Here is a 69,136-nt window from a genome sequence, read left to right as displayed (position 1 = left end):
AGAGGGCGAAAGGAGACGAAGGAGGGTGAAACAGGGCGAAGCGAGACGAAGGAGAATGAAAGAGAGCGAAACGAGATGAAGGAGGGTAAAAGAGAGCGAAACGAGACGAAAGAGGGTAAAAGAGAGTGGAACGAGACGATGGAGGGTGAAAGAGAGCGAAAAGAGAGGAAGGAAGGTGAAAGAGAGCGAAACGAGATGAAGGAGGGTGGAAGAGAGCGAAACGAGACGAAGGAGGGTGAAAGAGAGCGAAACGAGACGAATGAGGGTCATAGAGATCGAAACGAGATGAAGGAGGGTGAAAGAGAGCGAAACGAGATGAAGGAGGGTGAAAGAGAGCGAAACGAGGCGAAGGAGGGTGTAAGAGAGCTACCCGAGACGAAGGAGGGTGAAAGAGAGTGAAACGAGATGAAGGTGGGTGAAAGTGAGCGAAACGAGAGGAAGAAAGGTGAAAGAGAGCGAAACGAGACGAAGGAGAGTGAAAGAGAGCAAAACGAGAAGAAGGAGGGTGAAAGAGAGTGAAACGAGTCGAAGGAGGGTGAAAGAGAGTGGAACGAGACGAAGGAGAGTGAAAGAGACCGAAACGAGACGAAGGAGGGTGAAAGAGAGCGAACCGAGACGAAGCAGGGTGAAAGAGAGCGAAAGGAGACGAAGGAGGGTGAAAGAGAGCGAAACGAGATGAAGGTGGGTGAAAGAGATCGAAACAAGACAAAGGAGGGTGAAAGAGACCGAAACGAGACGAAGGAGGGTGAAAGAGAGTGAAACGAGACGAAGGAGGGTGAAAGAGAGCGAAACGAGAAGAATGAGGGTGAAAGAGAGCGAAACGAGACGAAGGAGGGTGAAAGAGAGCAAAACGAAATGAAGGAGGGTGGAAGAGAGCGAAACGAGACGAAGGAAGGTGAAAGAGAGTGAAACAAGACGAAGGAAGGTGAAAGAGAGCGAAACGAGACCAAAGAGGGTGAAAGAGAGAGAAACGAGACGAAGGAAGGTGAAAGAGAGTGAAACGAGACAAAGGAGGGTGAAAGGGAGCAAAACGAGAATAAGGAGGGTGAAAGAGAGCGAAACGAGATGAAGGAGGGTGAAAGAGAGCGAAACGAGACGAAGGAGGGTGAAAGACGGCGAAACGAGACGAAGGCGGGTGGAACAGAGCGAAACAAGACGAAGGAGGATGAAAGAGAGCGAAACGAGACCAAAGAGGGTGAAAGAGAGCGAAACGAGACGAAGGAGAGTGAACAAGAGCGAAATGAGACGAAGGAGGGTAAAAGAGACCGAAACGGGACGAAAGAGGGTAAAAGAGAGCGAAACGAGACGATGGAGGGTGAAAGAGAGCGAAACGAGAGAAAGGAGGGTGAAAGAGAGCGAAACGAGATGATGGAGGGAGAATGAGAGCGAAACGAGAGGAAGGAGGGTGAAGGAGAGCGGAACGAGACGAAGAAGGGTCAAAGAGGGTGAAACGAGACGAAGGAGGGTGAAACAGGGCGAAGCGAGACGAAGGAGCATGAAAGAGAGCAAAACGAGATGAAGGAGGGTAAAAGAGAGCGAAACGAGGCGAAGGAGGGTCACAGAGAGCGAAACGAGATGAAGGATGGTCAAAGAGGGCGAAAGGAGATGAAGGAGGGTGAAACAGGGCGAAGCGAGACGAAGGAGCATGAAAGAGAGCGAAACGAGATGAAGGAGGGTAAAAGAGAGCGAAACGAGACGAAAGAGGGTAAAAGAGAGTGAAACGAGACGATGGAGGGTGAAAGAGAGCGAAACGAGACGAAGCAGGGTGAAAGAAAGCGAAACGAGACGAAGGAAGGTGAAAGAGAGCGAAAGGAGTCGAAGGAGGGTGAAAGAGAGCGGAATGAGACGAAGGAGGGTGAAAGAGAACGAAACGAGAAGAAGGAGTGTGAAAGAGAGCGAAACGAGATGAAGGAGGGTGAAAGAGAGCGTAACAAGATGAAGGAGGGTGGAAGAGAGCGAAACGAGACGAAGGAGGGTGAAAGAGAGCGAAACGAGACGAAGGAGGGTGAAAGAGAGCGTAACAAGATGAAGGAGGGTGGAAGAGAGCGAAACGAGACGAAAGAGGGTGAAAGAGAGCGAAACGAGACGAAGGAGGGTCAAAGAGATCGAAACGAGACGAAGGAGGGTGAAAGAGAGCGAAACGAGATGAAGGAGGGTGAAAGAGAGCGAAACGAGGCGAAGGAGGATTAAAGAGAGCTACCCGAGACGAAGGAGGGTGAAAGAGAGTGAAACGAGATGAAGGTGGGTGAAAGAGTGCGAAACGAGAGGAAGAAAGGTGAAAGAGAGCGAAACGAGACGAAGGAGAGTGAAAGAGAGCGAAACGAGAAGAAGGATGGTGAAAGAGAGCGAAACGAGACGAAGGAGGGTGAAAGAGAGTGGAACGAGACGAAGGAGTGTGAAAGAGACCGAAACGAGACGAAGGAGGGTGAAAGAGAGCGAAACGAGACGAAGCAGGGTGAAAGAGAGCGAAAGGAGACGAAGGAGGGTGAAAGAGAGCGAAACGAGACAAAGGTGGGTGAAAGAGACCGAAACGAGTCGAAGGAGGGTGAAAGAGAGTGAAACGAGACGAAGGAGGATGAAAGAGAGCGAAACGAGAAGAATGAGGGTGAAAGAGAGCGAAACGAGACGAAGGAGGGTGAAAGAGAGCAAAACGAAATGAAGGAGGGTGGAAGAGAGCGAAACGAGACGAAGGAAGGTGAAAGAGAGTGAAACAAGACGAAGGAAGGTGAAAGAGAGCGAAACGAGACCAAAGAGGGTGAAAGAGAGAGAAACGAGACGAAGGAAGGTGAAAGAGAGTGAAACGAGACAAAGGAGGGTGAAAGAGAGCGAAACGAGAGGAAGGAGGGTGAAGGAGAGCGGAACGAGACGAAGAAGGGTGAAAGAGAGCGAAACGAGAGGAAGGAGGGTGAAAGAGAGCGAAACGAGACGAAGGAGGGAGAAAGGGAGCAAATCGAGATGAAGGAGGGTGAAAGCGAGAGAAACGAGATGAAGGAGGGTGAAAGAGAGCGAAAAGAGACAAAGGAGGGTGAAAGAGGGGTAAACGAGACAAAGGAGGGTGAAAGAGAGCAAAACGAGATGAAGGAGGGTGAAAGTGAGCGAAAGGAGACAAAGGTGGGTGAAAGAGAGCGGAACGAGACGAAGGAGGGTGAAAGGAGATGAAGGAGGGTGAAAGAGAGCGAAACGAGAGGAAGGAGGGTGAAAGAGAGCGAAACGAGACGAAGTAGGGTGAAAGAAAGCGAAATGAGACGAAGGAGGGTGAAAGAGAGCGAAAGGAGTCGAAGGAGGGTGAAAGAGAGCGGAACGAGATGAAGGAGGGTGAAAGAGAACGAAACAAGAAGAAGGAGGGTGAAAGAGAGCGAAACGAGAGGAAGGAGGGTGAAAGAGTGCGAAACGAGACGAAGGAGCGTGAAAGAGAGCGAAACGAGCCAAAGAAGGGTGAAAAAGAGCGAAACGAGACGAAGGAGGGTGAAAGAGAGCGAAAGGAGACGAAGGAAGGTGAAAGAGAGCGAAACGAGAGGAAGGAGGGTGAAGGAGAGCGGAACGAGACGAAGAAGGGTGAAAGAGAGCGAAACGAGAGGAAGGAGGGTGAAAGAGAGCGAATCGAGACGAAGGAGGGAGAAAGGGAGCAAATCGAGATGAAGGAGGGTGAAAGCGAGAGAAACGAGATGAAGGAGGGTGAAAGAGAGCGAAAAGAGACAAAGGAGGGTGAAAGAGGGGTAAACGAGACAAAGGAGGGTGAAAGAGAGCAAAACGAGATGAAGGAGGGTGAAAGTGAGCGAAAGGAGACAAAGGTGGGTGAAAGAGAGCGGAACGAGACGAAGGAGGGTGAAAGGAGATGAAGGAGGGTGAAAGAGAGCGAAACGAGAGGAAGGAGGGTGAAAGAGAGCGAAACGAGACGAAGTAGGGTGAAAGAAAGCGAAATGAGACGAAGGAGGGTGAAAGAGAGCGAAAGGAGTCGAAGGAGGGTGAAAGAGAGCGGAACGAGATGAAGGAGGGTGAAAGAGAACGAAACAAGAAGAAGGAGGGTGAAAGAGAGCGAAACGAGAGGAAGGAGGGTGAAAGAGTGCGAAACGAGACGAAGGAGCGTGAAAGTGAGCGAAACGAGCCAAAGAAGGGTGAAAAAGAGCGAAACGAGACGAAGGAGGGTGAAAGAGAGCGAAAGGAGACAAAGGTGGGTGAAAGAGAGCGGAACGAGATGAAGGAGGGTGAAAGAGAGCGAAAGGAGATGAAGGAGGGTGAAAGAGAGCGAAACGAGAGGAAGGAGGGTGAAAGAGAGCGAAAAGAGACGAAGTAGGGTGAAAGAAAGCGAAACGAGACGAAGGAGGGTGAAAGAGAGCGAAAGGAGTCGAAGGAGGGTGAAAGAGAGCGGAACGAGACGAAAGAGGGTGAAAGAGAACGAAACGAGAAGAAGGAGGGTGAAAGAGAGCGAAACGAGACGAAGGAGGGTCAAAGAGGGTGAAACGAGATGAAGGAGGGTGAAACAGGGCGAAGCGAGACGAAGGAGCATGAAAGAGAGCAAAACGAGATGAAGGAGGGTAAAAGAGAGCGAAACGAGACGAAGGAGGGTCACAGAGAGAGAAACGAGATGAAGGATGGTCAAAGAGGGCGAAAGGAGACGAAGGAGGGTGAAACAGGGCGAAGCGAGACGAAGGAGCATGAAAGAGAGCGAAACGAGATGAAGGAGGGTAAAAGAGAGTGAAACGAGACGATGGAGGGTGAAAGAGAGCGAAAAGAGAGGAAGGAAGGTGAAAGAGAGCGAAACGAGATGAAGGAGGGTGAAAGAGAGCGAAACGAGGCGAAGGAGGGTGTAAGAGAGCTACCCGAGATGAAGGAGGGTGAAAGAGAGCGAAACGAGACGAAGGAGGGTCAAAGAGATCGAAACGAGATGAAGGAGGGTGAAAGAGAGCGAAACGAGATGAAGGAGGGTGAAAGAGAGCGAAACGAGGCGAAGGAGGGTGTAAGAGAGCTACCCGAGATGAAGGAGGGTGAAAGAGAGTGAAACGAGATGAAGGTGGGTGAAAGAGAGCGAAACGAGAGGAAGAAAGGTGAAAGAGAGCGAAACGAGACGAAGGAGAGTGAAAGAGAGCGAAACGAGAAGAAGGAGGGTGAAAGAGAGCGAAACGAGACGAAGGAGGGTGAAAGAGAGTGGAACGAGACGAAGGAGAGTGAAAGAGACCGAAACGAGACGAAGGAGGGTGAAAGAGAGCGAACCGAGACGAAGCAGGGTGAAAGAGAGCGAAAGGAGACGAAGGAGGGTGAAAGAGAGCGAAACGAGATGAAGGTGGGTGAAAGAGATCGAAACAAGACAAAGGAGGGTGAAAGAGACCGAAACGAGACGAAGGAGGGTGAAAGAGAGTGAAACGAGACGAAGGAGGGTGAAAGAGAGCGAAATGAGAAGAATGAGGGTGAAAGAGAGCGAAACGAGACGAAGGAGGGTGAAAGAGAGCAAAACGAAATGAAGGAGGGTGGAAGAGAGCGAAACGAGACGAAGGAAGGTGAAAGAGAGTGAAACAAGACGAAGGAAGGTGAAAGAGAGCGAAACGAGACGAAGGCGGGTGGAACAGAGCGAAACAAGACGAAGGAGGATGAAAGAGAGCGAAACGAGACCAAAGAGGGTGAAAGAGAGCGAAACGAGACGAAGGAGAGTGAACGAGTGCGAAATGAGACGAAGGAGGGTAAAAGAGACCGAAACGGGACGAAAGAGGGTAAAAGAGAGCGAAACGAGACGATGGAGGGTGAAAGAGAGCGAAACGAGAGAAAGGAGGGTGAAAGAGAGCGAAACGAGATGATGGAGGGAGAATGAGAGCGAAACGAGAGGAAGGAGGGTGAAGGAGAGCGGAACGAGACGAAGAAGGGTGAAAGAAAGCGAAACGAGAGGAAGGAGGGTGAAAGAGAGCGAAACGAGACGAACGATGGTGAAAGGGAGCAAATCGAGATGAAGGAGGGTGAAAGCAAAAGAAACGAGATGAAGGAGGGTGAAAGAGAGCGAAAAGAGACAAAGGAGGGTGAAAGAGGGCGAAACGAGACGAAGCCGGGTGAAAGAGAGCGAAACGAGACGAAGGAGGGTGAAAGAGAGCAAAACGAGACTAAGGAGGGTGAAAGAGAGCGAAACGAGTTGAAGGAGGGTGAAAGAGAGCCAATCGAGACGAAGGAGGGTGAAAGAGGGCGAAACGAGACGAAGGAGGGTGAAAGACGGCGAAACGAGACGAAGGCGGGTGGAACAGAGCGAAACAAGACGAAGGAGGATGAAAGAGAGCGAAACGAGACCAAAGAGGGTGAAAGAGAGCGAAACGAGACGAAGGAGAGTGAACGAGAGCGAAATGAGACGAAGGAGGGTAAAAGAGACCGAAACGGGACGAAAGAGGGTAAAAGAGAGCGAAACGAGACGATGGAGGGTGAAAGAGAGCGAAACGAGAGAAAGGAGGGTGAAAGAGAGCAAAACGAGACTAAGGAGGGTGAAAGAGAGCGAAACGAGATGAAGGAGGGTGAAAGAGAGCCAAACGAGACGAAGGAGGGTGAAAGAGGGCGAAACGAGACGAAGGCGGGTGGAACAGAGCGAAACAAGACGAAGGAGGATGAAAGAGAGCAAAACGAGACGAAGGAGGGTGAAAGAGAGCGAAACGAGACAAAGGAGGGTGAACGAGAGCGAAATGAGACGAAGGAGGGTGAAAGAGAGCGAAACAAGTTGAAGGAGGGTGTAAGAGAGCGAAACGAGACGCAGGAGTGTGAAAGAGAGCGAAACGAGATGAAGGAGGGTAAAAGATAGCGAAACGAGAGGGAGGAGAGTGAAAGAGAGCGAAACGAGATGATGGAGAGTGAAAGAGAGCGAAACGAGAGGAAGGAGGGTGAAATAGAGCAAAACGAGACGAAGGAGGGTGAAAGAGAGCGAAACGAGAAGAAGGAGCGTGAAAGAGAGCGAAACAAGACGAAGGAGGGTGAAAGGGAGCAAAACAAGATGAAGGAGGGTGAAAGAGAGCGAAACGAGATGAAGGAGGGTGAAAGAGAGCGAAAAGAGACAAAGGAGGGTGAAAGAGGTCGAAACGAGACGAAGGCGGGTGGAACAGAGCGAAACAAGACGAAGGAGGGTGAAAGAGAGCGAAACAAGACGTAGGAGGGTGAAAGAGAGCAAAACGAGACGAAGGAGGGTGAAACAGAGCGAAACGAGACGAAGGAGGATGAAAGAGAGCAAAACGAAATGAAGGAGGGTGGAAGAGAGCGAAACGAGACGAAGGAGGGTGAAAGAGAGTGAAACGAGATGAAGGAGGATGAAAGAGAGCAAAACGAAATGAAGGAGGGTGGAAGAGAGCGAAAAGAGACGAAGGAGGGTGAAAGAGAGTGAAACGAGATGAAGGAAGGTGACAGAGAGCGAAACGAGGCGAAGGAAGGTGAAAGAGAGCTACCCGAGACGAAGGAGGGTGAAAGAGAGTGAAACCAGATGAAGGTGGGTGAAAGAGAGCGAAACGAGAGGAAGAAAGGTGAAAGAGAGCGAAACGAGACGAAGGAGAGTGAAAGAGAGCGAAACGAGAAGAAGGAGGGCGAAAGAGAGCGAAACGAGACGAAGGAGGGTGAAAGAGAGTGGAACAAGACGAAGGAGGGTGAAAGAGACCGAAACGAGACGAAGGAGGGTGAAAGAGAGCGAAAGGAGACGAAGGAGGGTGAAAGAGAGCGAAAGGAGACGAAGGAGGGTGAAAGAGAGTGAAACGAGACAAAGGATGGTGAAAGGGAGCAAAACGAGAATAAGGAGGGTGAAAGAGAGCGAAACGAGATGAAGGAGGGTGAAAGAGAGCGAAACGAGACAAAGGAGGGTGAAAGACGGCGAAACGAGACGAAGGCGGGTGGAACAGAGCGAACCAAGACGAAGGAGGATGAAAGAGAGCGAAACGAGATGAAGGAGGGTGAAAGAGAGCGAAACGAGACGAAGGAGAGTGAACGAGAGCGAAATGAGACGAAGGAGGGTGAAAGAGAGCGAAACAAGTCGAAGGAGGGTGAAAGAGAGCGAAACGAGACGAAGGAGTGTGAAAGAGAGCGAAACGAGATGAAGGAGGGTAAAAGAGACCGAAACGGGACGAAAGAGGGTAAAAGAGAGCGAAACGAGACGATGGAGGGTGAAAGAGAGCGAAACGAGAGAAAAGAGGGTGAAAGAGAGCGAAACGAGATGATGGAGGGTGAAAGAGAGCGAAACGAGAGCAAGGAGGGTGAAGGAGAGCGGAACGAGACGAAGAAGGGTGAAAGAGAGCGAAACGAGAGGAAGGAGGGTGAAAGAGAGCGAAACGAGACGAAGGAGGGTGAAAGGGAGCAAATCGAGATGAAGGAGGGTGAAAGCGAGAGAAACTAGATGAAGGAGGGTGAAAGAGAGCGAAAAGAGACAAAGGAGGGTGAAAGAGGGCGAAACGAGACGAAGGCGGGTGGAACAGAGCGAAACAAGACGAAGGAGGGTGAAAGAGAGCGAAACAAGACGTAGGAGGGTGAAAGAGAGCAAAACGAGATGAAGGAGGGTGAAACAGAGCGAAACGAGACGAAGGAGGATGAAAGAGAGCAAAACGAAATGAAGGAGGGTGGAAGAGAGCGAAACGAGACGAAGGAGGGTGAAAGAGAGTGAAACGAGATGAAGGAGGATGAAAGAGAGCAAAACGAAATGAAGGAGGGTGGAAGAGAGCGAAACGAGACGAAGGAGGGTGAAAGAGAGTGAAACGAGATGAAGGAAGGTGACAGAGAGCGAAACGAGGTGAAGGAAGGTGAAAGAGAGCTACCCGAGACGAAGGAGGGTGAAAGAGAGTGAAACCAGATGAAGGTGGGTGAAAGAGAGCGAAACGAGAGGAAGAAAGGTGAAAGAGAGCGAAACGAGACGAAGGAGAGTGAAAGAGAGCGAAACGAGAAGAAGGAGGGCGAAAGAGAGCGAAACGAGACGAAGGAGGGTGAAAGAGAGTGGAACAAGACGAAGGAGGGTGAAAGAGACCGAAACGAGACGAAGGAGGGTGAAAGAGAGCGAAAGGAGACGAAGGAGGGTGAAAGAGAGCGAAAGGAGACGAAGGAGGGTGAAAGAGAGTGAAACGAGACAAAGGATGGTGAAAGGGAGCAAAACGAGAATAAGGAGGGTGAAAGAGAGCGAAACGAGATGAAGGAGGGTGAAAGAGAGCGAAACGGGACAAAGGAGTGTGAAAGACGGCGAAACGAGACGAAGGCGGGTGGAACAGAGCGAACCAAGACGAAGGAGGATGAAAGAGAGCGAAACGAGATGAAGGAGGGTGAAAGAGAGCGAAACGAGACGAAGGAGAGTGAACGAGAGCGAAATGAGACGAAAGAGGGTGAAAGAGAGCGAAACAAGTCGAAGGAGGGTGAAAGAGAGCGAAACGAGACGAAGGAGTGTGAAAGAGAGCGAAACGAGATGAAGGAGGGTAAAAGAGACCGAAACGGGACGAAAGAGGGTAAAAGAGAACGAAACGAGACGATGGAGGGTGAAAGAGAGCGAAACGAGAGAAAAGAGGGTGAAAGAGAGCGAAACGAGATGATGGAGGGTGAAAGAGAGCGAAACGAGAGCAAGGAGGGCGAAGGAGAGCGGAACGAGACGAAGAAGGGTGAAAGAGAGCGAAACGAGAGGAAGGAGGGTGAAAGAGAGCGAAACGAGACGAAGGAGGCTGAAAGGGAGCAAATCGAGATGAAGGAGGGTGAAAGCGAGAGAAACTAGATGAAGGAGGGTGAAAGAGAGCGAAAAGAGACAAAGGAGGGTGAAAGAGGGCGAAACGAGACGAAGGCGGGTGGAACAGAGCGAAACAAGACGAAGGAGGGTGAAAGAGAGCGAAACGAGACGAAGGTGGGTGAAAGAGAGCAAAACGAGATGAAGGAGCGTGAAAGAGAGCGAAACGAGATGAAGGAGGGTGAAAGAGAGCCAAACGAGACGAAGTAGGGTGAAAGAGGGCGAAACGAGACGAAGGCGGGTGGAACAGAGCGAAACAAGACGAAGGAGGATGAAAGAGAGCAAAACGAGACGAAGGAGGGTGAAAGAGAGCGAAACGAGACGAAGGAGGGTGAACGAGAGCGAAATGAGACGAAGGAGGGTGAAAGAGAGCGAAACAAGTCGAAGGAGGGTGAAAGAGAGCGAAACGAGACGCAGGAGTGTGAAAGAGAGCGAAACGAGATGAAGGAGGGTAAAAGAGAGCGAAACGAGAGGAAGTAGAGTGAAAGAGAGCGAAACGAGATGATGGAGAGTGAAAGAGAGCGAAACGAGAGAAAGGAGGGTGAAAGAGAGCGAAACGAGACGAAGGAGGGTGAAAGAGGGCGAAACGAGAGGAAGGAGCGTGAAAGAGAGCGAAACAAGACGAAGGAGAGTGAAAGGGAGCAAAACAAGATGAAGGAGTGTGAAAGAGAGCGAAACGAGATGAAGGAGGGTGAAAGAGAGTGAAAAGAGACAAAGGAGGGTGAAAGAGGTCGAAACGAGATGAAGGCGGGTGGAACAGAGCGAAACAAGACGAAGGAGGGTGAAAGAGAGCGAAACGAGACGAAGGAGGGTGAAAGAGAGCAAAACGAGACGAAGGAGGGTGAAAGAGAGCGAAACGAGACGAAGGAGGGTGAAAGACGGCGAAACGAGACGAAGGCGGGTGGAACAGAGCGAAACAAGACGAAGGAGGATGAAAGAGAGCGAAACGAGATGAAGGAGGGTGAAAGAGAGCGAAACGAGACGAAGGAGAGTGAACGAGAGCGAAATGAGACGAAGGAGGGGGAAAGAGAGCGAAACAAGTCGAAGGAGGGTGAAAGAGACGAAACGAGACGAAGGAGTGTGAAAGAGAAGGAAACGAGATGAAGGAGGGTAAAAGAGACCGAAACGGGACGAAAGAGGGTAAAAGAGAGCGAAACGAGACGATTGAGTGTGAAAGAGAGCAAAACGAGAGAAAGGAGGGTGAAAGAGAGCGAAACGAGATGATGGAGGGTGAAAGAGAGCGAAACGAGAGGAAGGAGGGTGAAGGAGAGCGGAACGAGACGAAGAAGGGTGAAAGAGAGCGAAACGAGAGGAAGGAGGGTGGAACAGAGCGAAACAAGACGAAGGAGGATGAAAGAGAGCAAAACGAGACGAAGGAGGGTGAAAGAGAGCGAAACGAGACGAAGGAGGGTGAACGAGAGCGAAATGAGACGAAGGAGGGTGAAAGAGAGCGAAAAGAGACAAAGGAGGGTGAAAGAGGGCGAAACGAGACGAAAGCGGGTGGAACAGAGCGAAACAAGACGAAGGAGGGTGAAAGAGAGCGAAACGAGACGAAGGAGGGTGAAAGAGAGCAAAAGGAGACGAAGGAGGGTGAAAGAGAGCGAAACGAGATGAAGGAGGGTGAAAGAGAGCCAAACGAGACGAAGGAGGGTGAAAGAGGGCAAAACGAGACGAAGGCGGGTGGAACAGAGCGAAACAAGACGAAGGAGGATGAAAGAGAGCAAAACGAGACGAAGGAGGGTGAAAGAGAGCGAAACGAGACGAAGGAGGGTGAATGAGAGCGAAATGAGACGAAGGAGGGTGTAGGAGAGCGAAACAAGTTGAAGGAGGGTGAAAGAGAGCGAAACGAGAGGAAGGAGAGTGAAAGAGAGCGAAATGAGATGATGGAGAGTGAAAGAGAGTGAAACGAGATGAAGGAAGGTGACAGAGAGCGAAACGAGGCGAAGGAAGGTGAAAGAGAGCTACCCGAGACGAAGGAGGGTGAAAGAGAGTGAAACGAGATGAAGGTGGGTGAAATAGAGCGAAACGAGAGGAAGAAAGGTGAAAGAGAGCGAAACGAGACGAAGGAGAGTGAAAGAGAGCGAAACGAGAAGAAGGAGGGTGAAAGAGAGCGAAACGAGACGAAGGAGGGTGAAAGAGAGTGGAACGAGACGAAGGAGGGTGAAAGAGAACGAAACGAGACGAAGGAGGGTGAAAGAGAGCGAAACGAGACGAAGGGGGGTGAAAGAGAGCGAAAAGAGACAAAGGAGGGTGAAAGAGGGCGAAACGAGACGAAGGCGGGTGGAACAGAGCGAAACAAGACGAAGGAGGGTGAAAGAGAGCGAAACGAGACGAAGGAGGGTGAAAGAGAGCAAAACGAGACGAAGGAGGGTGAAAGAGAGCGAAACGAGATGAAGGAGGGTGAAAGAGATCCAAACTTGACGAAGCAGGGTGAAAGAGGGCGAAACGAGATGAAGGAGGGTGAAAGAGAGCGAAACGAGACGAAGGAGGATGAAAGAGAGCAAAATGAAATGAAGGAGGGTGGAAGAGAGCGAAACGAGACGAAGGAGGGTGAAAGAGAGTGAAACGAGATGAAGGAAGGTGACAGAGAGCGAAACGAGGTGAAGGAAGGTGAAAGAGAGCTACCCGAGACGAAGGAGGGTGAAAGAGAGTGAAACGAGATGAAGGTGGGTGAAAGAGAGCGAAACGAGACGAAGGAGGGTGAAAGAGGGCAAAACGAGACGAAGGAGGGTGAAAGAGGGCGAAACGAGACGAAGGCGGGTGGAACAGAGCGAAACAAGACGAAGGAGGATGAAAGAGAGCGAAACGAGACGAAGGTGGGTGAAAGAGAGCAAAACGAGATGAAGGAGCGTGAAAGAGAGCGAAACGAGATGAAGGAGGGTGAAAGAGAGCCAAACGAGACGAAGGAGGGTGAAAGAGGGCGAAACGAGACGAAGGCGGGTGGAACAGAGCGAAACAAGACGAAGGAGGATGAAAGAGAGCAAAACGAGACGAAGGAGGGTGAAAGAGAGCGAAACGAGACGAAGGAGGGTGAACGAGAGCGAAACGAGAGAAAGGAGGGTGAAAGAGAGCGAAACGAGACGAAGGAGGGTGAAAGAGGGCGAAACGAGAGGAAGGAGCGTGAAAGAGGTCGAAACGAGACGAAGGCGGGTGGAACAGAGCGAAACAAGACGAAGGAGGGTGAAAGAGAGCGAAACGAGACGAAGGAGGGTGAAAGAGAGCAAAACGAGACGAAGGAGGGTGAAAGAGAGCGAAACGAGACGAAGGAGGGTGAAAGACGGCGAAACGAGACGAAGGCGGGTGGAACAGAGCGAGACAAGACGAAGGAGGATGAAAGAGAGCGAAACGAGATGAAGGAGGGTGAAAGAGAGCGAAACGAGACGAAGGAGAGTGAACGAGAGCGAAATGAGACGAAGGAGGGTGAAAGAGAGCGAAACAAGTCGAAGGAGGGTGAAAGAGACGAAACGAGACGAAGGAGTGTGAAAGAGAAGGAAACGAGATGAAGGAGGGTAAAAGAGACCGAAACGGGACGAAAGAGGGTAAAAGAGAGCGAAACGAGACGATTGAGGGTGAAAGAGAGCAAAACGAGAGAAAGGAGGGTGAAAGAGAGCGAAACGAGATGATGGAGGGTGAAAGAGAGCGAAACGAGGGGAAGGAGGGTGAAGGAGAGCGGAACGAGACGAAGAAGGGTGAAAGAGAGCGAAACGAGAGGAAGGAGGGTGGAACAGAGCTAAACAAGACGAAGGAGGATGAAAGAGAGCGAAACGAGACGAAGGTGGGTGAAAGAGAGCAAAACGAGATGAAGGAGCGTGAAAGAGAGCGAAACGAGATGAAGGAGGGTGAAAGAGAGCCAAACGAGACGAAGGAGGGTGAAAGAGGGCGAAACGAGACGAAGGCGGGTGGAACAGAGCGAAACAAGACGAAGGAGGATGAAAGAGAGCAAAACGAGACGAAGGAGGGTGAAAGAGAGCGAAACGAGACGAAGGAGGGTGAACGAGAGCGAAACGAGAGAAAGGAGGGTGAAAGAGAGCGAAACGAGACGAAGGAGGGTGAAAGAGGGCGAAACGAGAGGAAGGAGCGTGAAAGAGGTCGAAACGAGACGAAGGCGGGTGGAACAGAGCGAAACAAGACGAAGGAGGGTGAAAGAGAGCGAAACGAGACGAAGGAGGGTGAAAGAGAGCAAAACGAGACGAAGGAGGGTGAAAGAGAGCGAAACGAGACGAAGGAGGGTGAAAGACGGCGAAACGAGACGAAGGCGGGTGGAACAGAGCGAAACAAGACGAAGGAGGATGAAAGAGAGCGAAACGAGATGAAGGAGGGTGAAAGAGAGCGAAACGAGACGAAGGAGAGTGAACGAGAGCGAAATGAGACGAAGGAGGGTGAAAGAGAGCGAAACAAGTCGAAGGAGGGTGAAAGAGACGAAACGAGACGAAGGAGTGTGAAAGAGAAGGAAACGAGATGAAGGAGGGTAAAAGAGACCGAAACGGGACGAAAGAGGGTAAAAGAGAGCGAAACGAGACGATTGAGGGTGAAAGAGAGCAAAACAAGAGAAAGGAGGGTGAAAGAGAGCGAAACGAGATGATGGAGGGTGAAAGAGAGCGAAACGAGGGGAAGGAGGGTGAAGGAGAGCGGAACGAGACGAAGAAGGGTGAAAGAGAGCGAAACGAGAGGAAGGAGGGTGGAACAGAGCTAAACAAGACGAAGGAGGATGAAAGAGAGCAAAACGAGACGAAGGAGGGTGAAAGAGAGCGAAACGAGACGAAGGAGGGTGAACGAGAGCGAAATGAGACGAAGGAGGGTGAAAGAGAGCGAAAAGAGACAAAGGAGGGTGAAAGAGGGCGAAACGAGACAAAGGCGGGTGGAACAGAGCGAAACAAGACGAAGGAGGGTGAAAGAGAGCGAAACGAGACGAAGGAGGGTGAAAGAGAGCAAAACGAGACGAAGGAGGGTGAAAGAGAGCGAAACGAGATGAAGGAGGGTGAAAGAGAGCCAAACGAGACGAAGGAGGGTGAAAGAGGGCAAAACGAGACGAAGGCGGGTGGAACAGAGCGAAACAAGACGAAGGAGGATGAAAGAGAGCAAAACGAGACGAAGGAGGGTGAAAGAGAGCGAAACGAGACGAAGGAGGGTGAATGAGAGCGAAATGAGACGAAGGAGGGTGTAGGAGAGCGAAACAAGTTGAAGGAGGGTGAAAGAGAGCGAAACGAGAGGAAGGAGAGTGAAAGAGAGCGAAATGAGATGATGGAGAGTGAAAGAGAGTGAAACGAGATGAAGGAAGGTGACAGAGAGAGAAAGGAGGCGAAGGAAGGTGAAAGAGAGCTACCCGAGACGAAGGAGGGTGAAAGAGAGTGAAACAAGATGAAGGTGGGTGAAAGAGAGCGAAACGAGAGGAAGAAAGGTGAAAGAGAGCGAAACGAGACGAAGGAGAGTGAAAGAGAGCGAAACGAGAAGAAGGAGGGTGAAAGAGAGCGAAACGAGTCGAAGGAGGGTGAAAGAGAGTGGAACGAGACGAAGGAGGGTGAAAGAGACCGAAACGAGACGAAGGAGGGTGAAAGAGAGCGAAACGAGACAAAGGGGGGTGAAAGAGAGCGAAAAGAGACAAAGGAGGGTGAAAGAGGGCGAAACGAGACGAAGGCGGGTGGAACAGTGCGAAACAAGACGAAGGAGGGTGAAAGAGAGCGAAACGATACGAAGGAGGGTGAAAGAGAGCAAAACGAGACGAAGGAGGGTGAAAGAGAGCGAAACGAGATGAAGGAGGGTGAAAGAGATCCAAACTTGACGAAGGAGGGTGAAAGAGGGCGAAACGAGATGAAGGAGGGTGAAAGAGAGCGAAACGAGACGAAGGAGGGTGAAAGAGAGCAAAACGAGACGAAGGAGGGTGAAAGAGAGCGAAACGAGATGAAGGAGGGTGAAAGAGAGCCAAACGAGACGAAGGAGGGTGAAAGAGGGCAAAACGAGACGAAGGCGGGTGGAACAGAGCGAAACAAGACGAAGGAGGATGAAAGAGAGCAAAACGAGACGAAGGAGGGTGAAAGAGAGCGAAACGAGACGAAGGAGGGTGAATGAGAGCGAAATGAGACGAAGGAGGGTGTAGGAGAGCGAAACAAGCTGAAGGAGGGTGAAAGAGAGCGAAACGAGAGGAAGGAGAGTGAAAGAGAGCGAAATGAGATGATGGAGAGTGAAAGAGAGTGAAACGAGATGAAGGAAGGTGACAGAGAGAGAAACGAGGCGAAGGAAGGTGAAAGAGAGCTACCCGAGACGAAGGAGGGTGAAAGAGAGTGAAACGAGATGAAGGTGGGTGAAAGAGAGCGAAACGAGAGGAAGAAAGGTGAAAGAGAGCGAAACGAGACGAAGGAGAGTGAAAGAGAGCGAAACGAGAAGAAGGAGGGTGAAAGAGAGCGAAACGAGACGAAGGAGGGTGAAAGAGAGTGGAACGAGACGAAGGAGGGTGAAAGAGACCGAAACGAGACGAAGGAGGGTGAAAGAGAGCGAAACGAGACGAAGGGGGGTGAAAGAGAGCGAAAAGAGACAAAGGAGGGTGAAAGAGGGCGAAACGAGACGAAGGCGGGTGGAACAGAGCGAAACAAGACGAAGGAGGGTGAAAGAGAGCGAAACGATACGAAGGAGGGTGAAAGAGAGCAAAACGAGACGAAGGAGGGTGAAAGAGAGCGAAACGAGATGAAGGAGGGTGAAAGAGATCCAAACTTGACGAAGGAGGGTGAAAGAGGGCGAAACGAGATGAAGGAGGGTGAAAGAGAGCGAAACGAGACGAAGGAGGATGAAAGAGAGCAAAATGAAATGAAGGAGGGTGGAAGAGAGCGAAACGAGACGAAGGAGGGTGAAAGAGAGTGAAACGGGATGAAGGAAGGTGACAGAGAGCGAAACGAGGTGAAGGAAGGTGAAAGAGAGCTACCCGAGACGAAGGAGGGTGAAAGAGAGTGAAACGAGATGAAGGTGGGTGAAAGAGAGCGAAACGAGACGAAGGAGGGTGAAAGAGGGCAAAACGAGACGAAGGAGGGTGAAAGAGGGCAAAACGAGACGAAGGCGGGTGGAACAGAGCGAAACAAGACGAAGGAGGATGAAAGAGAGCAAAACGAGACGAAGGAGGGTGAAAGAGTGCGAAACGAGACGAAGGAGGTTGAATGAGAGCGAAATGAGACGAAGGAGGGTGTAGGAGAGCGAAACAAGTTGAAGGAGGGTGAAAGAGAGCGAAACGAGAGGAAGGAGAGTGAAAGAGAGCGAAATGAGATGATGGAGAGAGAAAGAGAGTGAAACGAGATGAAGGAAGGTGACAGAGAGCGAAACGAGGCGAAGGAAGGTGAAAGAGAGCTACCCGAGACGAAGGAGGGTGAAAGAGAGTGAAACGAGATGAAGGTGGGTGAAAGAGAGCGAAAAGAGACAAAGGAGGGTGAAAGAGGTCGAAACGAGACGAAGGCGGGTGGAACAGAGCGAAACAAGACGAAGGAGGGTGAAAGAGAGCGAAACAAGACGTAGGAGGGTGAAAGAGAGCAAAACGAGACGAAGGAGGGTGAAACAGAGCGAAACGAGACGAAGGAGGATGAAAGAGAGCAAAACGAAATGAAGGAGGGTGGAAGAGAGCGAAACGAGACGAAGGAGGGTGAAAGAGAGTGAAACGAGATGAAGGAGGATGAAAGAGAGCAAAACGAAATGAAGGAGGGTGGAAGAGAGCGAAAAGAGACGAAGGAGGGTGAAAGAGAGTGAAACGAGATGAAGGAAGGTGACAGAGAGCGAAACGAGGCGAAGGAAGGTGAAAGAGAGCTACCCGAGACGAAGGAGGGTGAAAGAGAGTGAAACCAGATGAAGGTGGGTGAAAGAGAGCGAAACGAGAGGAAGAAAGGTGAAAGAGAGCGAAACGAGACGAAGGAGAGTGAAAGAGAGCGAAACGAGAAGAAGGAGGGCGAAAGAGAGCGAAACGAGACGAAGGAGGGTGAAAGAGAGTGGAACAAGACGAAGGAGGGTGAAAGAGACCGAAACGAGACGAAGGAGGGTGAAAGAGAGCGAAAGGAGACGAAGGAGGGTGAAAGAGAGCGAAAGGAGACGAAGGAGGGTGAAAGAGAGTGAAACGAGACAAAGGATGGTGAAAGGGAGCAAAACGAGAATAAGGAGGGTGAAAGAGAGCGAAACGAGATGAAGGAGGGTGAAAGAGAGCGAAACGAGACAAAGGAGGGTGAAAGACGGCGAAACGAGACGAAGGCGGGTGGAACAGAGCGAACCAAGACGAAGGAGGATGAAAGAGAGCGAAACGAGATGAAGGAGGGTGAAAGAGAGCGAAACGAGACGAAGGAGAGTGAACGAGAGCGAAATGAGACGAAGGAGGGTGAAAGAGAGCGAAACAAGTCGAAGGAGGGTGAAAGAGAGCGAAACGAGACGAAGGAGTGTGAAAGAGAGCGAAACGAGATGAAGGAGGGTAAAAGAGACCGTAACGGGACGAAAGAGGGTAAAAGAGAGCGAAACGAGACGATGGAGGGTGAAAGAGAGCGAAACGAGAGAAAAGAGGGTGAAAGAGAGCGAAACGAGATGATGGAGGGTGAAAGAGAGCGAAACGAGAGCAAGGAGGGTGAAGGAGAGCGGAACGAGACGAAGAAGGGTGAAAGAGAGCGAAACGAGAGGAAGGAGGGTGAAAGAGAGCGAAACGAGACGAAGGAGGGTGAAAGGGAGCAAATCGAGATGAAGGAGGGTGAAAGCGAGAGAAACTAGATGAAGGAGGGAGAAAGAGAGCGAAAAGAGACAAAGGAGGGTGAAAGAGGGCGAAACGAGACGAAGGCGGGTGGAACAGAGCGAAACAAGACGAAGGAGGGTGAAAGAGAGCGAAACAAGACGTAGGAGGGTGAAAGAGAGCAAAACGAGACGAAGGAGGGTGAAACAGAGCGAAACGAGACGAAGGAGGATGAAAGAGAGCAAAACGAAATGAAGGAGGGTGGAAGAGAGCGAAACGAGACGAAGGAGGGTGAAAGAGAGTGAAACGAGATGAAGGAGGATGAAAGAGAGCAAAACGAAATGAAGGAGGGTGGAAGAGAGCAAAACGAGACGAAGGAGGGTGAAAGAGAGTGAAACGAGATGAAGGAAGGTGACAGAGAGCGAAACGAGGCGAAGGAAGGTGAAAGAGAGCTACCCGAGACGAAGGAGGGTGAAAGAGAGTGAAACCAGATGAAGGTGGGTGAAAGAGAGCGAAACGAGAGGAAGAAAGGTGAAAGAGAGCGAAACGAGACGAAGGAGAGTGAAAGAGAGCGAAACGAGAAGAAGGAGGGCGAAAGAGAGCGAAACGAGACGAAGGAGGGTGAAAGAGAGTGGAACAAGACGAAGGAGGGTGAAAGAGACCGAAACGAGACGAAGGAGGGTGAAAGAGAGCGAAAGGAGACGAAGGAGGGTGAAAGAGAGCGAAAGGAGACGAAGGAGGGTGAAAGAGAGTGAAACGAGACAAAGGATGGTGAAAGGGAGCAAAACGAGAATAAGGAGGGTGAAAGAGAGCGAAACGAGATGAAGGAGGGTGAAAGAGAGCGAAACGGGACAAAGGAGTGTGAAAGACGGCGAAACGAGACGAAGGCGGGTGGAACAGAGCGAACCAAGACGAAGGAGGATGAAAGAGAGCGAAACGAGATGAAGGAGGGTGAAAGAGAGCGAAACGAGACGAAGGAGAGTGAACGAGAGCGAAATGAGACGAAAGAGGGTGAAAGAGAGCGAAACAAGTCGAAGGAGGGTGAAAGAGAGCGAAACGAGACGAAGGAGTGTGAAAGAGAGCGAAACGAGATGAAGGAGGGTAAAAGAGACCGAAACGGGACGAAAGAGGGTAAAAGAGAGCGAAACGAGACGATGGAGGGTGAAAGAGAGCGAAACGAGAGAAAAGAGGGTGAAAGAGAGCGAAACGAGATGATGGAGGGTGAAAGAGAGCGGAACGAGACGAAGAAGGGTGAAAGAGAGCGAAACGAGAGGAAGGAGGGTGAAAGAGAGCGAAACGAGACGAAGGAGGGTGAAAGGGAGCAAATCGAGATGAAGGAGGGTGAAAGCGAGAGAAACTAGATGAAGGAGGGTGAAAGAGAGCGAAAAGAGACAAAGGAGGGTGAAAGAGGGCGAAACGAGACGAAGGCGGGTGGAACAGAGCGAAACAAGACGAAGGAGGGTGAAAGAGAGCGAAACGAGACGAAGGTGGGTGAAAGAGAGCAAAACGAGATGAAGGAGCGTGAAAGAGAGCGAAACGAGATGAAGGAGGGTGAAAGAGAGCCAAACGAGACGAAGGAGGGTGAAAGAGGGCGAAACGAGACGAAGGCGGGTGGAACAGAGCGAAACAAGACGAAGGAGGATGAAAGAGAGCAAAACGAGACGAAGGAGGGTGAAAGAGAGCGAAACGAGACGAAGGAGGGTGAACGAGAGCGAAATGAGACGAAGGAGGGTGAAAGAGAGCGAAACAAGTCGAAGGAGGGTGAAAGAGAGCGAAACGAGACGCAGGAGTGTGAAAGAGAGCGAAACGAGATGAAGGAGGGTAAAAGAGAGCGAAACGAGAGGAAGTAGAGTGAAAGAGAGCGAAACGAGATGATGGAGAGTGAAAGAGAGCGAAACGAGAGAAAGGAGGGTGAAAGAGAGCGAAACGAGACGAAGGAGGGTGAAAGAGGGCGAAACGAGAGGAAGGAGCGTGAAAGAGAGCGAAACAAGACGAAGGAGTGTGAAAGGGAGCAAAACAAGATGAAGGAGTGTGAAAGAGAGCGAAACGAGATGAAGGAGGGTGAAAGAGAGTGAAAAGAGACAAAGGAGGGTGAAAGAGGTCGAAACGAGATGAAGGCGGGTGGAACAGAGCGAAACAAGATGAAGGAGGGTGAAAGAGAGCGAAACGAGACGAAGGAGGGTGAAAGAGAGCAAAACGAGACGAAGGAGGGTGAAAGAGAGCGAAACGAGACGAAGGAGGATGAAAGAGAGCGAAACGAGATGAAGGAGGGTGAAAGAGAGCGAAACGAGACGAAGGAGAGTGAACGAGAGCGAAATGAGACGAAGGAGGGTGAAAGAGAGCGAAACAAGTCGAAGGAGGGTGAAAGAGAGCGAAACGAGATGAAGGAGGGTGAAAGAGAGCGAAACGAGACGAAGGAGAGTGAACGAGAGCGAAATGAGACGAAGGAGGGTGAAAGAGAGCGAAACAAGTCGAAGGAGGGTGAAAGAGACGAAACGAGACGAAGGAGTGTGAAAGAGAAGGAAACGAGATGAAGGAGGGTAAAAGAGACCGAAACGGGACGAAAGAGGGTAAAAGAGAGCGAAACGAGACGATTGAGGGTGAAAGAGAGCAAAACGAGAGAAAGGAGGGTGAAAGAGAGCGAAACGAGATGATGGAGGGTGAAAGAGAGCGAAACGAGAGGAAGGAGGGTGAAGGAGAGCGGAACGAGACGAAGAAGGGTGAAAGAGAGCGAAACGAGAGGAAGGAGGGTGGAACAGAGCGAAACAAGACGAAGGAGGATGAAAGAGAGCAAAACGAGACGAAGGAGGGTGAAAGAGAGCGAAACGAGACGAAGGAGGGTGAACGAGAGCGAAATGAGACGAAGGAGGGTGAAAGAGAGCGAAAAGAGACAAAGGAGGGTGAAAGAGGGCGAAACGAGACGAAAGCGGGTGGAACAGAGCGAAACAAGACGAAGGAGGATGAAAGAGAGCAAAACGAGACGAAGGAGGGTGAAAGAGAGCGAAACGAGACGAAGGAGGGTGAATGAGAGCGAAATGAGACGAAGGAGGGTGTAGGAGAGCGAAACAAGTTGAAGGAGGGTGAAAGAGAGCGAAACGAGAGGAAGGAGAGTGAAAGAGAGCGAAATGAGATGATGGAGAGTGAAAGAGAGTGAAACGAGATGAAGGAAGGTGACAGAGAGCGAAACGAGGCGAAGGAAGGTGAAAGAGAGCTACCCGAGACGAAGGAGGGTGAAAGAGAGTGAAACCAGATGAAGGTGGGTGAAAGAGAGCGAAACGAGAGGAAGAAAGGTGAAAGAGAGCGAAACGAGACGAAGGAGAGTGAAAGAGAGCGAAACGAGAAGAAGGAGGGCGAAAGAGAGCGAAACGAGACGAAGGAGGGTGAAAGAGAGTGGAACAAGACGAAGGAGGGTGAAAGAGACCGAAACGAGACGAAGGAGGGTGAAAGAGAGCGAAAGGAGACGAAGGAGGGAGAAAGAGAGCGAAAGGAGACGAAGGAGGGTGAAAGAGAGTGAAACGAGACAAAGGATGGTGAAAGGGAGCAAAACGAGAATAAGGAGGGTGAAAGAGAGCGAAACGAGATGAAGGAGGGTGAAAGAGAGCGAAACGAGACAAAGGAGGGTGAAAGACGGCGAAACGAGACGAAGGCGGGTGGAACAGAGCGAACCAAGACGAAGGAGGATGAAAGAGAGCGAAACGAGATGAAGGAGGGTGAAAGAGAGCGAAACGAGACGAAGGAGAGTGAACGAGAGCGAAATGAGACGAAGGAGGGTGAAAGAGAGCGAAACAAGTCGAAGGAGGGTGAAAGAGAGCGAAACGAGACGAAGGAGTGTGAAAGAGAGCGAAACGAGATGAAGGAGGGTAAAAGAGACCGTAACGGGACGAAAGAGGGTAAAAGAGAGCGAAACGAGACGATGGAGGGTGAAAGAGAGCGAAACGAGAGAAAAGAGGGTGAAAGAGAGCGAAACGAGATGATGGAGGGTGAAAGAGAGCGAAACGAGAGCAAGGAGGGTGAAGGAGAGCGGAACGAGACGAAGAAGGGTGAAAGAGAGCGAAACGAGAGGAAGGAGGGTGAAAGAGAGCGAAACGAGACGAAGGAGGGTGAAAGGGAGCAAATCGAGATGAAGGAGGGTGAAAGCGAGAGAAACTAGATGAAGGAGGGAGAAAGAGAGCGAAAAGAGACAAAGGAGGGTGAAAGAGGGCGAAACGAGACGAAGGCGGGTGGAACAGAGCGAAACAAGACGAAGGAGGGTGAAAGAGAGCGAAACAAGACGTAGGAGGGTGAAAGAGAGCAAAACGAGACGAAGGAGGGTGAAACAGAGCGAAACGAGACGAAGGAGGATGAAAGAGAGCAAAACGAAATGAAGGAGGGTGGAAGAGAGCGAAACGAGACGAAGGAGGGTGAAAGAGAGTGAAACGAGATGAAGGAGGATGAAAGAGAGCAAAACGAAATGAAGGAGGGTGGAAGAGAGCGAAACGAGACGAAGGAGGGTGAAAGAGAGTGAAACGAGATGAAGGAAGGTGACAGAGAGCGAAACGAGGCGAAGGAAGGTGAAAGAGAGCTACCCGAGACGAAGGAGGGTGAAAGAGAGTGAAACCAGATGAAGGTGGGTGAAAGAGAGCGAAACGAGAGGAAGAAAGGTGAAAGAGAGCGAAACGAGACGAAGGAGAGTGAAAGAGAGCGAAACGAGAAGAAGGAGGGCGAAAGAGAGCGAAACGAGACGAAGGAGGGTGAAAGAGAGTGGAACAAGACGAAGGAGGGTGAAAGAGACCGAAACGAGACGAAGGAGGGTGAAAGAGAGCGAAAGGAGACGAAGGAGGGTGAAAGAGAGCGAAAGGAGACGAAGGAGGGTGAAAGAGAGTGAAACGAGACAAAGGATGGTGAAAGGGAGCAAAACGAGAATAAGGAGGGTGAAAGAGAGCGAAACGAGATGAAGGAGGGTGAAAGAGAGCGAAACGGGACAAAGGAGTGTGAAAGACGGCGAAACGAGACGAAGGCGGGTGGAACAGAGCGAACCAAGACGAAGGAGGATCAAAGAGAGCGAAACGAGATGAAGGAGGGTGAAAGAGAGCGAAACGAGACGAAGGAGAGTGAACGAGAGCGAAATGAGACGAAAGAGGGTGAAAGAGAGCGAAACAAGTCGAAGGAGGGTGAAAGAGAGCGAAACGAGACGAAGGAGTGTGAAAGAGAGCGAAACGAGATGAAGGAGGGTAAAAGAGACCGAAACGGGACGAAAGAGGGTAAAAGAGAGCGAAACGAGACGATGGAGGGTGAAAGAGAGCGAAACGAGAGAAAAGAGGGTGAAAGAGAGCGAAACGAGATGATGGAGGGTGAAAGAGAGCGGAACGAGACGAAGAAGGGTGAAAGAGAGCGAAACGAGAGGAAGGAGGGTGAAAGAGAGCGAAACGAGACGAAGGAGGGTGAAAGGGAGCAAATCGAGATGAAGGAGGGTGAAAGCGAGAGAAACTAGATGAAGGAGGGTGAAAGAGAGCGAAAAGAGACAAAGGAGGGTGAAAGAGGGCGAAACGAGACGAAGGCGGGTGGAACAGAGCGAAACAAGACGAAGGAGGGTGAAAGAGAGCGAAACGAGACGAAGGTGGGTGAAAGAGAGCAAAACGAGATGAAGGAGCGTGAAAGAGAGCGAAACGAGATGAAGGAGGGTGAAAGAGAGCCAAACGAGACGAAGGAGGGTGAAAGAGGGCGAAACGAGACGAAGGCGGGTGGAACAGAGCGAAACAAGACGAAGGAGGATGAAAGAGAGCAAAACGAGACGAAGGAGGGTGAAAGAGAGCGAAACGAGACGAAGGAGGGTGAAACAGAGCGAAACGAGACGAAGGAGTGTGAAAGAGAAGGAAACGAGATGAAGGAGGGTAAAAGAGACCGAAACGGGACGAAAGAGGGTAAAAGAGAGCGAAACGAGACGATTGAGGGTGAAAGAGAGCAAAACGAGAGAAAGGAGGGTGAAAGAGAGCGAAACGAGATGATGGAGGGTGAAAGAGAGCGAAACGAGAGGAAGGAGGGTGAAGGAGAGCGGAACGAGACGAAGAAGGGTGAAAGAGAGCGAAACGAGAGGAAGGAGGGTGGAACAGAGCGAAACAAGACGAAGGAGGATGAAAGAGAGCAAAACGAGACGAAGGAGGGTGAAAGAGAGCGAAACGAGACGAAGGAGGGTGAACGAGAGCGAAATGAGACGAAGGAGGGTGAAAGAGAGCGAAAAGAGACAAAGGAGGGTGAAAGAGGGCGAAACGAGACGAAAGCGGGTGGAACAGAGCGAAACAAGACGAAGGAGGGTGAAAGAGAGCGAAACGAGACGAAGGAGGGTGAAAGAGAGCAAAAGGAGACGAAGGAGGGTGAAAGAGAGCGAAACGAGATGAAGGAGGGTGAAAGAGAGCCAAACGAGACGAAGGAGGGTGAAAGAGAGCCAAACGAGACGAAGGAGGGTGAAAGAGGGCAAAACGAGACGAAGGCGGGTGGAACAGAGCGAAACAAGACGAAGGAGGATGAAAGAGAGCAAAACGAGACGAAGGAGGGTGAAAGAGAGCGAAACGAGACGAAGGAGGGTGAATGAGAGCGAAATGAGACGAAGGAGGGTGTAGGAGAGCGAAACAAGTTGAAGGAGGGTGAAAGAGAGCGAAACGAGAGGAAGGAGAGTGAAAGAGAGCGAAATGAGATGATGGAGAGTGAAAGAGAGTGAAACGAGATGAAGGAAGGTGACAGAGAGCGAAACGAGGCGAAGGAAGGTGAAAGAGAGCTACCCGAGACGAAGGAGGGTGAAAGAGAGTGAAACGAGATGAAGGTGGGTGAAAGAGAGCGAAACGAGAGGAAGAAAGGTGAAAGAGAGCGAAACGAGACGAAGGAGAGTGAAAGAGAGCGAAACGAGAAGAAGGAGGGTGAAAGAGAGCGAAACGAGACGAAGGAGGGTGAAAGAGAGTGGAACGAGACGAAGGAGGGTGAAAGAGAACGAAACGAGACGAAGGAGGGTGAAAGAGAGCGAAACGAGACGAAGGGGGGTGAAAGAGAGCGAAAAGAGACAAAGGAGGGTGAAAGAGGGCGAAACGAGACGAAGGCGGGTGGAACAGAGCGAAACAAGACGAAGGAGGGTGAAAGAGAGCGAAACGAGACGAAGGAGGGTGAAAGAGAGCGAAACGAGATGAAGGAGGGTGAAAGAGATCCAAACTTGACGAAGCAGGGTGAAAGAGGGCGAAACGAGATGAAGGAGGGTGAATGAGAGCGAAACGAGATGAAGGAGGGTGAAAGAGATCCAAACTTGACGAAGCAGGGTGAAAGAGGGCGAAACGAGATGAAGGAGGGTGAAAGAGAGCGAAACGAGACGAAGGAGGATGAAAGAGAGCAAAATGAAATGAAGGAGAGTGGAAGAGAGCGAAACGAGACGAAGGAGGGTGAAAGAGAGTGAAACGAGATGAAGGAAGGTGACAGAGAGCGAAACGAGGTGAAGGAAGGTGAAAGAGAGCTACCCGAGACGAAGGAGGGTGAAAGAGAGTGAAACGAGATGAAGGTGGGTGAAAGAGAGCGAAACGAGACGAAGGAGGGTGAAAGAGGGCAAAACGAGACGAAGGAGGGTGAAAGAGGGCGAAACGAGACGAAGGCGGGTGGAACAGAGCGAAACAAGACGAAGGAGGATGAAAGAGAGCGAAACGAGACGAAGGTGGGTGAAAGAGAGCAAAACGAGATGAAGGAGCGTGAAAGAGAGCGAAACGAGATGAAGGAGGGTGAAAGAGAGCCAAACGAGACGAAGGAGGGTGAAAGAGGGCGAAACGAGACGAAGGCGGGTGGAACAGAGCGAAACAAGACGAAGGAGGATGAAAGAGAGCAAAACGAGACGAAGGAGGGTGAAAGAGAGCGAAACGAGACGAAGGAGGGTGAACGAGAGCGAAATGAGACGAAGGAGGGTGAAAGAGAGCGAAACAAGTCGAAGGAGGGTGAAAGAGAGCGAAACGAGACGCAGGAGTGTGAAAGAGAGCGAAACGAGATGAAGGAGGGTAAAAGAGAGCGAAACGAGAGGAAGTAGAGTGAAAGAGAGCGAAACGAGATGATGGAGAGTGAAAGAGAGCGAAACGAGAGAAAGGAGGGTGAAAGAGAGCGAAACGAGACGAAGGAGGGTGAAAGAGGGCGAAACGAGAGGAAGGAGCGTGAAAGAGGTCGAAACGAGACGAAGGCGGGTGGAACAGAGCGAAACAAGACGAAGGAGGGTGAAAGAGAGCGAAACGAGACGAAGGAGGGTGAAAGAGAGCAAAACGAGACGAAGGAGGGTGAAAGAGAGCGAAACGAGACGAAGGAGGGTGAAAGACGGCGAAACGAGACGAAGGCGGGTGGAACAGAGCGAAAAAAGACGAAGGAGGATGAAAGAGAGCGAAACGAGATGAAGGAGGGTGAAAGAGAGCGAAACGAGACGAAGGAGAGTGAACGAGAGCGAAATGAGACGAAGGAGGGTGAAAGAGAGCGAAACAAGTCGAAGGAGGGTGAAAGAGACGAAACGAGACGAAGGAGTGTGAAAGAGAAGGAAACGAGATGAAGGAGGGTAAAAGAGACCGAAACGGGACGAAAGAGGGTAAAAGAGAGCGAAACGAGACGATTGAGGGTGAAAGAGAGCAAAACGAGAGAAAGGAGGGTGAAAGAGAGCGAAACGAGATGATGGAGGGTGAAAGAGAGCGAAACGAGGGGAAGGAGGGTGAAGGAGAGCGGAACGAGACGAAGAAGGGTGAAAGAGAGCGAAACGAGAGGAAGGAGGGTGGAACAGAGCTAAACAAGACGAAGGAGGATGAAAGAGAGCAAAACGAGACGAAGGAGGGTGAAAGAGAGCGAAACGAGACGAAGGAGGGTGAACGAGAGCGAAATGAGACGAAGGAGGGTGAAAGAGAGCGAAAAGAGACAAAGGAGGGTGAAAGAGGGCGAAACGAGACAAAGGCGGGTGGAACAGAGCGAAACAAGACGAAGGAGGGTGAAAGAGAGCGAAACGAGACGAAGGAGGGTGAAAGAGAGCAAAACGAGACGAAGGAGGGTGAAAGAGAGCGAAACGAGATGAAGGAGGGTGAAAGAGAGCCAAACGAGACGAAGGAGGGTGAAAGAGGGCAAAACGAGACGAAGGCGGGTGGAACAGAGCGAAACAAGACGAAGGAGGATGAAAGAGAGCAAAACGAGACGAAGGAGGGTGAAAGAGAGCGAAACGAGACGAAGGAGGGTGAATGAGAGCGAAATGAGACGAAGGAGGGTGTAGGAGAGCGAAACAAGTTGAAGGAGGGCGAAAGAGAGTGAAACGAGAGGAAGGAGAGTGAAAGAGAGCGAAATGAGATGATGGAGAGTGAAAGAGAGTGAAACGAGATGAAGGAAGGTGACAGAGAGAGAAACGAGGCGAAGGAAGGTGAAAGAGAGCTACCCGAGACGAAGGAGGGTGAAAGAGAGTGAAACGAGATGAAGGTGGGTGAAAGAGAGCGAAACGAGAGGAAGAAAGGTGAAAGAGAGCGAAACGAGACGAAGGAGAGTGAAAGAGAGCGAAACGAGAAGAAGGAGGGTGAAAGAGAGCGAAACGAGACGAAGGAGGGTGAAAGAGAGTGGAACGAGACGAAGGAGGGTGAAAGAGACCGAAACGAGACGAAGGAGGGTGAAAGAGAGCGAAACGAGACGAAGGGGGGTGAAAGAGAGCGAAAAGAGACAAAGGAGGGTGAAAGAGGGCGAAACGAGACGAAGGCGGGTGGAACAGAGCGAAACAAGACGAAGGAGGGTGAAAGAGAGCGAAACGATACGAAGGAGGGTGAAAGAGAGCAAAACGAGACGAAGGAGGGTGAAAGAGAGTGAAACGAGATGAAGGAGGGTGAAAGAGATCCAAACTTGACGAAGGAGGGTGAAAGAGGGCGAAACGAGATGAAGGAGGGTGAAAGAGAGCGAAACGAGACGAAGGAGGGTGAAAGAGAGCAAAACGAGACGAAGGAGGGTGAAAGAGAGCGAAACGAGATGAAGGAGGGTGAAAGAGAGCCAAACGAGACGAAGGAGGGTGAAAGAGGGCAAAACGAGACGAAGGCGGGTGGAACAGAGCGAAACAAGACGAAGGAGGATGAAAGAGAGCAAAACGAGACGAAGGAGGGTGAAAGAGAGCGAAACGAGACGAAGGAGGGTGAATGAGAGCGAAATGAGACGAAGGAGGGTGTAGGAGAGCGAAACAAGTTGAAGGAGGGTGAAAGAGAGCGAAACGAGAGGAAGGAGAGTGAAAGAGAGCGAAATGAGATGATGGAGAGTGAAAGAGAGTGAAACGAGATGAAGGAAGGTGACAGAGAGAGAAACGAGGCGAAGGAAGGTGAAAGAGAGCTACCCGAGACGAAGGAGGGTGAAAGAGAGTGAAACGAGATGAAGGTGGGTGAAAGAGAGCGAAACGAGAGGAAGAAAGGTGAAAGAGAGCGAAACGAGACGAAGGAGAGTGAAAGAGAGCGAAACGAGAAGAAGGAGGGTGAAAGAGAGCGAAACGAGACGAAGGAGGGTGAAAGAGAGTGGAACGAGACGAAGGAGGGTGAAAGAGACCGAAACGAGACGAAGGAGGGTGAAAGAGAGCGAAACGAGACGAAGGGGGGTGAAAGAGAGCGAAAAGAGACAAAGGAGGGTGAAAGAGGGCGAAACGAGACGAAGGCGGGTGGAACAGAGCGAAACAAGACGAAGGAGGGTGAAAGAGAGCGAAACGATACGAAGGAGGGTGAAAGAGAGCAAAACGAGACGAAGGAGGGTGAAAGAGAGCGAAACGAGATGAAGGAGGGTGAAAGAGATCCAAACTTGACGAAGGAGGGTGAAAGAGGGCGAAACGAGATGAAGGAGGGTGAAAGAGAGCGAAACGAGACGAAGGAGGATGAAAGAGAGCAAAATGAAATGAAGGAGGGTGGAAGAGAGCGAAACGAGACGAAGGAGGGTGAAAGAGAGTGAAACGGGATGAAGGAAGGTGACAGAGAGCGAAACGAGGTGAAGGAAGGTGAAAGAGAGCTACCCGAGACGAAGGAGGGTGAAAGAGAGTGAAACGAGATGAAGGTGGGTGAAAGAGAGCGAAACGAGACGAAGGAGGTTGAAAGAGGGCAAAACGAGACGAAGGAGGGTGAAAGAGGGCAAAACGAGACGAAGGCGGGTGGAACAGAGCGAAACAAGACGAAGGAGGATGAAAGAGAGCGAAACGAGACGAAGGAGGGTGAAAGAGAGCAAAACGAGATGAAGGAGGGTGAAAGAGAGCGAAACGAGATGAAGGAGGGTGAAAGAGAGCCAAGCGAGACGAAGGAGGGTGAAAGAGGGCGAAACGAGACGAAGGGGGGTGGAACAGAGTGAAACGAGACGAAGGAGGATGAAAGAGAGCAAAACGAAATGAAGGAGGGTGAAAGAGAGAGAAACGAGACGAAGGAAGGTGAAAGAGAGTGAAACGAGACAAAGGAGGGTGAAAGGGAGCGAAACGAGAATAAGGAGGGTGAAAGAGAGCGAAACGAGACGAAGGAGGGTGAAAGGGAGCAAATCGAGATGAAGGAGGGTGAAAGCGAGAGAAACGAGATGAAGGAGGGTGAAAGAGAGCGAAGAGAGACAAAGGAGGGTGAAAGAGGGCGAAACGAGACGAAGGCGGGTGGAACAGAGCGAACCAAGACGAAGGAGGGTGAAAGAGAGCGAAACGAGACGAAGGAGGGTGAAAGAGAGCAAAACGAGATGAAGGAGGGTGAAAGAGAGCGAAACGAGATGAAGGAGGGTGAAAGGGAGCCAAGCGAGACGAAGGAGGGTGAAAGAGGGCGAAACGAGACGAAGGCGGGTGGAACAGAGCGAAACAAGACGAAGGAGGATGAAAGAGAGAAAAACGAGACGAAGGAGGGTGAAAGAGAGCGAAACGAGACGAAGGAGGTTGAACGAGAGCGAAATGAGACGAAGGAGGGTGAAAGAGAGCGAAACAAGTCGAAGGAGGGTGAAAGAGTGCGAAACGAGACGCAGGAGTGTGAAAGAGAGCGAAACGAGATGAAGGAGGGTAAAAGAGAGCGAAACGAGAGGAAGGAGAGTCAAAGAGAGCGAAACGAGATGATGGAGAGTGAAAGAGAGCGAAACGAGAGAAAGGAGGGTGAAAGAGGGCGAAACGAGACGAAGGAGGGTGAAAGAGGGCGAAACGAGAGGAAGGAGCGTGAAAGAGAGCGAAACAAGACGAAGGAGGGTGAAAGGGAGCGAAACAAGATGAAGGAGCGTGAAAGAGAGCGAAACGAGATGAAGTAGGGTGAAAGAGAGTGAAAAGAGACAAAGGAGGGTGAAAGAGGTCGAAACAAGATGAAGGCGGGTGGAGCAGAGCGAAACAAGACGAAGGAGGGTGAAAGAGAGCGAAACGAGACGAAGGAGGGTGAAAGAGAGCAAAACGAGACCAAGGAGGGTGAAACAGAGCGAAACGAGATGAAGGAGGATGAAAGAGTGCAAAACGAAATGAAGGAGGGTGGAAGAGAGCGAAACGAGATGAAGGAGGGTGAAAGAGAGTGAAACGAAACGAAGGAAGGTGACAGAGAGCGAAACGAGACCAAAGAGGGTGAAAGAGAGAGAAACGAGACGAAGGAAGGCGAAAGAGAGTGAAACGAGACAAAGGAGGGTGAAAGGGAGCGAAACGAGAATAAGGAGGGTGAAAGAGAGCGAAACGAGACGAAGGAGGGTGAAAGGGAGCAAATCGAGATGAAGGAAGGTGAAAGCGAGAGAAACGAGATGAAGGAGGGTGAAAGAGAGCGAAAAGAGACAAAGGAGGGTGAAAGAGGGCGAAACGAGACGAAGGCGGGTGGAACAGAGCGAAACAAGACGAAGGAGGGTGAAAGAGAGCGAAACGAGACGAAGGAGGGTGAAAGAGAGCAAAACGAGATGAAGGAGGGTGAAAGAGAGCGAAACGAGATGAAGGAGGGTGAAAGAGAGCCAAGCGAGACGAAGAAGGGTGAAAGATGGCGAAACGAGACGAAGGCGGGTGGAACAGAGCGAAACAAGACGAAGGAGGATGAAAGAGAGCAAAACGAGACGAAGGAGGGTGAAAGAGAGCGAAACGAGACGAAGGAGGGTGAACGAGAGCGAAATGAGACGAAGGAGGGTGAAAGGGAGCGAAACAAGATGAAGGAGCGTGAAAGAGAGCGAAACGAGATGAAGTTGGGTGAAAGAGAGCGAAAAGAGACAAAGGAGGGTGAAAGAGGTCGAAACAAGACGAAGGCGGGTGGAACAGAGCGAAACAAGACGAAGGAGGGTGAAAGAGAGCGAAACGAGACGAAGGAGGGTGAAAGAGAGCAAAACGAGACGAAGGAGGGTGAAACAGAGCGAAACGAGATGAAGGAGGATGAAAGAGTGCAAAACGAAATGAAGGAGGGTGGAAGAGAGCGAAACGAGACGAAGGAGGGTGAAAGAGAGTGAAACAAAATGAAGGAAGGTGACAGAGAGCGAAACGAGACCAAAGAGGGTGAAAGAGAGAGAAACGAGACGAAGGAAGGCGAAAGAGAGTGAAACGAGACAAAGGAGGGTGAAAGGGAGCGAAACGAGAATAAGGAGGGTGAAAGAGAGCGAAACGAGACGAAGGAGGGTGAAAGGGAGCAAATCGAGATGAAGGAAGGTGAAAGCGAGAGAAACGAGATGAAGGAGGGTGAAAGAGAGCGAAAAGAGACAAAGGAGGGTGAAAGAGGGCGAAACGAGACGAAGGCGGGTGGAACAGAGCGAAACAAGACGAAGGAGGGTGAAAGAGAGCGAAACGAGACGAAGGAGGGTGAAAGAGAGCAAAACGAGATGAAGGAGGGTGAAAGAGAGCGAAACGAGATGAAGGAGGGTGAAAGAGAGCCAAGCGAGACGAAGGAGGGTGAAAGAGGGCGAAACGAGACGAAGGAGCGTGAAAGAGAGCGAAACAAGACGAAGGAGGGTGAAAGGGAGCTAAACAAGATGAAGGAGCGTGAAAGAGAGCGAAACGAGATGAAGGAGGGTGAAAGAGAGCGAAAACAGACAAAGGAGGGTGAAAGAGGTCGAAACAAGACGAAGGCGGGTGGAACAGAGCGAAACAAGACGAAGGAGGGTGAAAGAGAGCGAAACGAGACGAAGGAGGGTGAAAGAGAGCAAAACGAGACGAAGGAGGGTGAAACAGAGCGAAACGAGACGAAGGAGGATGAAAGAGAGCAAAACGAAATGAAGGAGGGTGGAAGAGAGCGAAACGAGACGAAGGAGGGTGAAAGAGAGTGAAACGAAACGAAGGAAGGTGACAGAGAGCGAAACGAGACCAAAGAGGGTGCAAGAGAGAGAAACGAGACGAAGGAAGGCGAAAGAGAGTGAAACGAGACAAAGTAGGGTGAAAGGGAGCGAAACGAGAATAAGGAGGGTGAAAGGGAGCGAAACGAGACGAAGGAGGGTGAAAGGGAGCAAATCGAGATGAAGGAAGGTGAAAGCGAGAGAAACGAGATGAAGGAGGGTGAAAGAGAGCGAAAAGAGACAAAGGAGGGTGAAAGAGGGCGAAACGAGACGAAGGCGGGTGGAACAGAGCGAAACAAGACGAAGGAGGGTGAAAGAGAGCGAAACGAGACGAAGGAGGGTGAAAGAGAGCAAAACGAGATGAAGGAGGGTGAAAGAGAGCGAAACGAGATGAAGGAGGGTGAAAGAGAGCCAAGCGAGATGAAGGAGGGTGAAAGAGGGCGAAACGAGACGAAGGCGGGTGGAACAGAGCGAAACAAGACGAAGGAGGATGAAAGAGAGCAAAACGAGACGAAGGAGGGTGAAAGAGAGCGAAACGAGACGAAGGAGGGTGAACGAGAGCGAAATGAGACGAAGGAGGGTGAAAGAGAGCGAAACAAGTCGAAGGAGGGTGAAAGAGAGCGAAACGAGATGAAGGAGGGTAAAAGAGAGCGAAACGAGAGGAAGGAGAGTGAAAGAGAGCGAAACGAGATGATGGAGAGTGAAAGAGAGCGAAACGAGAGGAAGGAGGGTGAAAGAGAGCGAAACGTAACGAAGGAGGGTGAAAGAGAGCGAAACGAGAGGAAGGAGCGTGAAGGAGAGCGAAACAAGACGAAGGAGGGTGAAAGAGAGCAAAACAAGATGAAGGAGGGTGAAATAGAGCGAAACGAGATGAAGGAGGGTGAAAGAGAGCGAAAAGAGACAAAGGAGGTTGAAAGAGGTCGAAACGAGACGGAGGCGGGTGGAACAGAGCGAAACAAGACGAAGGAGGGTGAAAGAGAGCGAAACGAGACGAAGGAGGGTGAAAGAGAGCAAAACGAGACGAAGGAGGGTGAAACAGAGCGAAACGAGACGTAGGAGGATGAAAGAGAGCAAAACGAAATGAAGGAGGGTGAAAGAGAGAGAAACGAGACGAAGGAAGGTGAAAGAGAGTGAAACGAGACAAAGGAGGGTGAATGGGAGCGAAACGAGAATAAGGAGGGTGAAAGAGAGCGAAACGAGACGAAGGAGGGTGAACGAGAAGGAAATGAGACGAAGGAGGGTGAAAGAGAGCGAAACAAGTCGAAGGAGGGTGAAAGAGAGCGAAACGAGATGAAGGAGGGTAAAAGAGAGCGAAACGAGAGGAAGGAGAGTGAAAGAGAGCGAAACGAGATGATGGAGAGTGAAAGAGAGCGAAACGAGAGGAAGGAGGGTGAAAGAGAGCGAAACGTAACGAAGGAGGGTGAAAGAGAGCGAAACGAGAGGAAGGAGCGTGAAGGAGAGCGAAACAAGACGAAGGAGGGTGAAAGGGAGCAAAACAAGATGAAGGAGGGTGAAAGAGAGCGAAACGAGATGAAGGAGGGCGAAAGAGAGCGAAAAGTGACAAAGGAGGTTGAAAGAGGTCGAAACGAGACGAAGGCGGGTGGAACAGAGCGAAACAAGACGAAGGAGGGTGAAAGAGAGCGAAACGAGACGAAGGAGGGTGAAAGAGAGCAAAACGAGACGAAGGAGGGTGAAACAGAGCGAAACGAGACGAAGGAGGATGAAAGAGAGCAAAACGAAATGAAGGAGGGTGAAAGAGAGAGAAACGAGACGAAGGAAGGTGAAAGAGAGTGAACGAGACAAAGGAGGGTGAAAGGGAGCGAAACGAGAATAAGGAGGGTGAAAGAGAGCGAAACGAGACGAAGGAGGGTGAAAGGGAGCAAAACGAGATGAAGGAGGGTGAAAGCGAGAGAAACGAGATGAAGGAGGGTGAAAGAGAGCGAAAAGAGACAAAGGAGGGTGAAAGAGGGCGAAACGAGACGAAGGCGGGTGGAACAGAGCGAAACAAGACGAAGGAGGGTGAAAGAGAGCGAAACGAGACGAAGGAGGGTGAAAGAGAGCAAAACGAGATGAAGGAGGGTGAAAGACAGCGAAACGAGATGAAGGAGGGTGAAAGAGAGCCAAGCGAGACGAAGGAGGGTGAAAGAGGGCGAAACGAGACGAAGGCGGGTGGAACAGAGCGAAACAAGACGAAGGAGGATGAAAGAGAGAAAAACGAGACAAAGGAGGGTGAAAGAGAGCGAAACGAGACGAAGGAGGTTCAACGAGAGCGAAATGAGACGAAGGAGGGTGAAAGAGAGCGAAACAAGTCGAAGGAGGGTGAAAGAGTGCGAAACGAGACGTAGGAGTGTGAAAGAGAGCGAAACGAGATGAAGGAGGGTAAAAGAGAGCGAAACGAGAGGAAGGAGAGTCAAAGAGAGCGAAACGAGATGATGGAGAGTGAAAGAGAGCGAAACGAGAGAAAGGAGGGTGAAAGAGAGCGAAACGAGACGAAGGAGGGTGAAAGAGGGCGAAACGAGAGGAAGGAGGGTGGAACAGAGCGAAACAAGACGAAGGAGGATGAAAGAGAGCAAAGCGAGACGAAGGAGGGTGAAAGAGAGCGAAACGAGACGAAGGAGGGTGAACGAGAGCGAAATGAGACGAAGGAGGGTGAAAGAGAGCGAAACAAGTCGAAGGAGGGTGAAAGAGAGCGAAACGAGATGAAGGAGGGTAAAAGAGAGCGAAACGAGAGGAAGGAGAGTGAAAGAGAGCGAAACGAGATGATGGAGAGTGAAAGAGAGCGAAACGAGAGGAAGGAGGGTGAAAGAGAGCGAAACGTAACGAAGGAGGGTGAAAGAGAGCGAAACGAGAGGAAGGAGCGTGAAGGAGAGTGAAACAAGACGAAGGAGGGTGAAAGGGAGCAAAACAAGATGAAGGAGGGTGAAAGAGAGCGAAACGAGATGAAGGAGGGTGAAAGAGAGCGAAAAGAGACAAAGGAGGTTGAAAGAGGTCGAAACGAGACGAAGGCGGGTGGAACAGAGCGAAACAAGACGAAGGAGGGTGAAAGAGAGCGAAACGAGACGAAGGAGGGTGAAAGAGAGCAAAACGAGATGAAGGAGGGTGAAACAGAGCGAAACGAGACGAAGGAGGATGAAAGAGAGCAAAACGAAATGAAGGAGGGTGAAAGAGAGAGAAACGAGACGAAGGAAGGTGAAAGAGAGTGAAACGAGAGAAAGGCGGGTGAAAGGGAGCGAAACGAGAATAAGGAGGGTGAAAGAGAGCGAAACGAGACGAAGGAGGGTGAACGAGAGCGAAATGAGATGAAGGAGGGTGAAAGAGAGGGAAACAAGTCGAAGGAGGGTGAAAGAGAGCGAAACGAGATGAAGGAGGGTAAAAGAGAGCGAAACGAGAGGAAGGAGAGTGAAAGAGAGCGAAACGAGATGATGGAGAGTGAAAGAGAGCGAAACGAGAGAAAGGAGGGTGAAAGAGAGCCAAGCGAGACGAAGGAGGGTGAAAGAGGGCGAAACGAGACGAAGGCGGGTGGAACAGAGCGAAACAAGACGAAGGACGATGAAAGAGAGCAAAGCGAGACGAAGGAGGGTGAAAGAGAGCGAAACGAGACGAAGGAGGGTGAACGAGAGCGAAATGAGACGAAGGAGGGTGAAAGAGAGCGAAACAAGTCGAAGGAGGGTGAAAGAGAGCGAAACAAGTCGAAGGAGGGTGAAAGAGAGCGAAACGAGATGAAGGAGGGTAAAAGAGAGCGAAACGAGAGGAAGGAGAGTGAAAGAGAGCGAAACGAGATGATGGAGAGTGAAAGAGAGCGAAACGAGAGGAAGGAGGGTGAAAGAGAGCGAAATGTAACGAAGGAGGGTGAAAGAGAGCGAAACGAGAGGAAGGAGCGTGAAGGAGAGGGAAACAAGACGAAGGAGGGTGAAAGGGAGCAAAACAAGATGAAGGAGGGTGAAAGAGAGCGAAACGAGATGAAGGAGGGTGAAAGAGAGCGAAAAGAGACAAAGGAGGTTGAAAGAGGTCGAAACGAGACGAAGGCGGGTGGAACAGAGCGAAACAAGACGAAGGAGGGTGAAAGAGAGCGAAACGAGACGAAGGAGGGTGAAAGAGAGCAAAACGAGACGAAGGAGGGTGAAAAAGAGCGAAACGAGACGAAGGAGGATGAAAGAGAGCAAAACGAAATGAAGGAGGGTGAAAGAGAGAGAAACGAGACGAAGGAAGGTGAAAGAGAGTGAAACCAGACAAAGGAGGGTGAAAGGGAGCGAAACGAGAATAAGGAGGGTGAAAGAGAGCGAAACGAGAATAAGGAGGGTGAAAGAGAGCGAAACGAGACGAAGGAGGGTGAACGAGAGCGAAATGAGACGAAGGAGGGTGAAAGAGAGGGAAACAAGTCGAAGGAGGGTGAAAGAGAGCGAAACGAGATGAAGGAGGGTAAAAGAGAGCGAAACGAGAGGAAGGAGAGTGAAAGAGAGCGAAACGAGATGATGGAGAGTGAAAGAGAGCGAAACGAGAGGAAGGAGGGTGAAAGAGAGCGAAACGTAACGAAGGAGGGTGAAAGAGAGCGAAACGAGATGAAGGAGGGTGAAAGAGAGCGAAAAGAGACAAAGGAGGTTGAAAGAGGTCGAAACGAGACGAAGGCGGGTGGAACAGAGCGAAACAAGACGAAGGAGGGTGAAAGAGAGCGAAACGAGACGAAGGAGGGTGAAAGAGAGCAAAACGAGATGAAGGAGGGTGAAAGAGAGCGAAACGAGATGAAGGAGGGTGAAAGAGAGCCAAGCGAGACGAAGGAGGGTGAAAAAGGGCGAAACGAGACGAAGGGGGGTGGAACAGAGTGAAACGAGACGAAGGAGGATGAAAGAGAGCAAAACGAAATGAAGGAGGGTGAAAGAGAGAGAAACGAGACGAAGGAAGGTGAAAGAGAGTGAAACGAGACAAAGGAGGGTGAAAGGGAGCGAAACGAGAATAAGGAGGGTGAAAGAGAGCGAAACGAGATGAAGGAGGGTGAAAGGGAGCAAATCGAGATGAAGGAGGGTGAAAGCGAGAGAAACGAGATGAAGGAGGGTGAAAGAGAGCGAAGAGAGACAAAGGAGGGTGAAAGAGGGCGAAACGAGACGAAGGCGGGTGGAACAGAGCGAAACAAGACGAAGGAGGGTGAAAGAGAGCGAAACGAGACGAAGGAGGTTGAAAGAGAGCAAAACGAGATGAAGGAGGGTGAAAGAGAGCGAAACGAGATGAAGGAGGGTGAAAGGGAGCCAAGCGAGACGAAGGAGGGTGAAAGAGGGAGAAACGAGACGAAGGCGGGTGGAACAGAGCGAAACAAGACGAAGGAGGATGAAAGAGAGAAAAACGAGACGAAGGAGGGTGAAAGAGAGCGAAACGAGACGAAGGAGGTTGAACGAGAGCGAAATGAGACGAAGGAGGGTGAAAGAGAGCGAAACAAGTCGAAGGAGGATGAAAGAGTGCGAAACGAGACGCAGGAGTGTGAAAGAGAGCGAAACAAGATGAAGGAGGGTAAAAGAGAGCGAAACGAGAGGAAGGAGAGTCAAAGAGAGCGAAACGAGATGATGGAGAGTGAAAGAGAGCGAAACGAGAGAAAGGAGGGTGAAAGAGGGCGAAACGAGACGAAGGAGGGTGAAAGAGGGCGAAACGAGAGGAAGGAGCGTGAAAGAGAGCGAAACAAGACGAAGAAGGGTGAAAGGGAGCGAAACAAGATGAAGGAGCGTGAAAGAGAGCGAAACGAGATGAAGTAGGGTGAAAGAGAGCGAAAAGAGACAAAGGAGGGTGAAAGAGGTCGAAACAAGACGAAGGCGGGTGGAACAGAGCGAAACAAGACGAAGGAGGGTGAAAGAGAGCGAAACGAGACGAAGGAGGGTGAAAGAGAGCAAAACGAGACGAAGGAGGGTGAAACAGAGCGAAACGAGATGAAGGAGGATGAAAGAGTGCAAAACGAAATGAAGGAGGGTGGAAGAGAGCGAAACGAGACGAAGGAGGGTGAAAGAGAGTGAAACGAAACGAAGGAAGGTGACAGAGAGCGAAACGAGACCAAAGAGGGTGAAAGAGAGAGAAACGAGACGAAGGAAGGCGAAAGAGAGTGAAACGAGACAAAGGAGGGTGAAAGGGAGCGAAACGAGAATAAGGAGGGTGAAAGAGAGCGAAACGAGACGAAGGAGGGTGAAAGGGAGCAAATCGAGATGAAGGAAGGTGAAAGCGAGAGAAACGAGATGAAGGAGGGTGAAAGAGAGCGAAAAGAGACAAAGGAGGGTGAAAGAGGGCGAAACGAGACGAAGGCGGGTGGAACAGAGCGAAACAAGACGAAGGAGGGTGAAAGAGAGCGAAACGAGACGAAGGAGGGTGAAAGAGAGCAAAACGAGATGAAGGAGGGTGAAAGAGAGCGAAACGAGATGAAGGAGGGTGAAAGAGAGCCAAGCGAGACGAAGGAGGGTGAAAGAGGGCGAAACGAGACGAAGACGGGTGGAACAGAGCGAAACAAGACGAAGGAGGATGAAAGAGAGCAAAACGAGACGAAGGAGGGTGAAAGAGAGCGAAACGAGACGAAGGAGGGTGAACGAGAGCGAAATGAGACGAAGGAGGGTGAAAGGGAGCGAAACAAGATGAAGGAGCGTGAAAGAGAGCGAAACGAGATGAAGTTGGGTGAAAGAGAGCGAAAAGAGACAAAGGAGGGTGAAAGAGGTCGAAACAAGACGAAGGCGGGTGGAACAGAGCGAAACAAGACGAAGGAGGGTGAAAGAGAGCGAAACGAGACGAAGGAGGGTGAAAGAGAGCAAAACGAGATGAAGGAGGGTGAAACAGAGCGAAACGAGATGAAGGAGGATGAAAGAGTGCAAAACGAAATGAAGGAGGGTGGAAGAGAGCGAAACGAGACGAAGGAGGGTGAAAGAGAGTGAAACAAAACGAAGGAAGGTGACAGAGAGCGAAACGAGACCAAAGAGGGTGAAAGAGAGAGAAACGAGACGAAGGAAGGCGAAAGAGAGTGAAACGAGACAAAGGAGGGTGAAAGGGAGCGAAACGAGAATAAGGAGGGTGAAAGAGAGCGAAACGAGACGAAGGAGGGTGAAAGGGAGCAAATCGAGATGAAGGAAGGTGAAAGCGAGAGAAACGAGATGAAGACGGGTGGAACAGAGCGAAACAAGACGAAGGAGGGTGAAAGAGAGCGAAACGAGACGAAGGAGGGTGAAAGAGAGCAAAACGAGATGAAGGAGGGTGAAAGAGAGCGAAACGAGATGAAGGAGGGTGAAAGAGAGCCAAGCGAGACGAAGGAGGGTGAAAGAGGGCGAAACGAGACGAAGGCGGGTGGAACAGAGCGAAACAAGACGAAGGAGGATGAAAGAGAGCAAAACGAGACGAAGGAGGGTGAAAGAGAGCGAAACGAGACGAAGGAGGGTGAACGAGAGCGAAATGAGACGAAGGAGGGTGAAAGAGAGCGAAACAAGTCGAAGGAGGGTGAACGAGAGCGAAATGAGACGAAGGAGGGTGAAAGAGAGCGAAACAAGTCGAAGGAGAGTGAAAGAGAGCGAAACGAGAGGAAGGAGGGTGAAAGAGAGCGAAACGTAACGAAGGAGGGTGAAAGAGAGCGAAACGAGAGGAAGGAGCGTGAAGGAGAGCGAAACAAGACGAAGGAGGGTGAAAGGGAGCAAAACAAGATGAAGGAGGGTGAAAGAGAGCGAAACGAGATGAAGGAGGGTGAAAGAGAGCGAAAAGAGACAAAGGAGGGTGAAAGAGAGCAAAACGAGACGAAGGAGGGTGAACGAGAGCGAAATGAGACGAAGGAGGGTGAAAGAGAGCGAAACAAGTCGAAGGAGGGTGAAAGAGAGCGAAACGAGATGAAGGAGGGTAAAAGAGAGCGAAACGAGAGGAAGGAGAGTGAAAGAGAGCGAAACGAGATGATGGAGAGTGAAAGAGAGCGAAACGAGAGGAAGGAGGGTGAAAGAGAGCGAAACGTAACGAAGGAGGGTGAAAGAGAGCGAAACGAGAGGAAGGAGCGTGAAGGAGAGTGAAACAAGACGAAGGAGGGTGAAAGGGAGCAAAACAAGATGAAGGAGGGTGAAAGAGAGCGAAACGAGATGAAGGAGGGTGAAAGAGAGCGAAAAGAGACAAAGGAGGTTGAAAGAGGTCGAAACGAGACGAAGGCGGGTGGAACAGAGCGAAACAAGACGAAGGAGGGTGAAAGAGAGCGAAACGAGACGAAGGAGGGTGAAAGAGAGCAAAACGAGATGAAGGAGGGTGAAACAGAGCGAAACGAGACGAAGGAGGATGAAAGAGAGCAAAACGAAATGAAGGAGGGTGAAAGAGAGAGAAACGAGACGAAGGAAGGTGAAAGAGAGTGAAACGAGAGAAAGGCGGGTGAAAGGGAGCGAAACGAGAATAAGGAGGGTGAAAGAGAGCGAAACGAGACGAAGGAGGGTGAACGAGAGCGAAATGAGATGAAGGAGGGTGAAAGAGAGGGAAACAAGTCGAAGGAGGGTGAAAGAGAGCGAAACGAGATGAAGGAGGGTAAAAGAGAGCGAAACGAGAGGAAGGAGAGTGAAAGAGAGCGAAACGAGATGATGGAGAGTGAAAGAGAGCGAAACGAGAGAAAGGAGGGTGAAAGAGAGCCAAGCGAGACGAAGGAGGGTGAAAGAGGGCGAAACGAGACGAAGGCGGGTGGAACAGAGCGAAACAAGACGAAGGACGATGAAAGAGAGCAAAGCGAGACGAAGGAGGGTGAAAGAGAGCGAAACGAGACGAAGGAGGGTGAACGAGAGCGAAATGAGACGAAGGAGGGTGAAAGAGAGCGAAACAAGTCGAAGGAGGGTGAAAGAGAGCGAAACAAGTCGAAGGAGGGTGAAAGAGAGCGAAACGAGATGAAGGAGGGTAAAAGAGAGCGAAACGAGAGGAAGGAGAGTGAAAGAGAGCGAAACGAGATGATGGAGAGTGAAAGAGAGCGAAACGAGAGGAAGGAGGGTGAAAGAGAGCGAAATGTAACGAAGGAGGGTGAAAGAGAGCGAAACGAGAGGAAGGAGCGTGAAGGAGAGGGAAACAAGACGAAGGAGGGTGAAAGGGAGCAAAACAAGATGAAGGAGGGTGAAAGAGAGCGAAACGAGATGAAGGAGGGTGAAAGAGAGCGAAAAGAGACAAAGGAGGTTGAAAGAGGTCGAAACGAGACGAAGGCGGGTGGAACAGAGCGAAACAAGACGAAGGAGGGTGAAAGAGAGCGAAACGAGACGAAGGAGGGTGAAAGAGAGCAAAACGAGACGAAGGAGGGTGAAAAAGAGCGAAACGAGACGAAGGAGGATGAAAGAGAGCAAAACGAAATGAAGGAGGGTGAAAGAGAGAGAAACGAGACGAAGGAAGGTGAAAGAGAGTGAAACCAGACAAAGGAGGGTGAAAGGGAGCGAAACGAGAATAAGGAGGGTGAAAGAGAGCGAAACGAGAATAAGGAGGGTGAAAGAGAGCGAAACGAGACGAAGGAGGGTGAACGAGAGCGAAATGAGACGAAGGAGGGTGAAAGAGAGGGAAACAAGTCGAAGGAGGGTGAAAGAGAGCGAAACGAGATGAAGGAGGGTAAAAGAGAGCGAAACGAGAGGAAGGAGAGTGAAAGAGAGCGAAACGAGATGATGGAGAGTGAAAGAGAGCGAAACGAGAGGAAGGAGGGTGAAAGAGAGCGAAACGTAACGAAGGAGGGTGAAAGAGAGCGAAACGAGAGGAAGGAGCGTGAAGGAGAGCGAAACAAGACGAAGGAGCGTGAAAGGGAGCAAAACAAGATGAAGGAGGGTGAAAGAGAGCGAAACGAGATGAAGGAGGGTGAAAGAGAGCGAAAAGAGACAAAGGAGGTTGAAAGAGGTCGAAACGAGACGAAGGCGGGTGGAACAGAGCGAAACAAGACGAAGGAGGGTGAAAGAGAGCGAAACGAGACGAAGGAGGGTGAAAGAGAGCAAAACGAGATGAAGGAGGGTGAAAGAGAGCGAAACGAGATGAAGGAGGGTGAAAGAGAGCCAAGCGAGACGAAGGAGGGTGAAAAAGGGCGAAACGAGACGAAGGGGGGTGGAACAGAGTGAAACGAGACGAAGGAGGATGAAAGAGAGCAAAACGAAATGAAGGAGGGTGAAAGAGATAGAAACGAGACGAAGGAAGGTGAAAGAGAGTGAAACGAGACAAAGGAGGGTGAAAGGGAGCGAAACGAGAATAAGGAGGGTGAAAGAGAGCGAAACGAGACGAAGGAGGGTGAAAGGGAGCAAATCGAGATGAAGGAGGGTGAAAGCGAGAGAAACGAGATGAAGGAGGGTGAAAGAGAGCGAAGAGAGACAAAGGAGGGTGAAAGAGGGCGAAACGAGACGAAGGCGGGTGGAACAGAGCGAAACAAGACGAAGGAGGGTGAAAGAGAGCGAAACGAGACGAAGGAGGTTGAAAGAGAGCAAAACGAGATGAAGGAGGGTGAAAGAGAGCGAAACGAGATGAAGTAGGGTGAAAGGGAGCCAAGCGAGACGAAGGAGGGTGAAAGAGGGAGAAACGAGACGAAGGCGGGTGGAACAGAGCGAAACAAGACGAAGGAGGATGAAAGAGAGAAAAACGAGACGAAGGAGGGTGAAAGAGAGCGAAACGAGACGAAGGAGGTTGAACGAGAGCGAAATGAGACGAAGGAGGGTGAAAGAGAGCGAAACAAGTCGAAGGAGGATGAAAGAGTGCGAAACGAGACGCAGGAGTGTGAAAGAGAGCGAAGCGAGATGAAGGAGGGTAAAAGAGAGCGAAACGAGAGGAAGGAGAGTCAAAGAGAGCGAAACGAGATGATGGAGAGTGAAAGAGAGCGAAACGAGAGAAAGGAGGGTGAAAGAGGGCGAAACGAGACGAAGGAGGGTGAAAGAGGGCGAAACGAGAGGAAGGAGCGTGAAAGAGAGCAAAACAAGACGAAGAAGGGTGAAAGGGAGCGAAACAAGATGAAGGAGCGTGAAAGAGAGCGAAACGAGATGAAGTAGGGTGAAAGAGAGCGAAAAGAGACAAAGGAGGGTGAAAGAGGTCGAAACAAGACGAAGGCGGGTGGAACAGAGCGAAACAAGACGAAGGAGGGTGAAAGAGAGCGAAACGAGACGAAGGAGGGTGAAAGAGAGCAAAACGAGACGAAGGAGGGTGAAACAGAGCGAAACGAGATGAAGGAGGATGAAAGAGTGCAAAACGAAATGAAGGAGGGTGGAAGAGAGCGAAACGAGACGAAGGAGGGTGAAAGAGAGTGAAACGAAACGAAGGACGGTGACAGAGAGCGAAACGAGACCAAAGAGGGTGAAAGAGAGAGAAACGAGACGAAGGAAGGCGAAAGAGAGTGAAACGAGACAAAGGAGGGTGAAAGGGAGCGAAACGAGAATAAGGAGGGTGAAAGAGAGCGAAACGAGACGAAGGAGGGTGAAAGGGAGCAAATCGAGATGAAGGAAGGTGAAAGCGAGAGAAACGAGATGAAGGAGGGTGAAAGAGAGCGAAAAGAGACAAAGGAGGGTGAAAGAGGGCGAAACGAGACGAAGGCGGGTGGAACAGAGCGAAACAAGACGAAGGAGGGTGAAAGAGAGCGAAACGAGACGAAGGAGGGTGAAAGAGAGCAAAACGAGATGAAGGAGGGTGAAAGAGAGCGAAACGAGATGAAGGAGGGTGAAAGAGAGCCAAGCGAGACGAAGGAGGGTGAAAGAGGGCGAAACGAGACGAAGGCGGGTGGAACGGAGCGAAACAAGACGAAGGAGGATGAAAGAGAGCAAAACGAGACGAAGGAGGGTGAAAGAGAGCGAAACGAGACGAAGGAGGGTGAACGAGAGCGAAATGAGACGAAGGAGGGTGAAAGGGAGCGAAACAAGATGAAGGAGCGTGAAAGAGAGCGAAACGAGATGAAGTTGGGTGAAAGAGAGCGAAAAGAGACAAAGGAGGGTGAAAGAGGTCGAAACAAGACGAAGGCGGGTGGAACAGAGCGAAACAAGACGAAGGAGGGTGAAAGAGAGCGAAACGAGACGAAGGAGGGTGAAAGAGAGCAAAACGAGACGAAGGAGGGTGAAACAGAGCGAAACGAGATGAAGGAGGATGAAAGAGTGCAAAACGAAATGAAGGAGGGTGGAAGAGAGCGAAACGAGACGAAGGAGGGTGAAAGAGAGTGAAACGAAACGAAGGAAGGTGACAGAGAGCGAAACGAGACCAAAGAGGGTGAAAGAGAGAGAAACGAGACGAAGGAAGGCGAAAGAGAGTGAAACGAGACAAAGGAGGGTGAAAGGGAGCGAAACGAGAATAAGGAGGGTGAAAGAGAGCGAAACGAGACGAAGGAGGGTGAAAGGGAGCAAATCGAGATGAAGGAAGGTGAAAGCGAGAGAAACGAGATGAAGGAGGGTGAAAGAGAGCGAAAAGAGACAAAGGAGGGTGAAAGAGGGCGAAACGAGACGAAGGCGGGTGGAACAGAGCGAAACAAGACGAAGGAGGGTGAAAGAGAGCGAAACGAGACGAAGGAGGGTGAAAGAGAGCAAAACGAGATGAAGGAGGGTGAAAGAGAGCGAAACGAGATGAAGGAGGGTGAAAGAGAGCCAAGCGAGACGAAGGAGGGTGAAAGAGGGCGAAACGAGACGAAGGCGGGTGGAACAGAGCGAAACAAGACGAAGGAGGATGAAAGAGAGCAAAACGAGACGAAGGAGGGTGAAAGAGAGCGAAACGAGACGAAGGAGGGTGAACGAGAGCGAAATGAGACGAAGGAGGGTGAAAGGGAGCGAAACAAGATGAAGGAGCGTGAAAGAGAGCGAAACGAGATGAAGTTGGGTGAAAGAGAGCGAAAAGAGACAAAGGAGGGTGAAAGAGGTCGAAACAAGACGAAGGCGGGTGGAACAGAGCGAAACAAGACGAAGGAGGGTGAAAGAGAGCGAAACGAGACGAAGGAGGGTGAAAGAGAGCAAAACGAGACGAAGGAGGGTGAAACAGAGCGAAACGAGATGAAGGAGGATGAAAGAGTGCAAAACGAAATGAAGGAGGGTGGAAGAGAGCGAAACGAGACGAAGGAGGGTGAAAGAGAGTGAAACAAAACGAAGGAAGGTGACAGAGAACGAAACGAGACCAAAGAGGGTGAAAGAGAGAGAAACGAGACGAAGGAAGGCGAAAGAGAGTGAAACGAGACAAAGGAGGGTGAAAGGGAGCGAAACGAGAATAAGGAGGGTGAAAGAGAGCGAAACGAGACGAAGGAGGGTGAAAGGGAGCAAATCGAGATGAAGGAAGGTGAAAGCGAGAGAAACGAGATGAAGGAGGGTGAAAGAGAGCGAAAAGAGACAAAGGAGGGTGAAAGAGGGCGAAACGAGACGAAGACGGGTGGAACAGAGCGAAACAAGACGAAGGAGGGTGAAAGAGAGCGAAACGAGACGAAGGAGGGTGAAAGAGAGCAAAACGAGATGAAGGAGGGTGAAAGAGAGCGAAACGAGATGAAGGAGGGTGAAAGAGAGCCAAGCGAGACGAAGGAGGGTGAAAGAGGGCGAAACGAGACGAAGGCGGGTGGAACAGAGCGAAACAAGACGAAGGAGGATGAAAGAGAGCAAAACGAGACGAAGGAGGGTGAAAGAGAGCGAAACGAGACCAAGGAGGGTGAACGAGAGCGAAATGAGACGAAGGAGGGTGAAAGAGAGCGAAACAAGTCGAAGGAGGGTGAAAGAGAGCGAAACGAGATGAAGGAGGGTAAAAGAGAGCGAAACGAGAGGAAGGAGAGTGAAAGAGAGCGAAACGAGATGATGGAGAGTGAAAGAGAGCGAAACGAGAGGAAGGAGGGTGAAAGAGAGCGAAACGTAACGAAGGAGGGTGAAAGAGAGCGAAACGAGAGGAAGGAGCATGAAGGAGAGCGAAACAAGACGAAGGAGGGTGAAAGGGAGCAAAACAAGATGAAGGAGGGTGAAAGAGAGCGAAACGAGATGAAGGAGGGTGAAAGAGAGCGAAAAGAGACAAAGGAGGGTGAAAGAGAGCAAAACGAGACGAAGGAGGGTGAACGAGAGCGAAATGAGACGAAGGAGGGTGAAAGAGAGCGAAACAAGTCGAAGGAGGGTGAAAGAGAGCGAAACGAGATGAAGGAGGGTAAAAGAGAGCGAAACGAGAGGAAGGAGAGTGAAAGAGAGCGAAACGAGATGATGGAGAGTGAAAGAGAGCGAAACGAGAGGAAGGAGGGTGAAAGAGAGCGAAACGTAACGAAGGAGGGTGAAAGAGAGCGAAACGAGAGGAAGGAGCGTGAAGGAGAGCGAAACAAGACGAAGGAGGGTGAAAGGGAGCAAAACAAGATGAAGGAGGGTGAAAGAGAGCGAAACGAGATGAAGGAGGGTGAAAGAGAGCGAAAAGAGACAAAGGAGGTTGAAAGAGGTCGAAACGAGACGAAGGCGGGTGGAACAGAGCGAAACAAGACGAAGGAGGGCGAAAGAGAGCGAAACGAGACGAAGGAGGGTGAAAGAGAGCAAAACGAGACGAAGGAGGGTGAAACAGAGCGAAACGAGACGAAGGAGGATGAAAGAGAGCAAAACGAAATGAAGGAGGCTGAAAGAGAGAGAAACGAGACGAAGGAAGGTGAAAGAGAGTGAAACGAGACAAAGGATTGTGAAAGGGAGCGAAACGAGAATAAGGAGGGTGAAAGAGAGCGAAACGAGACGAAGGAGGGTGAAAGGGAGCAAATCGAGATGAAGGAGGGTGAAAGCGAGAGAAACGAGATGAAGGAGGGTGAAAGAGAGCGAAAAGAGACAAAGGAGGGTGAAAGAGGGCGAAACGAGACGAAGGCGGGTGGAACAGAGCGAAACAAGGCGAAGGAGGGTGAAAGAGAGCGAAACGAGGCGAAGGAGGGTGAAAGAGAGCAAAACGAGATGAAGGAGGGTGAAAGAGAGCGAAACGAGATGAAGGAGGGTGAAAGAGAGCCAAGCGAGACGAAGGAGGGTGAAAGAGGGCGAAACGAGACGAAGGCGGGTGGAACAGAGCGAAACAAGACGAAGGAGGATGAAAGAGAGAAAAACGAGACGAAGGAGGGTGAAAGAGAGCGAAACGAGACGAAGGAGGTTGAACGAGAGCGAAGTGAGACGAAGGAGGGTGAAAGAGTGCGAAACGAGACGCAGGAGTGTGAAAGAGAGCGAAACGAGATGAAGGAGGGTAAAAGAGAGCGAAACGAGAGGAAGGAGAGTCAAAGAGAGCGAAACGAGATGATGGAGAGTGAAAGAGAGCGAAACGAGAGGAAGGAGGGTGAAAGAGAGCGAAACGTAACGAACGAGGGTGAAAGAGAGCGAAACGAGAGGAAGGAGCGTGAAAGAGAGCGAAACAAGATGAAGGAGGGTGAAAGGGAGCAAAACAAGATGAAGGAGGGTGAAAGAGAGCGAAACGAGATGAAGGAGGGTGAAAGAGAGCGAAAAGAGACAAAGGAGGTTGAAAGAGGTCGAAACGAGACGAAGGCGGGTGGAACAGAGCGAAACAAGACGAAGGAGGGTGAAAGAGAGCGAAACGAGACGAAGGAGGGTGAAAGAGAGCAAAACGAGACGAAGGAGGGTGAAACAGAGCGAAACGAGACGAAGGAGGATGAAAGAGAGCAAAACGAAATGAAGGAGGGTGGAAGAGAGCGAAACGAGACGAAGGAGGGTGAAAGAGAGTGAAACGAGACAAAGGAAGGTGACAGAGAGCGAAACGAGGCGAAGGAGGGTGAAAGAGAGCTACCCGAGACGAAGGAGGGTGAAAGAGAGTGAAACGAGATGAAGGTGGGTGAAAGAGAGCGAAACGAGAGGAAGAAAGGTGAAAGAGAGCGAAACGAGACGAAGGAGAGTGAAAGAGAGCGAAACGAGAAGAAGGAGGGTGAAAGAGAGCGAAACGAGACGAAGGAGGGTGAAAGAGAGTGGAACGAGACGAAAGAGGGTGAAAGAGACCGAAACGAGACGAAGGAGGGTGAAAGAGAGTGAAACGAGACGAAGGAGTGTGAATGAGAGCGAAACGAGAAGAATGAGGGTGAAAGAGAGCGAAACGAGACGAAGGAGGGTGAAAGAGAGGAAAACGAAATGAAGGATGGTGGAAGAGAGCGAAACGAGATGAAGGAAGGTGAAAGAGAGTGAAACAAGACGAAGGAAGGTGAAAGAGAGCGAAACAAGACCAAAGAGGGTGAAAGAGAGAGAAACGAGACGAAGGAAGGTGAAAGAGAGTGAAACGAGACAAAGGAGGGTGAAAGGGAGCAAAACGAGAATAAGGAGGGTGAAAGAGAGCGAAACGAGATGAAGGAGGGTGAAAGAGAGCGAAACGAGACGAAGGAGGGTGAAAGACGGCGAAACGAGACGAAGGCGGGTGGAACAGAGCGAAACAAGAAGAACGAGGATGAAAGAGAGCGAAACGAGATGAAGGAGGGTGAAAGAGAGCGAAACGAGACGAAGGAGAGTGAACGAGAGCGAAGTGAGATGAAGGAGGGTGAAAGAGAGCGAAACAAGTCGAAGGAGGGTGAAAGAGAGCGAAACGAGACGAAGGAGTGTGAAAGAGAGCGAAACGACATGAAGGAGGGTAAAAGAGACCGAAACGGTACGAAAGAGTGTAAAAGAGAGCGAAACGAGACGATGGAGGGTGAAAGAGAGCGAAACGAGAGAAAGGAGGGTGAAAGAGAGCGAAACGAGATGATGGAGGGTGAAAGAGAGCGAAACGAGAGGAAGGAGGGTGAAGGAGAGCGGAACGAGACGAAGAAGGGTGAAAGAGAGCGAAACGAGAGGAAGGAGGGTGAAAGAGAGCGAAACGAGACGAAGGAGGGTGAAAGGGAGCAAATCGAGATGAAGGAGGGTGAAAGCGAGAGAAACGAGATGAAGTAGGGTGAAAGAGAGCGAAAAGAGACAAAGGAGGGTGAAAGAGGGCGAAACGAGACGAAGGCGGGTGGAACAGAGCGAAACAAGACGAAGGAGGGTGAAAGAGAGTGAAACGAGACGAAGGAGGGTGAAAGAGAGCAAAACGAGATGAAGGAGGGTGAAAGAGAGCGAAACGAGACGAAGGAGGGTGAAAAAGGGCGAAACGAGACGAAGGCGGGTGGAACAGAGCGAAACAAGACGAAGGAGGATGAAAGAGAGCAAAACGAGACGAAGGAGGGTGAAAGAGAGCGAAACGAGACGAAGGAGGGTGAACGAGAGCGAAATGAGACGAAGGAGGGTGAAAGAGAGCGAAACACGTCGAAGGAGGGTGAAAGAGAGCGGAACGAGACGCAAGAGTGTGAAAGAGAGCGAAACGAGATGAAGGAGGGTAAAAGAGAGCAAAACGAGAGGAAGGAGAGTGAAAGAGAGCGAAACGAGATGATGGAGAGTGAAAGAGAGCGAAACGAGAGGAAGGAGGGTGAAAGAGAGGGAAACAAGATGAAGGAGGGTGAAAGAGAGCGAAACGAGACGAAGGAGGGTGAAAAAGGGCGAAACGAGACGAAGGCGGGTGGAACAGAGCGAAACAAGACGAAGGAGGGTGAAAGGGAGCAAAACAAGATGAAGGAGGGTGAAAGAGAGGGAAACAAGATGAAGGAGGGTGAAAGAGAGCGAAAGGAGACAAAGGAGGGTGAAAGAGGTCGAAACGAGACGAAGGCGGGTGGAACAGAGCGAAACAAGACGAAGGAGGGTGAAAGAGAGCGAAACGAGATGAAGGAGGGTGAAAGAGAGCAAAACGAGACGAAGGAGGGTGAAACAGAGCGAAACGAGACGAAGGAGAATGAAAGAGAGCAAAACGAAATGAAGGAGGGTGGAAGAGAGTGAAACGAGACAAAGGAGGGTGTAAGAGAGTGAAACGAGACGAAGGAAGGTGACAGAGAGCGAAACGAGACCAAAGAGGGTGAAAGAGAGAGAAACGAGACGAAGGAAGGTGAAAGGGAGCGAAACGAGAATAAGGAGGGTGAAAGAGAGCGAAACGAGATTAAGGAGGGTGAAAGAGAGTGAAACGAGACGAAGGAGGCTGAAAGAGGGCGAAACGAGATCAAGGCGGGTGGAACAGAGCGAAACAAGACGATGGAGGATGAAAGAGAGCGAAACGAGACGAAGGAGAGTGAAAGAGAGCGAAACGAGACGAAGGAGAGTGAACGAGAGCGAAATGAGACGAAGGAGGGTGGAAGAGAGCGAAACAAGTCGAAGGAGTGTGAAAGAGAGCGAAACGAGATGAAGGAGTGTGAAAGAGAGCGAAACGAGATGAAGGAGGGTAAAAGAGAGCGAAACGAGACGATGGAGAGTGAACGAGAGCGAAACGAGAGGAAGGAGGGTGAAAGAGAGCGAAACAAGACGAAGAAGGGTGAAAGAGAGCGAAACGAGAGGAAGGAGGGTGAAAGAGAGCGAAACGAGACGAAGGAGGGTGAAAGGGAGCAAATCGAGATGAAGGAGGGTGAAAGCGAGAGAAACGAGATGAAGGAGGGTGAAAGAGAGCGAAAAGAGATAAAGGAGGGTGAAAGAGGGCGAAACGAGACGAAGGCGGGTGGAACAGAGCGAAACAAGACGAAGGAGGGTGAAAGAGAGCGAAACGAGACGAAGGAGGGTGAAAGAGAGCAAAACGAGATGAAGGATGGTGAAAGAGAGCGAAACGAGATGAAGGAGGGTGAAAGAGAGCCAAGCGAGACAAAGGAGGGTGAAAGAGGGCGAAACGAGACGAAGGCGGGTGGAACAGAGCGAAACAAGACGAAGGAGGATGAAAGAGAGCAAAACGAGACGAAGGAGGGTGAAAGAGAGCGAAACGAGATGAAGGAGGGTGAACGAGAGCGAAATGAGACGAAGGAGGGTGAAAGAGAGCGAAACAAGTCGAAGGAGGGTGAAAGAGAGCGAAACGAGACGCAGGAGTGTGAAAGAGAGCGAAACGAGATGAAGGAGGGTAAAAGAGAGCGAAACGAGAGGAAGGAGAGTGAAAGAGAGCGAAACGAGATGATGGAGAGTGAAAGAGAGCGAAACGAAAGGAAGGAGGGTGAAAGAGAGCGAAACGTAACGAAGGAGGGTGAAAGAGAGCGAAACGAGAGGAAGGAGCGTGAAGGAGAGCTAAACAAGACGAAGGAGGGTGAAAGGGAGCAAAACAAGATGAAGGAGGGTGAAAGAGAGCGAAACGAGATGAAGGAGGGTGAAAGAGAGCGAAAAGAGACAAAGGAGGTTGAAAGAGGTCGAAACGAGACGAAGGCGGGTGGAACAGAGCGAAACAAGACGAAGGAGGGTGAAAGAGAGCGAAACGAGACGAAGGAGGGTGAAAGAGAGCAAAACGAGACGAAGGAGGGTGAAACAGAGCGAAACAAGACGAAGGAGGATGAAAGAGAGCAAAACAAAATGAAGGAGGGTGAAAGAGAGAGAAACGAGACGAAGGAAGGTGAAAGAGGTCGAATCGAGATGAAGGAGGGTGAAAGCGAGAGAAACGAGATGAAGGAGGGTGAAAGAGAGCGAAAAGAGACAAAGGAGAGTGAAAGAGGGCGAAACGAGACGAAGGCGGGTGGAACAGAGCGAAACAAGACGAAGGAGGGTGAAAGAGAGCGAAACGAGACGAAGGAGGGTGAAAGAGAGCAAAACGAGATGAAGGAGGGTGAAAGAGAGCGAAACGAGATGAAGGAGGGTGAAAGAGAGCCAAGCGAGACGAAGGAGGGTGAAAGAGGGCGAAACGAGACGAAGTTGGGTGGAACAGAGCGAAACAAGACGAAGGAGGATGAAAGAGAGCAAAACGAGACGAAGGAGGGTGAAAGAGAGCGAAACGAGACGAAGGAGGTTGAACGAGAGCGAAATGAGACGAAGGAGGGTGAAAGAGAGCGAAACAAGTCGAAGGAGGGTGAAAGAGTGCGAAACGAGACGCAGGAGTGTGAAAGAGAGCGAAACGAGATGAAGGAGGGTAAAAGAGAGCGAAACGAGAGGAAGGAGAGTGAAAGAGAGCGAAACGAGATGATGGAGAGTGAAAGAGAGCGAAACGAGAGGAAGGAGGGTGAAAGAGAGCGAAACGTAACGAAGGAGGGTGAAAGAGAGCGAAACGAGAGGAAGGAGCGTGAAAGAGAGCGAAACAAGACGAAGGAGGGTGAAAGGGAGCAAAACAAGATGAAGGAGGGTGAAAGAGAGCGAAACGAGATGAAGGAGGGTGAAAGAGAGCGAAAAGAGACAAAGGAGGTTGAAAGAGGTCGAAACGAGACGAAGGCGGGTGGAACAGAGCGAAACAAGACGAAGGAGGGTGAAAGAGAGCGAAACGAGACGAAGGAGGGTGAAAGAGAGCAAAACGAGACGAAGGAGGGTGAAACAGAGCGAAACGAGACGAAGGAGGATGAAAGGGAGCAAAACGAAATGAAGGAGGGTGGAAGAGAGCGAAACGAGACGAAGGAGGGTGAAAGAGAGTGAAACGAGACAAAGGAAGGTGACAGAGAGCGAAACGAGGCGAAGGAGGGTGAAAGAGAGCTACCCGAGACGAAGGAGGGTGAAAGAGAGCGAAACGAGACGAAGGAGGGTGAAAGAGAGCAAAACGAAATGAAGGATGGTGGAAGAGAGCGAAACGAGACGAAGGAAGGTGAAAGAGAGTGAAACAAGACGAAGGAAGGTGAAAGAGAGCGAAACAAGACCAAAGAGGGTGAAAGAGAGAGAAACGAGACGAAGGAAGGTGAAAGAGAGTGAAACGAGACAAAGGAGGGTGAAAGGGAGCAAAACGAGAATAAGGAGGGTGAAAGAGAGCGAAACGAGATGAAGGAGGGTGAAAGAGAGCGAAACGAGACGAAGGAGGGTGAAAGACGGCGAAACGAGACGAAGGCGGGTGGAACAGAGCGAAACAAGAAGAACGAGGATGAAAGAGAGCGAAACGAGATGAAGGAGGGTGAAAGAGAGCGAAACGAGACGAAGGAGAGTGAACGAGAGCGAAGTGAGATGAAGGAGGGTGAAAGAGAGCGAAACAAGTCGAAGGAGGGTGAAAGAGAGCGAAACGAGACGAAGGAGGGTGAAGGAGAGCGGAACGAGACGAAGAAGGGTGAAAGAGAGCGAAACGAGAGGAAGGAGGGTGAAAGAGAGCGAAACGAGACGAAGGAGGGTGAAATGGAGCAAATCGAGATGAAGGAGGGTGAAAGCGAGAGAAACGAGATGAAGTAGGGTGAAAGAGAGCGAAAAGAGACAAAGGAGGGTGAAAGAGGGCGAAACGAGATGAAGGCGGGTGGAACAGAGCGAAACAAGACGAAGGAGGGTGAAAGAGAGTGAAACGAGACGAAGGAGGGTGAAAGAGAGAAAACGAGATGAAGGAGGGTGAAAGAGAGCGAAACGAGACGAAGGAGGGTGAAAGAGGGCGAAACAAGACGAAGGAGGATGAAAGAGATAAAAAGAGACGAAGGAGGGTGAAAGAGAGCGAAACGAGACGAAGGAGGGTGAACGAGAGCGAAATGAGACGAAGGAGGGTGAAAGAGAGCGAAATACGTCGAAGGAGGGTGAAAGAGAGCGGAACGAGACGCAAGAGTGTGAAAGAGAGCGAAACGAGATGAAGGAGGGTAAAAGAGAGCAAAACGAGAGGAAGGAGAGTGAAAGAGAGCGAAACGAGATGATGGAGAGTGAAAGAGAGCGAAACGAGAGGAAGGAGGGTGAAAGAGAGCGAAACAAGACGAAGGAGGGTGAAATGGAGCAAATCGAGATGAAGGAGGGTGAAAGCGAGAGAAACGAGATGAAGTAGGGTGAAAGAGAGCGAAAAGAGACAAAGGAGGGTGAAAGAGGGCGAAACGAGATGAAGGCGGGTGGAACAGAGCGAAACAAGACGAAGGAGGGTGAAAGAGAGTGAAACGAGACGAAGGAGGGTGAAAGAGAGAAAACGAGATGAAGGAGGGTGAAAGAGAGCGAAACGAGACGAAGGAGGGTGAAAGAGGGCGAAACAAGACGAAGGAGGATGAAAGAGATAAAAAGAGACGAAGGAGGGTGAAAGAGAGCGAAACGAGACGAAGGAGGGTGAACGAGAGCGAAATGAGACGAAGGAGGGTGAAAGAGAGCGAAATACGTCGAAGGAGGGTGAAAGAGAGCGGAACGAGACGCAAGAGTGTGAAAGAGAGCGAAACGAGATGAAGGAGGGTAAAAGAGAGCAAAACGAGAGGAAGGAGAGTGAAAGAGAGCGAAACGAGATGATGGAGAGTGAAAGAGAGCGAAACGAGAGGAAGGAGGGTGAAAGAGAGCGAAACAAGACGAAGGAAGGTGAAAGGGAGCAAAACAAGATGAAGGAGGGTGAAAGAGAGGGAAACAAGATGAAGGAGGGTGAAAGAGAGCGAAAAGAGACAAAGGAGGGTGAAAGAGGTCGAAACGAGACGAAGGAGGGTGGAACAGAGCGAAACAAGACGAAGGAGGGTGAAAGAGAGCGAAACGAGACGAAGGAGGGTGAAAGAGAGCAAAACGAGACGAAGGAGGGTGAAACAGAGCGAAACGAGACGAAGGAGAATGAAAGAGAGCAAAACGAAATGAAGGAGGGTGGAAGAGAGTGAAACGAGACAAAGGAGGGTGTAAGAGAGTGAAACGAGACGAAGGAAGGTGACAGAGAGCGAAACGAGACCAAAGAGGGTGAAAGAGAGAGAAACGAGACGAAGGAAGGTGAAAGAGAGTGAAACGAGACAAAGGAGGGTGAAAGGGAGCGAAACGAGAATAAGGAGGGTGAAAGAGAGCGAAACGAGATTAAGGAGGGTGAAAGAGAGTGAAACGAGACGAAGGAGGCTGAAAGAGGGCGAAACGAGATCAAGGCGGGTGGAACAGAGCGAAACAAGACGATGGAGGATGAAAGAGAGCGAAACGAGACGAAGGAGAGTGAAAGAGAGCGAAACGAGACGAAGGAGAGTGAACGAGAGCGAAATGAGACGAAGGAGGGTGGAAGAGAGCGAAACAAGTCGAAGGAGTGTGAAAGAGAGCGAAACGAGACGAAGGAGTGTGAAAGAGAGCGAAACGAGATGAAGGAGGGTAAAAGAGAGCGAAACGGGACGAAAGAGGGTAAAAGAGAGCGAAACGAGACGAAGGAGGGTGAAAGAGAGCGAAACGAGAGGAAGGAGGGTGAAAGAGATCGAAACGAGATGATGGAGAGTGAACGAGAGCGAAACGAGAGGAAGGAGGGTGAAAGAGAGCGAAACGAGACGAAGAAGGGTGAAAGAGAGCGAAACGAGAGGAAGGAGGGTGAAAGAGAGCGAAACGAGACGAAGGAGGGTGAAAGGGAGCAAATCGAGATGAAGGAGGGTGAAAGCGAGAGAAACGAGATGAAGGAGGGTGAAAGAGAGCGAAAAGAGATAAAGGAGGGTGAAAGAGGGCGAAACGAGACGAAGGCGGGTGGAACAGAGCGAAACAAGACGAAGGAGGGTGAAAGAGAGCGAAACGAGACGAAGGAGGGTGAAAGAGAGCAAAACGAGATGAAGGAGGGTGAAAGAGAGCGAAACGAGATGAAGGAGGGTGAAAGAGAGCCAAGCGAGACGAAGGAGGGTGAAAGAGGGCGAAACGAGACGAAGTTGGGTGGAACAGAGCGAAACAAGACGAAGGAGGATGAAAGAGAGCAAAACGAGACGAAGGAGGGTGAAAGAGAGCGAAACGAGACGAAGTAGGTTGAACGAGAGCGAAATGAGACGAAGGAGGGTGAAAGAGAGCGAAACAAGTCGAAGGAGGGTGAAAGAGTGCGAAACGAGACGCAGGAGTGTGAAAGAGAGCGAAACGAGATGAAGGAGGGTAAAAGAGAGCGAAACGAGAGGAAGGAGAGTGAAAGAGAGCGAAACGAGATGATGGAGAGTGAAAGAGAGCGAAACGAGAGGAAGGAGGGTGAAAGAGAGCGAAACGTAACGAAGGAGGGTGAAAGAGAGCGAAACGAGAGGAAGGAGCGTGAAAGAGAGCGAAACAAGACGAAGGAGGGTGAAAGGGAGCAAAACAAGATGAAGGAGGGTGAAAGAGAGCGAAACGAGATGAAGGAGGGTGAAAGAGAGCGAAAAGAGACAAAGGAGGTTGAAAGAGGTCGAAACGAGACGAAGGCGGGTGGAACAGAGCGAAACAAGACGAAGGAGGGTGAAAGAGAGCGAAACGAGACGAAGGAGGGTGAAAGAGAGCAAAACGAGACGAAGGAGGGTGAAACAGAGCGAAACGAGACGAAGGAGGATGAAAGGGAGCAAAACGAAATGAAGGAGGGTGGAAGAGAGCGAAACGAGACGAAGGAGGGTGAAAGAGAGTGAAACGAGACAAAGGAAGGTGACAGAGAGCGAAACGAGGCGAAGGAGGGTGAAAGAGAGCTACCCGAGACGAAGGAGGGTGAAAGAGAGCGAAACGAGACGAAGGAGGGTGAAAGAGAGCAAAACGAAATGAAGGATGGTGGAAGAGAGCGAAACGAGACGAAGGAAGGTGAAAGAGAGTGAAACAAGACGAAGGAAGGTGAAAGAGAGCGAAACAAGACCAAAGAGGGTGAAAGAGAGAGAAACGAGACGAAGGAAGGTGAAAGAGAGTGAAACGAGACAAAGGAGGGTGAAAGGGAGCAAAACGAGAATAAGGAGGGTGAAAGAGAGCGAAACGAGATGAAGGAGGGTGAAAGAGAGCGAAACGAGACGAAGGAGGGTGAAAGACGGCGAAACGAGACGAAGGCGGGTGGAACAGAGCGAAACAAGAAGAACGAGGATGAAAGAGAGCGAAACGAGATGAAGGAGGGTGAAAGAGAGCGAAACGAGACGAAGGAGAGTGAACGAGAGCGAAGTGAGATGAAGGAGGGTGAAAGAGAGCGAAACAAGTCGAAGGAGGGTGAAAGAGAGCGAAACGAGACGAAGGAGGGTGAAGGAGAGCGGAACGAGACGAAGAAGGGTGAAAGAGAGCGAAACGAGAGGAAGGAGGGTGAAAGAGAGCGAAACGAGACGAAGGAGGGTGAAATGGAGCAAATCGAGATGAAGGAGGGTGAAAGCGAGAGAAACGAGATGAAGTAGGGTGAAAGAGAGCGAAAAGAGACAAAGGAGGGTGAAAGAGGGCGAAACGAGATGAAGGCGGGTGGAACAGAGCGAAACAAGACGAAGGAGGGTGAAAGAGAGTGAAACGAGACGAAGGAGGGTGAAAGAGAGAAAACGAGATGAAGGAGGGTGAAAGAGAGCGAAACGAGACGAAGGAGGGTGAAAGAGGGCGAAACAAGACGAAGGAGGATGAAAGAGATAAAAAGAGACGAAGGAGGGTGAAAGAGAGCGAAACGAGACGAAGGAGGGTGAACGAGAGCGAAATGAGACGAAGGAGGGTGAAAGAGAGCGAAATACGTCGAAGGAGGGTGAAAGAGAGCGGAACGAGACGCAAGAGTGTGAAAGAGAGCGAAACGAGATGAAGGAGGGTAAAAGAGAGCAAAACGAGAGGAAGGAGAGTGAAAGAGAGCGAAACGAGATGATGGAGAGTGAAAGAGAGCGAAACGAGAGGAAGGAGGGTGAAAGAGAGCGAAACAAGACGAAGGAGGGTGAAATGGAGCAAATCGAGATGAAGGAGGGTGAAAGCGAGAGAAACGAGATGAAGTAGGGTGAAAGAGAGCGAAAAGAGACAAAGGAGGGTGAAAGAGGGCGAAACGAGATGAAGGCGGGTGGAACAGAGCGAAACAAGACGAAGGAGGGTGAAAGAGAGTGAAACGAGACGAAGGAGGGTGAAAGAGAGAAAACGAGATGAAGGAGGGTGAAAGAGAGCGAAACGAGACGAAGGAGGGTGAAAGAGGGCGAAACAAGACGAAGGAGGATGAAAGAGATAAAAAGAGACGAAGGAGGGTGAAAGAGAGCGAAACGAGACGAAGGAGGGTGAACGAGAGCGAAATGAGACGAAGGAGGGTGAAAGAGAGCGAAATACGTCGAAGGAGGGTGAAAGAGAGCGGAACGAGACGCAAGAGTGTGAAAGAGAGCGAAACGAGATGAAGGAGGGTAAAAGAGAGCAAAACGAGAGGAAGGAGAGTGAAAGAGAGCGAAACGAGATGATGGAGAGTGAAAGAGAGCGAAACGAGAGGAAGGAGGGTGAAAGAGAGCGAAACAAGACGAAGGAAGGTGAAAGGGAGCAAAACAAGATGAAGGAGGGTGAAAGAGAGGGAAACAAGATGAAGGAGGGTGAAAGAGAGCGAAAAGAGACAAAGGAGGGTGAAAGAGGTCGAAACGAGACGAAGGAGGGTGGAACAGAGCGAAACAAGACGAAGGAGGGTGAAAGAGAGCGAAACGAGACGAAGGAGGGTGAAAGAGAGCAAAACGAGACGAAGGAGGGTGAAACAGAGCGAAACGAGACGAAGGAGAATGAAAGAGAGCAAAACGAAATGAAGGAGGGTGGAAGAGAGTGAAACGAGACAAAGGAGGGTGTAAGAGAGTGAAACGAGACGAAGGAAGGTGACAGAGAGCGAAACGAGACCAAAGAGGGTGAAAGAGAGAGAAACGAGACGAAGGAAGGTGAAAGAGAGTGAAACGAGACAAAGGAGGGTGAAAGGGAGCGAAACGAGAATAAGGAGGGTGAAAGAGAGCGAAACGAGATTAAGGAGGGTGAAAGAGAGTGAAACGAGACGAAGGAGGCTGAAAGAGGGCGAAACGAGATCAAGGCGGGTGGAACAGAGCGAAACAAGACGATGGAGGATGAAAGAGAGCGAAACGAGACGAAGGAGAGTGAAAGAGAGCGAAACGAGACGAAGGAGAGTGAACGAGAGCGAAATGAGACGAAGGAGGGTGGAAGAGAGCGAAACAAGTCGAAGGAGTGTGAAAGAGAGCGAAACGAGACGAAGGAGTGTGAAAGAGAGCGAAACGAGATGAAGGAGGGTAAAAGAGAGCGAAACGGGACGAAAGAGGGTAAAAGAGAGCGAAACGAGACGAAGGAGGGTGAAAGAGAGCGAAACGAGAGGAAGGAGGGTGAAAGAGATCGAAACGAGATGATGGAGAGTGAACGAGAGCGAAACGAGAGGAAGGAGGGTGAAAGAGAGCGAAACGAGACGAAGAAGGGTGAAAGAGAGCGAAACGAGAGGAAGGAGGGTGAAAGAGAACGAAACGAGACGAAGGAGGGTGAAAGGGAGCAAATCGAGATGAAGGAGGGTGAAAGCGAGAGAAACGAGATGAAGGAGGGTGAAAGAGAGCGAAAAGAGATAAAGGAGGGTGAAAGAGGGCGAAACGAGACGAAGGCGGGTGGAACAGAGCGAAACAAGACGAAGGAGGGTGAAAGAGAGCGAAACGAGACGAAGGAGGGTGAAAGAGAGCAAAACGAGATGAAGGAGGGTGAAAGAGAGCGAAACGAGACGAAGGAGGGTGAAAGAGAGCCAAACGAGACGAAGGAGGGTGAAAGAGGGCGAAACGAGACGAAGGCGGGTGGAACAGAGCGAAACAAGACGAAGGAGGATGAAAGAGAGCGAAACGAAACGAAGGAGGGTGAAAGAGAGCGAAACGAGATGAAGGAGGGTGAACGAGAGCGAAATGAGACGAAGGAGGGTGAAAGAGAGCGAAACAAGTCGAATGAGGGTGAAATCGAGCGAAACGAGACGAAGGAGTGTGAAAGGGAGCGAAACGAGATGAAGGAGGGTAAAAGAGAGCAAAACGAGAGGAAGGAGGGTGAAAGAGAGCGAAACGAGATGATGCTGAGTGAAAGAGAGCTAAACGAGAGGAAGGAGGGTGAAAGAGAGCGAAACGAGACGAAGGAGGGTGAAAGAGAGCGAAACGAGAGGAAGGAGCGTGAAAGAGAGCGAAACGAGACGAAGGAGGGTGAAAGGGAGCAAAACAAGATGAAGGAGGGTGAAAGAGAGCGAAACGAGATGAAGGAGGGTGAAAGAGAGCGAAAAGAGACAAAGGAGGGTGAAAGAGGTTGAAACGAGACAAAGGCGGGTGGAACAGAGCGAAACAAGACGAAGGCGGGGGGAACAGAGCGAAACAAGACGAAGGAGGGTGAAAGAGAGCGAAACGAGACGAAGGCGGGTGGAACAGAGCGAAACAAGACGAAGGAGGATGAAAGGGAGCGAAACGAGACGAAGGAGGGTCAAAGAGAGCGAAACGAGATGAAGGAGGGTGAACGAGAGCGAAATGAGACGAAGGAGGGTGAAAGAGAGCGAAACAAGTCGAAGGAGGGCGAAAGAGAGCGAAACGAGACGAAGGAGTGTGAAAGAGAGCGAAACGAGATGAAGGAGGGTAAAAGAGAGCGAAACGAGAGTAAGGAGGGTGAAAGAGAGCGAAACGAGATGATGGAGGGTGAAAGAGAGCGAAACGAGACAAAGGAGGGTGAAAGGGAGCGAAACGAGAATAAGGAGGGTGAAAGATAGCGAAACGAGATGAAGGAGGGTGAAAGAGGGCAAAACGAGACGAAGGCGGGTGGAACAGAGCGAAACAAGACGAAGGAGGATGAAAGAGAGCGAAACGAGACGAAGGAGTGTGAAAGAGAGCGAAACGAGACGAAGGCGGGTGGAACAGAGCGAAACAAGACGAAGGAGGATGAAAGGGAGCGAAACGAGACGAAGGAGGGTCAAAGAGAGCGAAACGAGAGTAAGGAGGGTGAAAGAGAGCGAAACGAGACAAAGGAGGGTGAAAGGGAGCGAAACGAGAATAGGGAGGGTGAAAGAGAGCGAAATGATATTAAGGAGGGTGAAAGAGAGTGAAACGAGACGAAGGAGGCTGAAAGAGGGCGAAACGAGATCAAGGCGGGTGGAACTGAGCGAAACGAGACGAAGGAGAGTGAAAGAGAGCGAAACGAGACGAAGGAGAGTAAACGAGAGCGAAATGAGACGAAGGAGGGTGGAAGAGAGCGAAACAAGTCGAAGGAGTCTGAAAGAGAGCGAAACGAGACGAAGGAGTGTGAAAGAGAGCGAAACGAGATGAAGGAGGGTAAAAGAGAGCGAAACGAGACGATGGAGGGTGAAAGAGAGCGAAACGAGAGGAAGGAGGGTGAAAGAGATCGAAACGAGATGATGGAGAGTGAACGAGAGCGAAACGAGAGGAAGGAGGGTGAAAGAGAGCGAAACAAGACGAAGAAGGGTGAAAGAGAGCGAAACGAGAGGAAGGAGGGTGAAAGAGAGCGAATCGAGACGAAGGAGGGTGAAAGGGAGCAAATCGAAATGAAGGAGGGTGAAAGCGAGAGAAACGAGATGAAGGAGGGTGAAAGAGAGCGAAAAGAGATAAAGGAGGGTGAAAGAGGGCGAAACGAGACGAAGGTGGGTGGAACAGAGCGAAACAAGACGAAGGAGGGTGAAAGAGAGCGAAACGAGACGAAGGAGGGTGAAAGAGAGCAAAACGAGATGAAGGAGGGTGAAAGAGAGCGAAACTAGATGAAGGAGGGTGAAAGAGAGCCAAGCGAGACGAAGGAGGGTGAAAGAGGGCGAAACAAGACGAAGGCGGGTGGAACAGAGCGAAACAAGACGAAGGAGGATGAAAGAGAGCAAAACGAGACGAAGGAGGGTGAAAGAGAGCGAAACGAGACGAAGGAGGGTGAACGAGAGCGAAATGAGACGAAGGAGGGTGAAAGAGAGCGAAACAAGTCGAAGGAGGGTGAAAGAGAGCGAAACGAGACGCAGGTGTGTGAAAGAGAGCGAAACGAGATGAAGGAGGGTAAAAGAGAGCGAAACGAGACGAAGGAGGATGAAAGAGAGCAAAACGAAATGAAGGAGGGTGAAAGAGAGAGAAACGAGACGAAGGAAGGTGAAAGAGAGTGAAACGAGACAAAGGAGGGTGAAAGGGAGCGAAACGAGAATAAGGAGGGTGAAAGAGAGCGAAACGAGACGAAGGAGGGTGAAAGGGAGCAAATCGAGATGAAGGAGGGTGAAAGCGAGAGAAACGAGATAAAGGAGGGTGAAAGAGAGCGAAAAGAGACAAAGGAGGGTGAAAGAGGGCGAAACGAGACGAAGGCGGGTGGAACAGAGCGAAACAAGACGAAGGAGGGTGAAAGAGAGCGAAACGAGACGAAGGAGGGTGAAAGAGAGCAAAACGAGATGAAGGAGGGTGAAAGAGAGCGAAACGAGATGAAGGAGGGTGAAAGAGAGCCAAGCGAGACGAAGGAGGGTGAAAGAGAGCGAAACGAGACGAAGAAGGTTGAACGAGAGCGAAATGAGACGAAGGAGGGTGAAAGAGAGCGAAACAAGTCGAAGGAGGGTGAAAGAGTGCGAAACGAGACGCAGGAGTGTGAAAGAGAGCGAAACGAGATGAAGGAGGGTAAAAGAGAGCGAAACGAGAGGAAGGAGAGTGAAAGAGAGCGAAACGAGATGATGGAGTGTGAAAGAGAGCGAAACGAGAGGAAGGAGGGTGAAAGAGAGCGAAATGTAACGAAGGAGGGTGAAAGAGAGCGAAACGAGAGGAAGGAGCGTGAAAGAGAGCGAAACAAGACGAAGGAGGGTGACAGAGAGCGAAACGAGGCGAAGGAGGGTGAAAGAGAGCTACCCGAGACGAAGGAGGGTGAAAGAGAGTGAAACGAGATGAAGGTGGGTGAAAGAGAGCGAAAAGAGACAAAGGAGGTTGAAAGAGGACGAAACGAGACGAAGGCGGGTGGAACAGAGCGAAACAAGACGAAGGAGGGTGAAAGAGAGCGAAACGAGACGAAGGAGGGTGAAAGAGAGCAAAACGAGACGAAGGAGGGTGAAACAGAGCGAAACGAGACGAAGGAGGATGAAAGAGAGCAAAACGAAATGAAGGAGGGTGGAAGAGAGCGAAACGAGACGAAGGAGGGTGAAAGAGAGTGAAACGAGACAAAGGAAGGTGACAGAGAGCGAAACGAGGCGAAGGAGGGTGAAAGAGAGCTACCCGAGACGAAGGAGGGTGAAAGAGAGTGAAACGAGATGAAGGTGGGTGAAAGAGAGCGAAACGAGAGGAAGAAAGGTGAAAGAGAGCGAAACGAGACGAAGGAGAGTGAAAGAGAGCGAAACGAGACGAAGGAGGGTTAAAGAGAGCAAAACGAGACGAAGGAGGGTGAAACAGAGCGAAACGAGACGAAGGAGGATGAAAGAGAGCAAAACGAAATGAAGGAGGGTGGAAGAGAGCGAAACGAGACGAAGAAGGTTGAAAGAGTGAAACGAGACAAAGGAAGGTGACAGAGAGCGAAACGAGGCGAAGGAGGGTGAAAGAGAGCTACCCGAGACGAAGGAGGGTGAAAGAGAGTGAAACGAGATGAAGGAGGGTGAAAGGGAGCGAAACGAGAATAAGGAGGGTGAAAGAGAGCGAAACGAGACGAAGGAGGGTGAAAGGGAGCAAATCGAGATGAAGGAGGGTGAAAGCGAGAGAAACGAGATAAAGGAGGGTGAAAGAGAGCGAAAAGAGACAAAGGAGGGTGAAAGAGGGCGAAACGAGACGAAGGCGGGTGGAACAGAGCGAAACAAGACGAAGGAGGGTGAAAGAGAGCGAAACGAGACGAAGGAGGGTGAAAGAGAGCAAAACGAGATGAAGGAGGGTGAAAGAGAGCGAAACGAGATGAAGGAGGGTGAAAGAGAGCCAAGCGAGACGAAGGAGGGTGAAAGAGAGCGAAACGAGACGAAGAAGGTTGAACGAGAGCGAAATGAGACGAAGGAGGGTGAAAGAGAGCGAAACAAGTCGAAGGAGGGTGAAAGAGTGCGAAACGAGACGCAGGAGTGTGAAAGAGAGCGAAACGAGATGAAGGAGGGTAAAAGAGAGCGAAACGAGAGGAAGGAGAGTGAAAGAGAGCGAAACGAGATGATGGAGTGTGAAAGAGAGCGAAACGAGAGGAAGGAGGGTGAAAGAGAGCGAAACGTAACGAAGGAGGGTGAAAGAGAGCGAAACGAGAGGAAGGAGCGTGAAAGAGAGCGAAACAAGACGAAGGAGGGTGACAGAGAGCGAAACGAGGCGAAGGAGGGTGAAAGAGAGCTACCCGAGACGAAGGAGGGTGAAAGAGAGTGAAACGAGATGAAGGTGGGTGAAAGAGAGCGAAAAGAGACAAAGGAGGTTGAAAGAGGACGAAACGAGACGAAGGCGGGTGGAACAGAGCGAAACAAGACGAAGGAGGGTGAAAGAGAGCGAAACGAGACGAAGGAGGGTGAAAGAGAGCAAAACGAGACGAAGGAGGGTGAAACAGAGCGAAACGAGACGAAGGAGGATGAAAGAGAGCAAAACGAAATGAAGGAGGGTGGAAGAGAGCGAAACGAGACGAAGGAGGGTGAAAGAGAGTGAAACGAGACAAAGGAAGGTGACAGAGAGCGAAACGAGGCGAAGGAGGGTGAAAGAGAGCTACCCGAGACGAAGGAGGGTGAAAGAGAGTGAAACGAGATGAAGGTGGGTGAAAGAGAGCGAAACGAGAGGAAGAAAGGTGAAAGAGAGCGAAACGAGACGAAGGAGAGTGAAAGAGAGCGAAACGAGAAGAAGGAGGGTGAAAGAGAGCGAAACGAGACGAAGGAGGGTGAAAGAGAGTGGAACGAGACGAAAGAGGGTGAAAGAGACCGAAACGAGACGAAGGAGGGTGAAAGAGAGCGAAACGAGACGAAGGAGGGTGAAAGAGAGCGAAAGGAGACGAAGGAGGGTGAAAGAGAGCGAAACGAGATGAAGGTGGGTGAAAGAGATCGAAACAAGACTAAAGAGGGTGAAAGAGACCGAAGCGAGACGAAGGAGGGTGAAAGAGAGTGAAACGAGATGAAGGAGTGTGAAAGAGAGCGAAACGAGAAGAATGAGGGTGAAAGAGAGCGAAACGAGACGAAGGAGGGTGAAAGAGAGCAAAACGAAATGAAGGATGGTGGAAGAGAGCGAAACGAGACGAAGGACGGTGAAAGAGAGTGAAACAAGACGAAGGAAGGTGAAAGAGAGCGAAACAAGACCAAAGAGGGTGAAAGAGAGAGAAACGAGACGAAGGAAGGTGAAAGAGAGTGAAACGAGACAAAGGAGGGTGTAAGAGAGTGAAACGAGACGAAGGAAGGTGACAGAGAGCGAAACGAGACCAAAGAGGGTGAAAGAGAGAGAAACGAGACGAAGGAAGGTGAAAGAGAGTGAAACGAGACAAAGGAGGGTGAAAGGGAGCGAAACGAGAATAAGGAGGGTGAAAGAGAGCGAAACGAGATTAAGGAGGGTGAAAGAGAGTGAAACGAGACGAAGGAGGCTGAAAGAGGGCGAAACGAGATCAAGGCGGGTGGAACAGAGCGAAACAAGACGATGGAGGATGAAAGAGAGCGAAACGAGACGAAGGAGAGTGAAAGAGAGCGAAACGAGACGAAGGAGAGCGAACGAGAGCGAAATGAGACGAAGGAGGGTGGAAGAGAGCGAAACAAGTCGAAGGAGTGTGAAAGAGAGCGAAACGAGACGAAGGAGTGTGAAAGAGAGCGAAACGAGATGAAGGAGGGTAAAAGAGAGCGAAACGGGACGAAAGAGGGTAAAAGAGAGCGAAACGAGACGAAGGAGGGTGAAAGAGAGCGAAACGAGAGGAAGGAGGGTGAAAGAGATCGAAACGAGATGATGGAGAGTGAACGAGAGCGAAACGAGAGGAAGGAGGGTGAAAGAGAGCGAAACGAGACGAAGAAGGGTGAAAGAGAGCGAAACGAGAGGAAGGAGGGTGAAAGAGAGCGAAACGAGACGAAGGAGGGTGAAAGGGAGCAAATCGAGATGAAGGAGGGTGAAAGCGAGAGAAACGAGATGAAGGAGGGTGAAAGAGAGCGAAAAGAGATAAAGGAGGGTGAAAGAGGGCGAAACGAGACGAAGGCGGGTGGAACAGAGCGAAACAAGACGAAGGAGGGTGAAAGAGAGCGAAACGAGACGAAGGAGGGTGAAAGAGAGCAAAACGAGATGAAGGAGGGTGAAAGAGAGCGAAACGAGACGAAGGAGGGTGAAAGAGAGCCAAACGAGACGAAGGAGGGTGAAAGAGGGCGAAACGAGACGAAGGCGGGTGGAACAGAGCGAAACAAGACGAAGGAGGATGAAAGAGAGCGAAACGAAACGAAGGAGGGTGAAAGAGAGCGAAACGAGATGAAGGAGGGTGAACGAGAGCGAAATGAGACGAAGGAGGGTGAAAGAGAGCGAAACAAGTCGAATGAGGGTGAAATCGAGCGAAACGAGACGAAGGAGTGTGAAAGGGAGCGAAACGAGATGAAGGAGGGTAAAAGAGAGCAAAACGAGAGGAAGGAGGGTGAAAGAGAGCGAAACGAGATGATGCTGAGTGAAAGAGAGCTAAACGAGAGGAAGGAGGGTGAAAGAGAGCGAAACGAGACGAAGGAGGGTGAAAGAGAGCGAAACGAGAGGAAGGAGCGTGAAAGAGAGCGAAACGAGACGAAGGAGGGTGAAAGGGAGCAAAACAAGATGAAGGAGGGTGAAAGAGAGCGAAACGAGATGAAGGAGGGTGAAAGAGAGCGAAAAGAGACAAAGGAGGGTGAAAGACGTTGAAACGAGACAAAGGCGGGTGGAACAGAGCGAAACAAGACGAAGGCGGGGGGAACAGAGCGAAACAAGACGAAGGAGGGTGAAAGAGAGCGAAACGAGACGAAGGCGGGTGGAACAGAGCGAAACAAGACGAAGGAGGATGAAAGGGAGCGAAACGAGACGAAGGAGGGTCAAAGAGAGCGAAACGAGATGAAGGAGGGTGAACGAGAGCGAAATGAGACGAAGGAGGGTGAAAGAGAGCGAAACAAGTCGAAGGAGGGCGAAAGAGAGCGAAACGAGACGAAGGAGTGTGAAAGAGAGCGAAACGAGATGAAGGAGGGTAAAAGAGAGCGAAACGAGAGTAAGGAGGGTGAAAGAGAGCGAAACGAGATGATGGAGGGTGAAAGAGAGCGAAACGAGACAAAGGAGGGTGAAAGGGAGCGAAACGAGAATAAGGAGGGTGAAAGATAGCGAAACGAGATGAAGGAGGGTGAAAGAGGGCAAAACGAGACGAAGGCGGGTGGAACAGAGCGAAACAAGACGAAGGAGGATGAAAGAGAGCGAAACGAGACGAAGGAGTGTGAAAGAGAGCGAAACGAGACGAAGGCGGGTGGAACAGAGCGAAACAAGACGAAGGAGGATGAAAGGGAGCGAAACGAGACGAAGGAGGGTCAAAGAGAGCGAAACGAGAGTAAGGAGGGTGAAAGAGAGCGAAACGAGACAAAGGAGGGTGAAAGGGAGCGAAACGAGAATAGGGAGGGTGAAAGAGAGCGAAATGATATTAAGGAGGGTGAAAGAGAGTGAAACGAGACGAAGGAGGCTGAAAGAGGGCGAAACGAGATCAAGGCGGGTGGAACTGAGCGAAACGAGACGAAGGAGAGTGAAAGAGAGCGAAACGAGACGAAGGAGAGTGAACGAGAGCGAAATGAGACGAAGGAGGGTGGAAGAGAGCGAAACAAGTCGAAGGAGTCTGAAAGAGAGCGAAACGAGACGAAGGAGTGTGAAAGAGAGCGAAACGAGATGAAGGAGGGTAAAAGAGAGCGAAACGAGACGATGGAGGGTGAAAGAGAGCGAAACGAGAGGAAGGAGGGTGAAAGAGATCGAAACGAGATGATGGAGAGTGAACGAGAGCGAAACGAGAGGAAGGAGGGTGAAAGAGAGCGAAACAAGACGAAGAAGGGTGAAAGAGAGCGAAACGAGAGGAAGGAGGGTGAAAGAGAGCGAAACGAGACGAAGGAGGGTGAAAGGGAGCAAATCGAAATGAAGGAGGGTGAAAGCGAGAGAAACGAGATGAAGGAGGGTGAAAGAGAGCGAAAAGAGATAAAGGAGGGTGAAAGAGGGCGAAACGAGACGAAGGTGGGTGGAACAGAGCGAAACAAGATGAAGGAGGGTGAAAGAGAGCGAAACGAGACGAAGGAGGGTGAAAGAGAGCAAAACGAGATGAAGGAGGGTGAAAGAGAGCGAAACTAGATGAAGGAGGGTGAAAGAGAGCCAAGCGAGACGAAGGAGGGTGAAAGAGGGCGAAACAAGACGAAGGCGGGTGGAACAGAGCGAAACAAGACGAAGGAGGATGAAAGAGAGCAAAACGAGACGAAGGAGGGTGAAAGAGAGCGAAACGAGACGAAGGAGGGTGAACGAGAGCGAAATGAGACGAAGGAGGGTGAAAGAGAGCGAAACAAGTCGAAGGAGGGTGAAAGAGAGCGAAACGAGACGCAGGTGTGTGAAAGAGAGCGAAACGAGATGAAGGAGGGTAAAAGAGAGCGAAACGAGACGAAGGAGGATGAAAGAGAGCAAAACGAAATGAAGGAGGGTGAAAGAGAGAGAAACGAGACGAAGGAAGGTGAAAGAGAGTGAAACGAGACAAAGGAGGGTGAAAGGGAGCGAAACGAGAATAAGGAGGGTGAAAGAGAGCGAAACGAGACGAAGGAGGGTGAAAGGGAGCAAATCGAGATGAAGGAGGGTGAAAGCGAGAGAAACGAGATAAAGGAGGGTGAAAGAGAGCGAAAAGAGACAAAGGAGGGTGAAAGAGGGCGAAACGAGACGAAGGCGGGTGGAACAGAGCGAAACAAGACGAAGGAGGGTGAAAGAGAGCGAAACGAGACGAAGGAGGGTGAAAGAGAGCAAAACGAGATGAAGGAGGGTGAAAGAGAGCGAAACGAGATGAAGGAGGGTGAAAGAGAGCCAAGCGAGACGAAGGAGGGTGAAAGAGAGCGAAACGAGACGAAGAAGGTTGAACGAGAGCGAAATGAGACGAAGGAGGGTGAAAGAGAGCGAAACAAGTCGAAGGAGGGTGAAAGAGTGCGAAACGAGACGCAGGAGTGTGAAAGAGAGCGAAACGAGATGAAGGAGGGTAAAAGAGAGCGAAACGAGAGGAAGGAGAGTGAAAGAGAGCGAAACGAGATGATGGAGTGTGAAAGAGAGCGAAACGAGAGGAAGG

This window comes from Scyliorhinus torazame, chromosome X (assembly GCF_047496885.1).
Source record: "Scyliorhinus torazame isolate Kashiwa2021f chromosome X, sScyTor2.1, whole genome shotgun sequence".
Classification (NCBI taxonomy): domain Eukaryota; kingdom Metazoa; phylum Chordata; class Chondrichthyes; order Carcharhiniformes; family Scyliorhinidae; genus Scyliorhinus; species Scyliorhinus torazame.
Note: the sequence above shows the minus strand (reverse complement) of the source record.